We start from the raw sequence: 72,089 nt of genomic DNA, 5'->3' as shown, positions 1-72,089 counted from the left end.
GTCGAAGTCGACATATCTCCCGGTGGTGACGGCCTTCCCGGCTAATGGCCTCGCGGGAATCGCCCTAGGCGGGGAACGAGCCGGAGGTTGTGGCCTCACGGGATCGTGCCGAGCCTTGGAGCGCCGCTCGGGACCGGCCTCGGGTCGGGACCTCTTCCGGACTACGGTCTTACGCGGCATAATGACCTAAAATGGGAGGAAAACCTAATAAACGGTGAAGAACCGACGGGAAAGTCTTGGGGACGACCGGGGACGACCTAGAAAGGGAGGAAAAACCCTAGGGGACGGTGAAGGGTCGACGGAAAAAGCCTTGGGGACGACCTAGGAGTCGGCTCTAGGGCTTGTGAACAGTGGCGGCTTGAGAAAGAAGTGTTTTCGAAACGACAAAGTTAGGGTTAAAAAGTCGGATCCCGACTGCGAGTCGACTCTACTGAGTCGCGAGTCGACTCGACCTCGAGTCGACTCCAGAATATGCGCGAGTCGACTCTCCTTATGCGCCTGTAGACCTCGAGTCGACTCCCGACTATATGTGAGTCGACTCTCCCTCAGCTGCTATCTCTGCGAGTCGACTCCCGCAAATGCGCGAGTCGACTCTCCCTCAGGAGCCGACTCTGAAACTTACTCGAGTCGTCTCTAACTTTGGCACGCACCTAAAAATCATGCTACATTCGTGCTAAATGAGGGAAAAACACTAAAGTATGATCTGATTTGATGATCAGTGAAAAGAAACTCTATTTTAACCACAATCTAATCATCAAAATCAATGAATCTAGTGGAAACTACCACTAAGATGGATCAATCACTCCTAATCCCCTCCTAAGCACACTAAACCTCTCTTCACTTAGGGGTTTTGTAAAAATATCTGCTAATTGATCATCAGTACAAACAAATTGGAGTGTCACATCACCATTCAATACATGATCTCTTATGAAGTGATGTCTTATCTCAATATGTTTAGTTCTTGAATGCTGAATTAGATTTTTAGTTAGATTAATGGCACTTGTATTATCACAGTTAATGGGAATTTTATCTTGTTTAATGCCATAATCTTCTAGTTGTTGTTTAATCCACAAGATTTGAGCACAACAACTCCCGGCTGCAACATATTCAGCTTCAGCAGTAGACAATGCAACCGAGTTTTATTTCTTGCTAAACCATGAGATAAGATTTTCTCCTAGACATTGACAAGACCCGCTGGTACTTTTTCTATCAAGCTTACATCCAGCGAAGTCTGAATCTGTGTATCCTATTAAGTTTAGGCTAGATTCTTTAGAGTACCATAATCCTATATTCTTAGTTCCTATTAAGTATTTAAAAATTCTCTTAACTGCAACTAGATGTGATTCTTTAGGATTAGCCTGATATCTAGCACACATGCAAACGCTAAACATAATATCAGGTCTACTTGCAGTAAGATATAATAAGGATCCTATCATACCTCTATACAGTTTCTGATCTACAGATTTACCTGATTCATCTTGGTCTAATTTGCATGATGAGCTCATGGGGGTGCTGATTGACTTGTTTCCCTCCATATCAAACTTCTTGAGCATCTCCTTGATATATTTGGCTTGATTGATGAAGATGTCTCCTTCAGACTGTTTGATTTGAAGCCCGAGGAAGTAGTTCAGCTCTCCCATCATGCTCATCTCAAATTCACTCTGCATCAAATCAGCAAATTCTTCGCAGAGGCGATTGTTAGTAGCACCGAAAATGATATCATCAACATAAATCTGTACTAATAGCATATATTTGTTTTGCTTTTTCAGAAACAGTGTTGTATCTACATTTCCCCTAGAGAATTTATGTTCTAATAGGAATTTGCTAAGCCTCTCATACCATGCTCTAGGTGCTTGTTTTAAACCATAAAGTGCTTTGTTCAGTTTATATACATGATTAGGGTAGTGATGATTTTCAAAACCAGGAGGTTGTTCTACATATACCTCCTCATTAATATACCCATTTAAAAATGCACTTTTTACATCCATTTGAAATAGTTTGAAGTCCTTAGAGCATGCATACGCTAATAATAATCTAATGGCCTCAAGTCTAGCTACTGGAGCAAAGGTTTCATCAAAATCTATACATTCTTCTTGATTATAACCCTTTGCTACTAGTCTAGCCTTATTCCTTATAACAATTCCATTTTCATCAAGTTTATTTTTATAAATCCATTTAGTATCTATAATTGGATATTCAGAAGGTCTCTCTACTAGATTCCATACCTTATTTCTAGTAAATTGGTTTAATTCTTCTTGCATTGCATTTATCCAATTTACATCATTTTCGGCTTCTTCTCTATGTTTGGGCTCAAAGTGTGAGACAAAAGCTAGATGGTTATTTAAATTTCTGAGGGATGCTCTAGTCCTAACCGGTTGAGATGGATCATCTAGAATTAGTTCCTTAGGATGCCCGTGAGCATACCTCCAAGCTTTAGTTAGCCCATGATCCACAATAGCCTCTTGGCTTGATGATGCTCCTTCACTCAACTTTTGATTATCATCTTGTAATGCCATTTCATCTATCTTTTCTTCAAGAATTTCAACATCATCATCAAAATTAACTTTCTTACTAGAGGAAAAATCACTAGAGTCATCAAATACAACATGTATAGACTCTTCTATAACTAACGTTCTTTTATTAAAGACTCTATAGGCTTTACTAGTTGTAGAGTAACCTAAGAATATTCCCTCATCAGATTTAGAGTCAAATTTACCTAGATTATCTTTTCCATTATTATGAACAAAACACCTACATCCAAAAACATGAAAGTAATTAACTTTTGGTTTTCTGTTTTTCCAAAGTTCATAAGGTGTTTTCTTTATAATGGGTCTTAATAAAACTCTATTTAATATATGACAAGAAGTATTAATGGCTTCTCCCCAAAAGTACTTAGGGAGGTTACTTTCACATAACATAGTTCTAGCCATTTCCTCTAGAGTTCTATTTTTCCTTTCCACAACTCCATTTTGTTGTGGTGTCCTAGGTGCAGAAAAATTGTGGGTTATCCCCTTTTTACTACAAAACTCATCAAATGACTGATTTTCGAATTCGGTACCATGGTCACTTCTAATAGCTATTACTGAGGTATCTCTAGCATTGGTTACTTCTTTATGGAATTTCTTAAAAACAGAAAATGCTTGATCCTTATGTGCTAGGAACATGACCCATGTGTACCTAGAATAATCATCTACAATAACTAGACCATATTTATTTCCACCTAGGCTTGTTGTTCTAGTTGGTCCGAATAGGTCCATGTGTAATAATTCTAGAGGTCTAGAGGTAGAGACACATTTTATGGATTTAAATGAGTTTTGTTACGGGGGAACTTAGCCACCATGCCCCACGTGACCGGCACGCGCGCCCAGGAAGACTACGGCAGCCCCTTGATCTAGCAATCCAACCCCGAGTCGGACATCTTCGGCTCCGCAGCCCGACCCCGAGTCGGCTGCCCCTTGATCCAGCAATCCGACCCCGAGTCGGACATCTTCGGCTCCGCAGCCCGACCCCGAGTCGGCAGCCCCTTGATCCAGCAATCCGACCCTGAGTCGGACATCTTCGGCTCTGCAGCCCGACCCCGAGTCGGACATCTCTCGACAACGACAGGCTACTCCCCAGAGGCACGCCGCGGCCCTCTGCTCCACTACACCCAGCAACGGTCGTACCCGGCGCTGCTCCACGATCCCCTGTAACAGCCGTACAAAGCGGAGCTCCACTACGCCCTGTCATGGCCGTACCCAGCGCTGCCCCACGACGCCCTGTAACGGCCTTGTCAGTGGCAGCTCCATCGTGCTACACGATGACCAACCCCCCAAAAGGACCCCCCAGCCTGGTATATATGCGGCTGGGGGGAGAAGGGGGGAGGTAAGCAAGAACTTCCAGAGCATTCTCTTACTTGCTACTATTATCTCTCCTTCTCCTCCAATCTCCTCTGACTTGATCGTCGGAGGGCCCCCACTACCCCAGTGGTGGTGCGAGGCTTGCTTGCAGGTTTCCCGGTGGAAGGTGGAGCGCAATCAACACCAACCAAGGCAACTCAAACGGAACCCCGTTCACACCGCTGTGCCAATCGTTCTCGGTTTGGACCACCAGCAACAGTTGGCGCTAGAGGAAGGAACGAATCTCAGAGCGATCGTAATGGCACGGCAAGGTGGTCGTGGAGCTTCCAATGCCTCTGGTCGCGGGGCCTCTCGCGCCTCCGGCCGGGAGGCCGCTGCGTCTCCAACACATTCTCAGCAACACTCCACCGCTCCACCTCCCATTCAGATGGTCGAAGCCGCTCAGTTCGACCAGTTAGCCCAGCAGGTTCGCACCCTCGCGGAGGCAGTGCAGAACCTGCAGGGTGTGATGTCTCGGGCGCCGCAGCGGGCCCAGGAGCCGCTGCTCCCTGAGCGCTCACCTGTCCTCCTCAACCCGCGCTCTTTCCTCTCCCATGGGGAGGAGCGCCGGCGCGAGGAAGATTCTCGAGCACGGTCCATTCTGCCGGGACCTTCTCATCGGAGCTGCGCGGGGTACGAGAGGCGGACCCGGGCGCATTCCCAGACCCCCCAGTCCTCGAGAAACCCGCGCTCCAGTCGGTCTCCCTCCTGCCGCTCCTTGTCTCCCGCCCACCGGTCGCGCTCCCTGGACCGGCGGGTGGACGATCTCCACCGACAACTCCAGGTCCTGAAGGGCCATTCCAAAGATCCCTTCGCCGACTTGGAGATCTCCTCCCAGCCGGCGCTAGCCTCGAGGATCCTGCGGACCCCGAATCCGCCGGGGTTCAAGATGCCGGCGATCGAGCCCTATGACGGGGCAGCGGACCCGCGGGATCACGTCGAGAGTTTCAGGACCCTTATGCTCCTCCACGGAGCATCAGATCCTCTCCTCTGCAAGGCTTTCCCAGCAACCCTCCGTGGCCCGGCAAGAGCGTGGTTCGCCGGCCTGGAGGCTAACTCAATCCAGTCCTTCGACCAGTTCACTCGCCTCTTCATCACTCATTTCGCCGTCAGTAGCCGGCGGCGACTGGTCTCCGACTCCCTCTTTGATGTTCGGCAAAACGAGGGAGAAAGCCTGCGGGATTATCTCACCCGCTTCAACAAGGCTACGCTGGAGGTCCGGAACCTGAGCCAGGAGGTAGCTCTTTCAGCCCTGAAGCGCGGCTTCCGGAAGGGCAGACTCACCTTCTCCCTGGACAAACGCCTGCCGAGGAGCTTCCTGGAGCTGTTGTCCCGGGCGAACCAGTATGCGGACGCCGAGGAGGCGGCCGCCCACCGGAGCAAGGAGGCCGCCGAGATCCCTCCAAAGCTCGGGAAGAAAAGGCGAAAAGAGGCACGCCAGAGGAGGAGCCCGACGCCCCAGCGTCGGCGCAGAAGTCCGTCGCCGGCGAGGAACCACGGCGCCCCACGCCCACGTTCTGCGCCCCGACGTTCTCGGCGTCCGCCCACCGGAGCAAGGAGGCCGCCGAGATCCCTCCAAAGCTCGGGAAGAAAAGGCGAAAAGAGGCACGCCAGAGGAGGAGCCCGACGCCCCAGCGTCGGCGCAGAAGTCCGTCGCCGGCGAGGAACCACGGCGCCCCACGCCCACGTTCTGCGCCCCGACGTTTCAACCGGTACACTCCTCTCCTGACTCCCCGGGCCCAGATCCTCATGGAAATCAAGGGGCGGGAGGACCTCCCGGTCCCGAGACAGATGAAGAAGATTCCTGGGAGGAGGCCCTCTCGGGCGTACTGTGAGTACCACCGGGACCACGGCCACGACACCGAAGACTGCTTCCAGCTTCGGGACGAGATCGAGGCTCTCATCCGCCGGGGGCGTCTCGGACGATATGTGAACGACCGACGTCCCCCTGCGGACCCGCGTCCAGCCGACCCGGCTCCTCCGGAGCCTCGGGAGCAGAATCGACCCGTTGCGGGCGTGATCCACACTATCACTGGGGGCTGCTCACGGCCCGTGAGGAACGCAGGGGGCTAGGTCCTTAGCGCACAAGATCATGAGGCAAGGCTATTATTGGCCTACCTTGTTGGAGGACTCGAAGGATCACGTGCGGAAATGCGAAGCCTGCCAGCGCCACGCCAACGTCCAGAGAGTCCCTTCTGTCCCCTTGGCCCCGATCACCGCACCCTGGCCCTTCGCACAGTGGGGAATGGATATCCTCGGACCATTCTCCGTCGCTTCAGCCCAGCGGAAATTTTTGATTGTTGCAATCGACTACTTCACCAAGTGGGTAGAAGCAGAGCCGCTGGCCACTATCACGGAGGCGCAAGTCCGGAAGTTCGTGAAGAAGAACATCATTGTCCGATTTGGGATACCTCGGGTCCTCATCTCGGATAATGGTCGACAGTTCGACAACAAGCATTTCCGTGACTTCTGCGAGGAGTTCGGGATCGAGCATCGGTTCACATCTGTGTCGCATCCCCAAACCAACGGTGAGGCCGAGGTCACAAATCGGACGATCCTCCAAGGAATTAAGGCGCGAATCGGTCGGACAGGGCAAGCTTGGGTCGAAGAACTCGAGAATGTCCTATTGGGCGTATCTTCCCGCGATTTTCTAAGCGTTATTCTCCTTAATCGCATTCTTTGTGCAGGACACTCCGGGTGGCCTGTACCCCTAGGTCCACATATCTCCGCTCGCGCCCAGGCCGCATCCGCCTCGAAGAACACGCGTATCACGGCCGCTTAACTGACACTCCTCGCAAGCAGCAACTGGCGATCCGATTTCCCAGGTAACCCCTCAATTAGCATTTAATGCCCATCTGGTGTTCCCCAGGCGACGCTTGGAGAGGAGGAGAAACACGATCGCAGCTGGCCACGGAGAAATCCCGTCGGGCGGCAAGCGACAGGCGCACGACCAGCGAGCGGAATTTCTCGAGGCTCGGCCCTCGGATGCCAGGCTAACCCGATGATCATCCTGGGAGCAGACTAGCCTGAAGCCCCGACCGGTCGCCTCGGCTTGCGCCAGCCTTGGCCGACCAACGAGCGGAATTTCCCGAGGCTCGGCCCTCGGATGCCAGGCTAACCCGATGATCATCCCGGGAGCAGACTAGCCTGAAGCCCCGACCGGTCGCCTCGGCTTGCGCCAGCCTTGGCCGACCAACGAGCGGAATTTCCCGAGGCTCGGCCCTCGGATGCCAGGCTAACCCGATGATCATCCCGGGAGCAGACTAGCCTGAAGCCCCGACCGGTCGCCTCGGCTTGCGCCAGCCTTGGCCGACCAACGAGCGGAATTTCCCGAGGCTCGGCCCTCGGATGCCAGGCTAACCCGATGATCATCCCGGGAGCAGACTAGCCTGAAGCCCCGACCGGTCGCCTCGGCTTGCGCCAGCCTTGGCCGACCAACGAGCGGAATTTCCTGAGGCCTGACAACCCTCAGATGCCAGACTAACCCGATGATCATCCCGGGAGCAGACTAGCCTGAAGCCCCGACCGGTCGCCTCGGCTTGCGCCAGCCTTGGCCGACCAACGAGCGGAATTTCCCGAGGCTCGGCCCTCGGATGCCAGGCTAACCCGATGATCATCCCGGGAGCAGACTAGCCTGAAGCCCCGACCGGTCGCCTCGGCTTGCGCCAGCCTTGGCCGACCAACGAGCGGAATTTCCTGAGGCCTGACAACCCTCAGATGCCAGGCTAACCCGATGATCATCCCGAGAGCAGACTAGCCTGAAGCCCCGACCGGTCGCCTCGGCTTGCGCCAGCCTTGGCCGACCAACGAGCGGAATTTTCCGAGGCTCGGCCCTCGGATGCCAGGCTAACCCGATGATCATCCCGGGAGCAGACTAGCCTGAAGCCCCGACCGGTCGCCTCGGCTTGCGCCAGCCTTGGCCGACCAACGAGCGGAATTTTCTGAGGCCTAACCCTCGGATGCCTGGCCTAGCGCCGGACGAATTTCCTGAGGCCTAACCCTCGGATGCCTGGCTTAGCGCCGGAAGAATTTCCTGAGGCCTAACCCTCGGATGCCTGGCTTAGCGCCGGAAGAATTTCCTGAGGCCTAACCCTCGGATGCCTGGCCTAGCGCCGGACGAATTTTCTGAGGCCTAACCCTCGGATGCCTGGCCTAGCGCCGGACGAATTTCCTGATGCCTAACCCTCGGATGCCTGGCTTAGCGTCGGAAGAATTTCCTGAGGCCTAACCCTCGGATGCCTGGCTTAGCGCCGGAAGAATTTCCTGAGGCCTAACCCTCGGATGCCTGGCTTAGCGCCGAAAGAATCTCCTGAGGCCTAACCCTCGGATGCCTGGCTTAGCGCCGGAAGAATTTCCTGAGGCCTAACCCTCGGATGCCTGGCTTAGCGCCGGAAGAAATTCCTGAGGCCTAACCCTCGGATGCCTGGCCTAGCGCCGGACGAATTTCCTGAGGCCTAACCCTCGGATGCCTGGCCTAGCGCCGGACGAATTTCCTGAGGCCTAACCCTCGGATGCCTGGCTTAGCATCGGAAGAATTTCCTGAGGCCTAACCCTCGGATGCCTGGCTTAGCGCCGGAAGAATTTCCTGAGGCCTAACCCTCGGATGCCTGGCTTAGCGCCGGAAGAATCTCCTGAGGCCTAACCCTCGGACGCCTGGCTTAGCGCCGGAAGAATTTCCTGAGGCCTAACCCTCGGATGCCTGGCTTAGCGCCGGAAGAATTTCCTGAGGCCTAACCCTCGGATGCCTGGCTTAGCGCCGGAAGAATTTCCTGAGGCCTAACCCTCGGATGCCTGGCTTAGCGCCGGAAGAATCTCCTGAGGCCTAACCCTCGGATGCCTGGCTTAGCGCCGGAAGAATTTCCTGAGGCCTAACCCTCGGATGCCTGGCTTAGTGCCGGAAGAATTTCCTGAGGCCTAACCCTCGGATGCCTGGCCTAGTGCCGGAAGAATTTCCTGAGGCCTAACCCTCGGTTGCCTGGCCTAGTGCCGGAAGAATTTCCTGAGGCCCAACCCTCGGATGCCTGGCTTAGCGCCGGAAGAATTTCCTGAGGCCTAACTCTCGGATGCCTGGCTTAGTGCCGGAAGAATTTCCTGAGGCCTAACCCTCAGATGCCCGGCTTAGCGCCGGAAGAAGTTCCTGAGGCCTAACCCTCGGATGCCTGGCTTAGCGCCGGAAGAATTCCCTGAGGCCTAACCCTCAGATACCTGGCCTAGTGCCAGAAGAATTTCAAGAGTCGGGAGTCAGCGAGACGCTACCAAGAGTTAAAAAGAAGGACAAAAGTGAAATGAAGAAACTCTATTTGCATTAACTTTCATTGTTTCAGGGCCGAGACCCATACAACTTGGCAAAACGCCAACACACAAAGAAAAGAACAAAAATACAGAAGGTCAGCTTGGAGGAACCCCCGGGTCGGGAACGCCGGGCACGTCCGCAGGGGGTAGGGAGGCGGTTGGAGAATCAGCAGGCAATGGCGCCGGAGAGGAGTCTAGAAGAGAGATCCCACTCAGGTCAATTTCGGGGTACTTAGCCGACACCCTTGTCAGGCCTTCCTCGAAGCCTAAGATAAAGGAGTCGGACCCCGCGTCCGACATGTCACGGACGAACTCGTCAGACTGACGATAGGCCTGTACCGCCTCCGACATATCACGGGTGAACTCGGCGGACTGACGATAAGCCTGTACCGCCTGACGCCCGATTTTCGCACTCTTCTCGGCCAGCGCCGCCTCTGCCCGCTCCATAATCTGAGCTTTCGCCTCCAAGACCTTCGCCACAATCCGGTCGTCCGCCTCGGAGGAGACCCTCAGCAGATCAGCCTGAGCCTCCTTGTGCTTCGCCTCGGCAGCAATGCGAGCAGCCTCAGCCTCCTCCAGGCGCGAATGAAGCTCCTGGTCGCTCGCGCGGGACTTCTCCAAGGCCGACTCCAATTCGCCCAGCTTGGCTTCAAGAGACCGGGTTCGGTTGCGGGCGTTGTCGGCTGACCGCTGGGCCTTCTCCCACCTCTCCCGGTAGTCGGCAGCCTTCCGGGACTGCTTCTCGGCCCGCTCCTCCGCCTTCTTGATCTCGCCCTCGAGACCCGAGGCAACCTTGAGTTGCTCCTGAGCCTCCAACAGTTGCTTCTCGAGGGTGACGAAGCCGAGTGCCCGCTCTTCGGCCACCTGGAGCCTCATCTCGAGGTCCCTGGTCGTCCTCCCCACCGCAGCCTGACCTCCCTCCTCTACTGCCTTCAGTTGGCTCTCGGCCCTCGCCAGAAGCCTCGCCTGTTCCTCGTAGCACTCCTCCAGGCGGATCATGTACTGGGCGAGCTAAGAGATAGGAAAAACGAGGGCGTCAGGCGGGGATCAACAGAGCCTATAAATGATGAAAGCGACCAAAAGAACACTCACCGACATGAGACAGACGCAGCTGGCAGCCCCAACGTCAGGGACCCTCATCTCCCGGACCTGCCTGCGGTCCTTCTCCAGCAGCACCGTCTCGATGAGGTTTCGGGCGCCGGCGAAAGTGAAGGCCGACCCCGACTTCTTCCCGGAGTCGGACGGTGGTTCTGCAGCCTTACCCTTACCCATCGCTTGGGGAAGAGTCATGCTGACCATGCTCGGGGCGGGGACCGCCCCTGGAATTGACAGGGTCCCGCTCGGCCGGGGCCTCGGCGCGTCCCTCCTCGTATCATCCGGAGCCGACCGAGTCGAAGGCTGGGCTGGGGACCGATCACGTCCGACCCGTCCATCTCGGGCGCGCCCGGGTGATGCCTCCGGAGAAACGGTAGTCTCGGCATCGGAGGGCTGATACAGCGTCAACTGCCGGTCCGCGCCCGCGGCGTCCCCCTGATCGGTGGGTCCGGACCCGTCTGTCGGCGTCGGAGTCGCCTGTCGGCGGGACTTCTTCGCCGGTGGGGCCCCGCTCGGAGGAGCTCGTTTCTTCCTCCGGACTGCTTCCAGTAGGGACGTCCTACCAACAGCCGTTGCCTTGTCCGACCGCATGACGTCGTCGATCTCTGCAAAAGGGACGAGGTGGTCGGAGGTTGAGAAACTGAAGGAAAGAACGAGACGAAAGAGGAGAAAAGAGCTAAAAAAGAAATGGTGGCGGGCTCACGGTCAGCGGGGACCGAGCTCAGACCGACGTTCACCAAGGTATCCTCGGAAATGAGGCGAGCCACCGGGGGGAGCCGGCCCTCGGCAACCAACCCCTTCAAGACGGCGACGCCATCGGATTCCTCCCTCGACAACCTCGATAGGCCAATCGGGGACTTCATCGGCGTCTCCCAGGTTGCCCTGATTCCCCAAGAGGGATCTGCGTCAACGAAAAAGAAGCGCCCCTTCCAGCCGTGAATAGAGGTAGGAGCCTCCTTGACGAGGCCGCACCCTCGCCGCGCCGCAAAGCACCACCACCCTTTGTCCTGGGGGTGGCCGCTCAGGCCGTAGCATTCCCAAAAGACACTCAGGGTGGCGGGAACCCCGTGCATGCAGCAGAGAACCTGAAAGGCCGTCAGGGCGCGCCATGAGTTCGGCACCAGTTGCGTCGGCGCCACTCTTAAACCCCGAAGCACCTGAACGACTAAGTCCGAGGGGGGAAAGCGGAACCCGGCCTGAAGAATGCTCTCATTGATGGCAACTTTCCCTGGAGGAGGATGGGACATCCTCTCCTCAGGCCCCGGGAGCGTAACATTGCAGGCCTCGGGAAGGTGGTATCGAGCCACGAACCTATCTAGGTCTTCGGCGACCAGCTCCGACTTAATGCGGTCTGCTCTCACTTCGCCCATCCCTAATGGCCAGTGAATCTACGGTCAGGACGGGGTCAAGAAGGGGGAAAGGGCTGGAACGACTGGAGTACACTAATACAAAAGGAGAAAGTATGGAGAGCCTTAAATTGAAGAATGGGGCAACTCACCGGAAGAGAAGGAAGAACGGCTCCGAGAGCGTCAAAGGAGGAGCAAGCGAACAGTCCGACGGCAATGACGGCAGCGCAAAGGAGAAACTCGAAGATGTCTGTAAAGAGAAAGGCGGACGGAGGAGGGCCCCCGGTTAAATAGGCGGAAAGGTGGGTGACGCCTCGGTGACGCCAGAGGACGCCTGGCTGCCGAAGGGTCGCTCGCGCCCCAAAGGCGAATCGACGCCATTAAGGAAGGATGTCCGCCAAAATCCTCAGACTGCCAGGTCAGCAACAACCGCCATACGCCATAAAGAAGGCGGGGAGCTCGAAGCGCGCGCGCCTCTCCGAGGGATGGCGGCAATCTCGAAGCATCACTCTCTTCACCCGTTCCCCTTCTGGTTCCAGGCTCGGAAGTGGGGGGCTACTGTTACGGGGGAACTTAGCCACCATGCCCCACGTGACCGGCACGCGCGCCCAGGAAGACTACGGCAGCCCCTTGATCCAGCAATCCGACCCCGAGTCGGACATCTTCGGCTCCGCAGCCCGACCCCGAGTCGGCTGCCCCTTGATCCAGCAATCCGACCCCGAGTCGGACATCTTCGGCTCCGCAGCCCGACCCCGAGTCGGCAGCCCCTTGATCCAGCAATCCGACCCCGAGTCGGACATCTTCGGCTCCGCAGCCCGACCCCGAGTCGGACATCTCTCGACAACGACATGCTATTCCCCAGAGGCACGCCGCGGCCCTCTGCTCCACTACACCCAGCAACGGTCGTACCCGGCGCTGCTCCACGATCCCCTGTAACAGCCGTACAAAGCGGAGCTCCACTACGCCCTGTCATGGCCGTACCCAGCGCTGCCCCACGACGCCCTGTAACGGCCATGTCAGTGGCAGCTCCATCGTGCTACACGATGACCAACCCCCCAAAAGGACCCCCCAGCCTGGTATATATGCGGCTGGGGGGAGAAGGGGGGAGGTAAGCAAGAACTTCCAGAGCATTCTCTTACTTGCTACTATTATCTCTTCTTCTCCTCCAATCTCCTCTGACTTGATCGTCGGAGGGCCCCCACTACCCCAGTGGTGGTGCGAGGCTTGCTTGCAGGTTTTCCGGTGGAAGGTGGAGCGCAATCAACACCAACCAAGGCAACTCAAACGGAACCCCGTTCACACCGCTGTGCCAATCGTTCTCGGTTTGGACCACCAGCAACAAGTTTCTAGATTGTTTGCCAAATTGACATGCTTCACATATTTTATTCTTTTCAAATTTTAATTTTGGCAAACCTATCACGGAATCTCTTTTAACTAGTTTAGTTATTGTGTCCATGCTTGCATGACCTAACTTACGGTGCCATAACCAACTAGCATCATTATCCTTAGTTTCATTAACAACTAAACATTGGTTATGTTTGGCAAGATCTTCAAGGTCTACAACATACACATTCCCACGTCTAATTCCTTTAAAAACTAAACTATTGTCATTTGGGTTTGTTATAATGCATAGTGATGGTTTAAACATAATATCATACCCTTTATCACATAATTGACTAATGCTTAATAGGTTATGCTTAAGACCATCAACATATCTAACATTATCAATAAAAGTAGAAGGGGTAATTTGAACTTTACCAATACCAATGATGTGACCTTGGTTGTTGTCTCCAAAAGTCACAGCACCTCCCTTCTTAGCTTCAAGGGTGAAAAATTGATCCTTGTCACCCGTCATGTGTCTTGAGCAGCCACTATCCAAGTACCAGCAATTTTTGTTGACCTTGGCTGCAAGACATACACAAGCAAATCATGTAATCTTAGGTACCCAAGTTTTCTTGGGTCCTTCATGGTTAGTCATGTTGGTTCCTTTTGGAACCCATACCCTTTTAATTTTTCTTTTTGTTTTTCCTTTTCTATAATTACACACATTTGCCTTATGTCCTAATTTTCCACAACAGAAACAAGTTATTTTCTTAGTTTTACTTTCTCCTGCTTTAACAAAGAAGTTACTAAGAAGTTTTTGCTTATTTTTAGGTTTATATCCTAAACCTGCTCTATTGAATACTGCACGTTGACTATTAAGTATCATATTTAATTTTTCAGAACTATACGTAAATTTCTCAACCAAAGGTTTGTACTTTTCAAGTTCTTTAGTTAGAGTTTGTTTTTCGATTTTTAGAATGTTTAAATCCTTTATGAGTTTCTCGTTTAAGTTTTGTTTATTGTTTTTAAGTTCTGAAATTTTCTTAGTTAATTTTTCATTATCTTTACTCAAGGTATTAGTCTTTTGAGTTAAGAGTTGATTGCTTGTCTTAAGTTCTAAATTTTCTTTGATAAGAACATCTTTATCCTTAACTAATGAATCATACTTACGGATATAAGTTTGGTTAGTTACTTTTAGTTCTTTGTTTTTAGCATTTATAGCCTTATATTCAATCATTAGTTCATTAAAAGCATCATAAAGCTCATCAAAAGTAAAATCTAAAGGCGATTCGGACGTTACCTCATTTTCATTGGCCATGAAGCAGAAATTGGCCTTTTCCTCTTGTTCCTCATCCGATGAAGAGGATGATGAGTCAGAGTCGGATAGTGTTGTGACAAGAGCCTTCTTCTTCTTGTACTTGTTGCCCTTCTTCAGTAAAGGGCACTCAGCTCTTATGTGACCCGGCTTCTTGCACTCGTAACACCCAATCCCCTCATTTTTCCTTTCCTTACCTTTGTCCTTGCGGTAGGAATTTGAGGGGCCTCTCCTTTGATGATAGGACTTTTTGTGGTTGATGAATTTTCTGAATTTGCGCACAAGAAGTGCCTCACCATCATCTTTCTCATGTTCTTCTTCTTCACTGCTGCTACTGCAAGATAAGTCCTTGTTAGATGAAGTAGATTTTAGAGCTATTACCTTTTTCTTATGGGAGGACTCTTCCTCGTTGTGTTGTTTCATGGTTAGCTCGTGCGTCATTAGGGATCCAAGAAGCTCCTCAAGTGGTAACTTGTTCAAGTCCTTGGCTTCTTGGATTGCCGTCACTTTAGCTTTCCATGACCTTGGTAGACACCGAAGGATTTTTCTGACAAGCTCACTGTTAGTATAGTTCTGCCAAGGCTTTTTAGGCCATTGACAATATCAGTAAACCTAGTGAACATGCATGTGATTGTTTCATTAGAATCCATTTTAAATAGTTCATATTTATGAACCAAAATATTTATTTTGGATTCTTTGACTTGATTCGTGCCCTCATGGGTCACTTCAAGTCTGTCCCAAATCTCTTTTGCAGAATTGCAAGTTGAGATCCTATTGAATTCATTTCTATCTAAGGCACAATAAAGCACATTCATAGCTTTAGAATTTAGTTGTGCCTTTCTCATGTCATGTTCATCCCAATCCTTTTCTAGTTTGGGTACCGTGACACCTTCAACATATATGGATGGGATGTATGGGCCATTTACTATAATGGTCCACATCTCATAGTCTTGGGCTTGGATGAATATTCTCATCCTAGTCTTCCAATATGAGTAGTCGGATCCATTAAAGAATGGGGGTCTTTGGGTGGACTGACCCTCAATGTGAGAAGATCCAAATGGAGTTGTCATTTCGATCTTTTACTCTTGGGTGGAAGAGTTTAGGCTCTGATACCACTTGTTGCCCAGATAGACAACCCAAGAGGGGGGGGGGGGTGAATTGGGTTTTAAAATAATTTAGCTATTTAACATGTTGTGAATGACTAATTAAAACTATTGCAAGTTGTTTAATTAATTGCTATGTGCTGTGAGTGATATGAGAGGAAGAAGAAGAGAGACAATCAATCACAAACACCAAGTTTTATAGTGGTTCGGAGCTAACCCTTGCTCCTACGTCCACTCCCCAAGTCTCACTTGGGAATTCACTATAACCCCCTTGGATTACAGCCGGTTGTTTTCCAAGCTCACAACCAAACTTCTTGTTTTACGAGCTCACAACGAACTCGGTCAGTTTTCCCAGGCTCACCGACTAGAACCACCCCGATTGTTTTTCCGGGATCACAATCGAACCCTTACACACGTTGGTTTTACACTCGGCTCACCAACCAACCTCAATACCCTTGATTCAATCCTTCGATTGAACCAAGCAGATACAAGTTGTAAATAAAATAGACAAACAGAAAACTAAGCTTCTCAAAAGCAGATGGAAAACAATATAATCTGAAAAGAGTTTAGAAGCCCTCAAACGCTTTTAAGTTGGAGAAGAGGAATGGCTTCTTAAACTTCGGGTCTCCTCTTGAATGTGTAGTCGACTTGAATGCAGGAGGAGGATTCTTTAATTGCTGGGAAGATGTAGGTGGATGCAGTTAATGCAGCTCTTCCCTCTTTTTTCGTTGAAGAACAGGTTGCAGAGATTGAATGCTTGAATACTTGGAGTGGAATGGTTGTTCTCTGCTTTGCTACAGTCTTCTGTGGCTATTTAAACCAACCCCCACGGAAACTAGCCGTTAGACACCTTTTTCTGCCCGTTCTGCACACTCTGCACAGCCTGACAATATGTCCGTTGGTGGGTTGGAGTCGACTCGCGCGATCAGGAGTCGACTCGTCTGTAGCGGGAGTCGACTCATACTTTTTCGGAGTCGACTCGGCAACTGTTCCAGATTTGAATTAAAGTTGCCTTCGCGATTGGGAGTCGACTCGTCTTGACCCAGAGTCGACTCGCCAACTTCTGGAGCCGACTTGGCTTTCTCGGAGTCGGCTCATCCCATGGAGTCCGTGGATTTATTTTTGAATTTGGTCCACTCGAGTCGACTCGTCAATCCTGGGAGTCGACTCGGCGCTCAGAGCCCGAACTCCCTATCTTCTGTCTTTTTGGCTCGTCCAGTCTTGGAGTCGACTCGAACTTCCTCGGAGTCGACTCGGCTCTCAGTTTTCGAAACTTAGTCTTCTGCCTTTTTGATGTGAAGCTGCCTTAGAGTCGACTCTAGCTGTCTGGGAGTCGACTCGAATCTCAGAGGCAGTAACTTGGTCTTCTGTCTTCTTTGTGGTCGCGGAGTCTCGGAGTCGACTCGCGTATTGCGGGAGTCGACTCGAATCTCAGAGTCCGAAAAATGCTTTCTGTCTTTTTTCCTTGTGTTCCTCTGAGAGTCGACTCTCACTTTCTTTGGAGTCGACTTGCCAACCATCGGAGTCGACTCGCGTTCCACTGGAGTCGACTCGAATCTCAGACCCGAAAACTGCTCTCTGACTCCTTGGAGTCGACTCATACTTCTCTGGAGTTGACTCGGTAAACATTGGAGTCGACTCGCGCACTTCGGAAGTCGACTCGCTGACAGGTTTTGAATTGAAGCTTTCTGTTCGTCTGTCTGTTCTCAGTCGGAGTCGACTCGTACCGATCCGGAGTCGACTCGAGCCCGTGCCAGTGAACTTGATACGCTTGGAGTCGACTCGTGATACTCTGGAGTCGACTCGAGTCTCAGACTTTGGTTCAAGCTGACTTCTTAACTTATCCAAAATACTATGAACCAAGTCTAGAGACACTTGAGAAGATTTTCACTGAAAACACTTAATTGAATTCATTAGTAAACAAGAAATATACTCAAATGCTTTGAGCTCATCAAAATCAAATAGGGTTTTAATCAAACACTCCACAAACTAGCTATAAGGGCCGAAAAGCAGTTGGAGCAGGCTACTCAAAAGGGCCCCGCCTACGGACGAGGCGCCCCAACCACTTCAATAAGCGAGCTCACCCCAAACAAAGAAAAGGCTCCTCTTCGAGAGGCCTCAACCATTGTGAACAAAGAGGCTGACAATCACCAATCAAAGTCGATTGGAGGAAACAACGCAATACGGGTTCCTTCCACCAACCCGTATGCTCCATCGCGAGGAACCAAATGCTACTGGTGCAATCAACTGGGGCACCTATCCGACCAATGCCCAAAACGAGCGATGACCAATCTCGCCGAAGCCGACGACATTGACAAGGGACACGATGATACATTAGATGAGGAAGGCTATGACGATGAGGCCATCACCTACGAGGATGAAGGGGAAGCTCTCTCCCTCGTGTTGTAACTATTGATGTATGCACCACGCCAAGAACTTGACTCCTAGCGGCATTGCATCTTCTGAACTAGGTGCATCGTCAACCAAAAGGTATGCGACCTCATCATTGATGGTGGAAGTAGTAAAAATATTGCTTCCAAGTCCATAGTGGATAAGCTCCAACTCCCTACAGAGACGCACTCGACACCCTACAAAATCGGATGGCTAGTGAAATCAAGGTAACTTTGTGCTGTAGAGTTCTCCTTTCTATTGAGAAATATTATGAAGATGAGATATTATGTGATATAGTGGATATGAATGCCTGCCATATTCTACTAGGCAGACCTTGGCAGTTCGATGTGAGCACCATCCATAGGGGTCGAGACAACACTTATGCCTTCACCAAAAATAGGCACAAGATTGTCCTTGGTTATATGCAGGAAGGAACTCATCCCAAGCCTTCCCGAGTGGAGGGACGATCCTTCCTAGTTATTAATAATTTTGAAAGTGATCTGAAAGACACTGAAAAAATCTATGCCCGTATAATCAAAGGAGAGGAGGCCAAACCGGTGGAGTTTCCAAAAGATGTGCACCCCCTACTCCAAGACTTCAAGGACATCATGCCTGAGAAGTTACCTGACGGCCTTTCTCCTATGCGAGACATTCAACACCGAATCGATCTCATACCTGGTGCTAGCCTCCTAAACCTTCGACACCACTAGATGAGCCCCAAGGAGCACGAGATCCAGCAAAACCAGGTGGAGGATTTGATCCGTAAGAGAGTAGTTCGCGAAAGCATGAGCCCTTGCGCGGTACCAGCGCTGCTGACCCCTAAGAAGGATAGAAGCTGGAGGATGTGCATCGACAGCCACACCATCAACCAAATCACCATCAAATACCGCTTTCCCATCCCCCGCCTGGATGACATGCTCGATATGCTAGAAGGTGCCATGATCTTCTCCAAGGTCGACCTTAAGGATGGCTACCACCAGATATGAATCCATTCTGGAGATGAATAGAGGACAACTTTCAAAATGAAGGCCTCTACGAGTGGCTCGTGATGCCATTTGGACTCTCGAATGCTCCGAGTACCTTTATGCGTCTGATGAACCAGGCACTCAAACCTTTCTCTTGCAAGTTTCTGGTTGTTTACTTCGACGATATTCTTATGTATAACCAGATGAAGGAGGACCATCTCGAGCACCTATGGCAAGTCTTCACTGCACTCCAAGAAGCCCAACTTTTCCTCAACCTCAAAAAATGCAGCTTCATGGCATCTAGCCTGGTGTTCCTAGGCTATGTCGTGAGCAACAATGGCATCCGCGTCGATGATGAGAAGGTGAGAGCCATCCGAGAATGGCCTACCCCAAAGAATGCAATGGAGGTGCAAAGCTTCCAAGGCTTAGCAACCTTCTACTGGTGATTCGTGCGCAACTTTAGCAGCATTGCTGCCCCACTAACACACTGCATAAAGACAAGAAGGTTCCAGTGGACTGATGAGGCCGAGCAAAGCTTCAACTCCATCAAAGAAAAATTGATAACTGCTCTGGTGTTAGCCCTGCCCAGCTTTGAGAAACTCTTCGTAGTGGATTGCAATGCCTCTGGAGTAGGCATTGGCACAATCCTTTCCCAAGAATTGAGACCCGTAGCCTTCTATAGTGAAAAGCTTAGTGAAGCAAGAAAAAAGTGGTCCACGTACGAACTCGAGCTATACGCGGTGGTCCGAGCCTTGAAGCATTGGGAGCACTACCTCTTTCAGAGAGAGTTCCTACTACATACCGACCACCAAGCCCTCAAGTTCCTTGATAGCTCGAAGAACACCAATCAGATGCATGTCCGATGGATTGCCACACTCCAGAAGTTCACTTATGTTATCAAACATAAGGCCGGAAACCTGAACAAAGTCGCTGACGCTCTTAGTCGAAGAGCTGACTTGCTGGTCACCATGCGAACTGAGGCTGTAGGCTTTGACTTCCTCAAAGACCTCTAAGCCGAGGATGAAGACTTCCAGGAGGTCTGGAAAAAGTGCACATCAAAACAAATGGGGGAAAGCGGCTTCTACATCCAAGAGGGCTACCTCTTCAAAGGCAACAAACTCTGTATTCCCCAGAGTTCACTTCGAGAGCATCTTATATGGGAGCTACATTGCGGAGGTCTTGGTGGTCACCTTGGCTAAGACAAATCCATCACCCTCATGGAAGAAAAGTACTGTTGGCCCCAGCTTAGAAAAGATGTCGGCAATTTTGTGCGTCGTTGCTATATCTGCCAAACATCAAATGGTCAGTTACAAAATACAAGGCTCTACACTCCGCTTCCCATCTCGAATGCCTCGTGAGAAGACATATCCATGGACTTTGTCCTGGGGCTACCAAGAACCCAAAGAGGCATGGACTCCAGCTTCTTCGTCATCGACAGATTCTCCAAGATGGGTCATTTCATCCCATGCAAGAAGATCGCAGACGCAGTTAACATCGCCAACCTCTTCTTTCATGAAGTTGTTCGTCTGCATGGGGTTCCAAAGACAATCACGTCTGATCGAGATAGCAAGTTCTTTAGCCATTTCTGGAGGACACTGTGGCGACAACTCGACACCACCCTCTAGTACACATGCCATCCGTAGACGGATGGTCAAAGTGGAGGTAACCAACCGAACTTTGGACAACATCCTCCATTGTATTGTAGGAGAAAGGCCAAAGTAGTGGGACCTAGCACTAGCCCAAGTAGAGTTTGCATACAACAACATGCTCAATAGATCGACCAAAAAGACTCCTTTTGAGATCGTGTACGGTCGTGCGCTGAGTCATACCCTTGATTTGGTTCCCCTCCCAAAGCTCCGAGGGATGAACGTCTCTGCTGACCGCATGATTGAAAAGCTCTCAGCCATGCACTCCGAGGTGAAGAAAAAGATCGAGGAGGCAAACGCCAAATACAAGCATGACGCAGATCAGCATCGACGAATCAAAGCTTTTAATGAAGGTGATCTCGTCATGGCACACTTACGAAAAGAACGCTTCTCAGTGGGCACCTACAATAAGATGAAGCCAAAGAAGATTGGACCCTGCAAAGTTCTCTACAAAATCAATGACAACGCCTACATAGTGGACTTTCCTGATGATTTGCAAATCTTTTGAACATTTAATGTGAAGGATTTATATGAGTATCAAATTAAATATCACTCAATTGAACGTGGGTTCGAGTTCTTCACAGGAGGGAGGCCCCGACGCAGCCATCCACTCCAAATCTCCGACCTACGATATCAATCGCACCTAGTTTAGAAAATTCAGCTAGTTTAGAAAATTCAGCCAAAAGAAGAAAAGGCCAACAAACCACACCTAGTTTAGAAAATCCAGCCAAAAGAAAGAAAGACCAACCAACTCATTGAATCTTTTCAACATTTTTAGAATTATTGCTCTAAAATTTTGCTTCAGCCAACCCATTAAATCTTTTCAGCATTTTTAGAATTATTGCCTTAAAATTTTGATTTATTTTTCCTATCTTTCTACTTATGTGTGGATCGCCCTTATTATATAAACGCTCCACTCCATTGTATTGGATTCATTGAAGTTTTGAGTAATAAAATTGTTCCACAAATTCTTTTTTGGTGTGATCACAAGAGAGCAACGTGCTTGCTCTTCCTCTTCTATCCTTCATCGAAGGCGACATGCTCGCCTCGACCCACTTCCCCTACACCAGAAAGACACTTAGATAGTTTGAATATGTACAACATAGATTGAGGGATGCATAATATGGAGTAATTTGACATATGTAGAAGGAAAAAAGGAAAAGCATGACCTTAAATGGAGCTGAATGGACGGACATTATTTATGTAGTCGATCCCATATAGTTTGGGATTAAGGCTTAGTTGAGTTGAGTTGCACATTTTTAGGATGCACCATCTAGGAATCAAACTAGATTTTGAGGATTTATCACTTAAGAATTGACCTAACAATCAAACACAAAATGTTTGAATGCTAAATAAAGGGTATGACCACTATGAGAAAGCCTTAGTTCATAAAATAAGATGCACTTTTAACTTTCATATAGGCCATGTTATATATATCAAAGCATTTATACTGTGTATAATACAAATGCCTGAATAATCTATCTAATGTTTGTGTAAAATTGCAAACTTAGAACATGTTACCTAGACCAGCTAACCTTAGTTCAGATGATATCGCCTCTTTCTCTCTAAACAAGAGGTCAGGGGGTCTAATTTGGAATGCTTCGGCCTTTCTTTGGACCCCTGATTAATTAGTTTTTCTGGTTTGCAAGCAACAGCTTGGTCTCCCAACAGGCTTAGGTTCCGGTCTAGAACTAGAAGGGATGGGGTGGATATATGGTAGTACCATAGATGGGGAATAGTCTCTTTTGGTCTTAAAAAAGGATGCCTTTTCTAGATGTGCGTATGATCGAATTAGAGGCTAACCCAGAACCCATTCGGTTCCAATTGCTTTCTAACATTTAGAACTTGAACTGAGTCGATTAATGTTGAACCAATTCAACTTGACCAAATTAAGATTACATTTGTTCAAGTTAGTTCCTTTTTTTTTTTTTTGCTAGAGTTCAAGTTGGTTCTTGGATTACCAAAAGTTAAATAAAGTCAACAAATGAACAATTGACTTATTTTAAAAATAAATTAACAATAGAAGATGATCCACAAAATATAACATAATATGGATTCAAAGGCATCTTACAACAACAAAATTCAAAATATTTATAGATCTAGAATATAACATATTGCAAATTATAACTAATGAACTAATACTCTATTCAAGAAAACAATAGTTAACCAAAATCATGAAATAAAAGATTATAAAAATTATTCATGCATTGAATAATACATATTTAATATATTATTAAAAATTAATTTTATGTGTTTATGTATATATATATGTGTGTGTATTTTGGGTTGCTTCATGTCCAATTTACTTGACTCTTAGGCTCGTTTGGTTCGCGAGAAGTATTTTTCCTCCTAGGAATATGATTCCTGGGAAATAAATTTGTAGGAAGAGGATGTCTAGGAAAGTACTTTTAGCATGTTTGGTTGACCATGAGAAAGTGACAAATTTTCAAAGTGCTTATGTTTGGTTGGCCATCCACTTTTCTGGAAAAGTTATGTATAATTTCTATTATGCCCTTAAAAAAAATTAGATTTTAATACCTCTTTAATACTTATTTAATGCTGAAGGGTTTTTTTGGAAAAAAATAAAAATGGAGTGATTTCCGCTTCATGGAAAAGTAACTTTTCCATGTACTAATGGGAATACAAATTTTTCATCTCTCTCCTTTGAAAACTCTAATCAAATAAGAGATATCTCATTACTTTTTCTGTTGACCACATCTTTTTTCTCCTGACGAGCCCTAAGGGATGATATTATTAGGGTTTAAGGTGTTAGCTTATTAAACTGATAAATCTTCATGAAGGAAAGTGCGCCCAACAAGGGTGAGCGGATCTTTCCTCGCGGACCGGGACAACTCTCCATTCTGCTCTTGGAATGAGACCACGCCAACCCCGGCCGCCAAGCAAACGATTCCACGGCCGAAAGCGTCGTCCCCCCTCGCCCCTACCGATGCCTTCCGCGACTCCTGCGGCGCGGCGTAATAAGGTACCGTCCAAGATGAACGCCCCGGGGGCGAGGGTGTGGCTCTATCTCGCGCTCCTCACGCTCCAGTACGGTGCTCAGCCGCTTCTCTCCAAGCGTTTCGTCGGGTCTCGCTTCAATCCCTCCTATTCTTTTGGAATCACCATTTCTCCAAATTTTTAGATTTTTTTAGTATTCTCAATATTCTCAACTCCAATTCTGATTACATATTGTCTCGATCTAGTCGAATTGGAAGAAGATTCGATCCTTCCCTTTTTCCCCCTCCTCCCTCGGCTGGCAGGCAGCACCTGAGAATCATTTCAAATTTAGGGTTTGATCACTTTTTTTTTTTGCGTTTGGCTAAGGTTCCATGATTTACCGGTATAGTTTGATGAATTTATGGCTGTTTTTTTTTTTTTTTTTTTTGAGTTTTAAGGATCATATGGTTGTTTTGTTTCATTTCGATGTGTTGTAATGAAAGGAAATAAAAGAGAGGGAGGGCCATATGGGTGTTTGGTACTTGGATATTTTGTGAAGCTAAAGCTGCAGAATCTTAAGGTACCATGCGAAGGAAAAATAAATGTCGTGACTAGAAGCATATTAAAGAATGCTGTTCAGAAAACATGACGAGGCAGAGGAAGCTTTAGAATGCCATATAATTTATTATTTCTTTTTTTGTTATCCTTTTGGATGGAAAGATGATTGGTAGAATATGAATATCTAGAAAGATTTGCAATAACAAAATTCAACGAGGATCACATGGTCTCTTACTTCATCCATCCACAATTTACAAGAAATTGTGAGAAGTATTTGGAATCTAAGAGATGGGGAGTGAATAATGGTAGTTAAGAACTAAAAGAAAATATCCATGATATACAATTTTTCCTGACTTCAAACTAAACAGTTTTGATCCTTTTATGTGTTTTTGTGCAACTGTCAGGTTGGGCATCATTGCATCACAATGATCAAACTCAGGAAAGTCAAAGAAAGACCTATTGCTTATCATGTCAGAAATGAGAATGTGCAAGCAATTCCTCTAGATACCCTCTCTAGCAAGTTGTTTTTTTATTATCTTTCTAGTTACTGACTGATGTTATATTTGCAACAAATGTTGCACCCTGTAATTTAGCTATATATCTTTTTCAGCTACAGTAGAAGCAATCCCCTACAATTAACTTTCCTTTTCCCAAGCAATAAGTTAAGCAAGTAATTTTTGTTACTAATGTGAGAGATAGATTCTGGTTTTGCTTATGCTTTGCTAGAAGCTTAAATGCCAAAAAGGTCATATGCTTCTACGACCATCTCATTTATATCTTAATATTGCACTCTCAGTCTTAGACATATACAACATGAGAGCATCATTAACTACGTTTCCATTTCAGTTGCAATAGCATTGACCTTTAGAGTTCTCTGTTTCTTTCAATTAAGCCATAAATTAAGCAAAGTGACCTTCTGCTTGCTTATGCTTTGCTAGATGCTCTGAAATTGAGAGACCAGATATGGCCATCACCGCCTCTCTTTTACTTAGTCAAACTACTTCATTATTGTTTGACATATATAACACTTGGTTTACTTGATGAACCTCAGGAAAGTTGGACAGCACGAGTTTTACGACTGAACATGACATCTCCTAGGAACTCTATTACCTCTGATGGAGGCATGTAGTTACTTGTTGCTCTTAGGTGTGCTTAAGTAGAAGATAAAAGGGTTATATCACAAATATGTTGTGAAAATCTGCATGAGTTGTTCTTTGGAAGCAATCGCTTACTTTTGGAGTCTGTGAGAAACACGTAGAAGTTGTTCTATTGCTTACAGTGACTGTATCAGTTTTTTGTTTCTGCTATATTGATACATTGCAACATGATGATTTTCTGACGGGAGAAACTGTACCTTTTCATTGTTAACATATATCTTACAAATGCTAAAATGCTAATCTTATAAGCGTATCTTTCAATGTCAAACATTAACTTTTCTTTTTTCGTCTCCTATGCAGGCAGGATGTTATTGTGACCACATTGGTTCTATCATGTGAGGTAGCAAAGGTGAATCAAAACCATATCTGTGGCAGTTAATACTAAGTTAGATTTTTCCTTTTCCCAGTATATGAAATAGCTATAACATACAATTGGGTGTAAAGGGAGGTCTCTTTACCCATTGCTATATGCAAAGCGGAAATCTAGACCATTAGATGCTAATTTTCCTTACTACAAACAAACTTTCATATGGTTTGAACTTTGAAGACTTGAAGGCCTCTTTTCTATGTATCAACTTGTCTGAAATTTATGGTTTTAGTGGCATGACAAAGTGTGTGGATATTTAGGTGAGTTGATGCAGGGCAAGAGGCCTCCAAAACATAGGATTTTGTTTTTTTAGGCATTTTAGACCTTCTAGGTCACATACAGCAATTTTTCACTTGTGACTCCACTAATTGAATTTGGTTGTGGGTGAAGGTTTCCTCCTTTCACCTCATATATTATAATTATTTCCATATAAATACATATTATGTTCTTGACCTATATACTTCAGAATTCAGATATATGACAGACATTCTTATTATAGGTCATCTGTGCGCTGATTCTTTTAGCAAAAGAAGGTAGATTGAAGAGCCTGTACAATCAGTGGACTTTGGTTGGCTCATTGACCGCATCAGGCCTTCCTGCAGCCATCTATGCCTTGCAGAATAGCTTGTTGCAGATATCCTACAAGAACCTAGATTCCCTCACTTTTTCAATTCTTAACCAGACAAAATTATTTTTCACAGCTGTTTTTACATATCTTATTTTGGGGTACGTGCTTACTGCCTATGTTGTATTAATATGTGTCGTGTAATCATTTCTTATTGTTGTTTAATCTTGTGAAAACCACTGCTGCTCAGGACATGTGAAATTCATGAAGAAATACTTTGTTTTAATGTACCAATGGAACTTGTGGGTGTGTTCTTGTAGAATCTGGGCTTGGTTATGCATGCTTGCATTTGGGCAATTAACAGCAATCAGCCTTAGCATAGGTGGTTGGCATTCCTCTCCACCTGGAGAGATCCATTATTTGAACCGTTGTGTATTTCTCAAAAAAAGGTGCAATTAAAAATAGAAGTACTTTTCTGAAATCTCTCTGATAGATTTGCCTGCAGATTAAGTTCTAGTAAATCAAGAATAGCACTTGTTGATGGGTAGTATCTGAGGTTTGAAAAATAGGCTAGGATGGAGGCATGATGTATAATGAAGTTATGAACAGGAATTTGAGGTCCAGGAAACTACGCTGTGGTGGTTAGAGAAGAAATTCGGGAATAAGTGATAAGAAAAAAAGAATAGTGTTAATAATATTTATTTGGAGACTAGGCGCCAATAGGCTATTTTTTAATTTATAAAATACATGAATTCCAGCAACAGGAAAAATGTGCAAGTGCAAACTATCTAGAAAAAAAAAATACAAGAACAGATTAGCGAGAGCTGTAACATTGTAGATGCCTAAGAATTGTTACTCAACTTTTGGATGAGTCTTCACATTCATCATGGAATTATAACATGTGAAATGGAGAAACCACCTTCACTGCTCCACTTTTATTTCACCATTCCCACTTTATATAAAGAATTTTAAAAAAAATTTGAACACATTTCTCATTGAATTAGTTCTAGCAATTTACTTTAGACTACTAAAATTCTTTTAGATGGTTTCTAATTGACTCTAACTTCAAACTCGTTTATGTTGTAATAAATAGGTGTAGTTTGGATTTTAAAATTAACTTGCTGGCTTGAGAAAAAAATCGGGCAGTTGAACATCAATGAGAAATAGATGGGAGAATGAATCTAGATGTCAGATCTTATAAGTTGGTGGTATATGTTCTTATAAAAAGATTCTGAAGAATAAAAATAGTTCTAACAAATGTAAAGTAAAATATAAAGGAGAAATTTGGTAGATTTATCGTCACCATGATGCCACAAATTGTTACATCAAATCTGAAGGATTCTTCACCATTCACATGCAATCGTTCCATGGGAGCAAGAAAAAATAATTAAATCAAATAAGTATTTGATTCCCAATTAGTGTATCAGTAAAGACCTTGAAAGAGGAATTAGTACAGTCTCAATTGAATAAAATTTTCCTAAGATATTACAAACTCATCCTTGAATCCACTAAGATAGTTTGTAGCGATAATCTGACTCCTAAACCTTCACAAACTTAAAAACTCCTCACCATATTTTATATCACTTTGATAGCAAGTGTGAACATAAATCCGATTTTGTTGATATTTTCCTGTTGTAGTCCAAGACCAAACTAGGATCCTTTGAATATCGTAGACCATTGTCGTATTGGGATTCTTGTACTAGCACGAACTAAAAAACTATTACATAACTCAAACTTACGAAATTAAGCTGCATGACATCTTACTGAGATATTAACCTTAGCAGTATTTTGTTTTTGTTTCAACTTGCAAGGATTTCTTATGCTGGGATTAGTGGGCAGAAACACATGTTTCACTTGATCAGGAAAAACAAAAACTATCTATTTGTTCCCAATCAAATCACGAGTAGATCAGTTTGATACCTTCCTGCAACTTGGGCCATCATTTTCTCAATCTAGATCACCGTTTGTTCTATCGAATTTATTGAGTGTTAACATCTAACCTCACATATGACATATCTGATCTATTGGTTTCTAAGTGCATAACCTATACATTTTGTCATGTTATGCTAGCTTTGTAGGCATTAGATATGCATCCAGGCAAATGCTGAAATGGTATATAGATATTCTTTGGATTTGTAAGCTATACCTAGATCTATTCATCTCTATATTGGCTACTCTTCAATAACAGGTTGAGGCATAACAAAATGCCAGGGGATCTTTACTGGTAAACCTTTAGCATCTATGGTTATAGAATCATAATTGTAGCCTTTTCCAACTATTTGGGTCATTTTGTGGATCCACATTCGTTAGGTATTTTTATGTAGGGCTATCTCTGATGTTATTCCATGTTTCACCACATCTGTCCTCACAACCTCCGTCCATGTATCTTAGGTCTTCCCCTCCTTTTCTTATTATCTTTATCACATCACAAACCAAAGTGTCTTCCTCGTTAGAGCCACCTTAAATCCTTGTTGTATAGATCGATACCATCTCAATCAATTTTGCATCATTTTGTCTTTTATTTGTCCACCTCCTTTAGCTCCTCTAATATATTCATTTCTCATTTTATTTTTTCTAGTTTACCGCACATCGATCTTAATATTCTTATTTCTACTGCATTTAACTTGTTTTCATGTACCATCTTTATTGCTTAACACACTGTAAGCCATACAATGTGGTAGGCCTTATAGTTATTTTATACAATTTTCCCTCTAGTCTCCAAGCTATGTGGCTATCACACAATATTCCAGATGCACCTCTCCACTTCATCCATCCACCTCAAATTCTATTATATAAATCTTCATCTACCTTCTCATTATTTTGTACAATAGATGCTAAGTAACGAAACTGGTTGCTTTGTGGTATCTCTTCATCATAAATCTTGGTATCACATCTTCATTCTGCTCTCACTAAATTTATATTCCACATACTCTATCTTTATTCTACTAATTTTAAGCCCTTATCCTTTAAAGATTTGCTCCATATGTCCATTTTAGTATTTGATCTAGTTCCTTTTTCGTCAACGAGCACCATAACATTTGCGAATAACATAATTGGCAAGTGAACGCACTGTTCAGTTTAAACACTTGATCCAAAAACATTATACATTATATTAAATGGTTCATATAAATTATTTTGGTTTGGAGGCACTGGATTTATGTCCCATCATTAGGTCTAGGTTTTGAAGAAAGTAATTGCACTGAACCACGGAAACATGAAAGTAATTTTTACTATATTAGTGTTGATATTGCATATAGTTTCTCCTATGTAACATTTCATGGTGCACATATATCTTTCAGCCATTATACATTTTAATATTGTGGTCGCAGGCCAACTTACTGCCTCCATATGTTATCTTTGCGTCCGCCACTTTTAGCTCGATATGGATCAAAATACACTTTGTTTTGTTTTTGAGTTATATTATTATTTTTCTTTCACAGATAAAGCAATCACCTGTATTTTATTTATAGTACTGACTATGATTACACGCTGATGCAGGTATACTGAAAAAATCATTAAACTTCTACACTTATTAAGCTGAAACCTTTCTGGTACATTTTTCCAGGCATAAGCAATCAGTCAAACAAGTAGGAGCTCTGGCAATGTTGATCATTGCTGCTGTTCTTTTAAGTGTTGGGGAGAGCTCTGGCAGAGGTTCCAGTGGCACTGGAACAGATCAAGTTTTATTTCATGGAATTATTCCTGTAATGGTTGCTTCTGTGCTCTCTGGTTTTGCTTCTTCATTGTGTCAGTGGGCTTCTCAGGTTAATTTTATAGCATTCTAGTTCTGAACAAAACTGTTTCTCAACAGTCATTGTTTTTACACTACCACTACTGATTTGCTTATTTTGCAGGTTAAGAAACACACTTCATACTTAATGACCATAGAAATGTCTGTAGTTGGAAGTTTATGTTTATTGGCGAGTACCTACAAGTCCCCAGATGGAGAGGCTATCAGAAAATATGGATTCTTTCATGGTTGGACTGCTTGGACTCTGGTAATCGTCCTCATTGTTGCCCTTTCATTATCATCTCTTTCTTCAACTGTAATTTGAGAATTGCATTATCAATTCCTGCTCTCTTATTTTTATTTTATCTTATTGTGTTACATGTATTCCTCATTATGTGTAATGTAAGTTATCCCACCTAAATAGATGAATAGTTTTGCAACCTTGTAGTTTGGAAACCTTTAATTCTAGACCTGTAAACTTGCAGGTCTTTGTTCAAGAGCATATTTCAGTTCTAGGTTTTGATAGAATTAAGATCTACTAGTTTCATTTTCTTGTTGTTTCTCAGTAGTTTCATGAAATCTGTTACAGACTTGGAATCATTAATTAGGTTTATATATTATCTTAGGATTTGAAACTACATGTTAACATTTCCATATCAAAATGAAGACATTTTTCCGCCAACATGCTTATTTGCATTCAATATTGCCTATATAAGAAGCTGTTAAAATATATCAGTACAATTATTTGTTTGCTGAAGGATTAGTAGACTTGATAGAATCAATTTAGCTCTGTAACCAAATTTATGCACTGATGGAGCTGGATGACATCAATTTTGTTGAATACCTCTATGTCTGCATGTATTGTCCATGTCTTTAGCTGGTTTTCTCCATTTCGGGAGAGAATTGTGTTATATTAAATAAGTGAGGGTTTTTTTTTAACTTAAATGAATCAGGAAGTTTGACATAGTGTGAACTTGAATTGACAGCTATCTTTATGGGCTCTTTGGTTGATAGGTTTTACCGAAACAAGTTTATAAGAAACTCAAATGAAGGTATTCTCCAAAAATGATTGTTTGATTGTTTTCAAAAAAACTCATTTTGCCAAATCTGGCAAGTCATAAACCTGAAAAACGAGTTATGAAATACAGGTCCTTCCCTATTTTTCATAAAATGCATTTTCCAGAAACCATGTTTTACAGTCATCTATTTTAAAAAAACTCACAGACAACTAATTAGTGGTTTTGCAGGATTACAAAAAAGGGATCAGGGAATCATAGTAAACAGGCATTGGAATGAATATAGGAAACAATGGGCCACTTAGTATGCTGGATGCACATAAATAGGGATGTCTAACATATTCATTTAATATGGGTGCTTATGATATTATTCACTTGATCATAGGAATTGTTTATTGATTGGTGAACTACAAAATTGCTATTGTGAGGCTTTGTCCATCCACTTGATGGAATATTTTATTGTCATTAATTTCAGAATGTATGTTCTTAGGAGTTTATGATAGATTAGGTATTCTTATCTTATTGTTAATAACATCAGGATCTTTTCTCGGATTAGTTTTAAGTCTGGTGAGAGTCAGAGTCCCTTTATAAGTTGCAATATAACTTCTAAGTGCTCATGAGTTTGCAAGTATTGGAGCCATGGTTCGCCGTATCAGGCTGGTACAGGCTGGTCCGTACCGGTTCGACACGGGTATCTGGTACAGGTGGTGTACCGACACTCGGTATGTCGAAAAGACTCTGTACCATACTGTACTGACACAATGCTAGTGTGGCACCGATATAGGTCCGGTACCGGGACGACGAACCTTGATTAGAGCAATCCTTCTGTCTGTTGAGCTTGTAGTCTTGTTCGGAGTAGGAACTTATTTAGAGAGAGCTATATATTTACTTTGTACCAATTTAGCGGAGTTTATATAATCATGCTGGCCAGAGGGTAGTATGTATCTATGTATGTATGATACATTTTGAAACAGTTGAATGTCTTATATCATCTTCTATTCATGCTGCTTGGAAACAATTTATGGATGCTATATTATAATTTTTTTTGATGCATATACTGCATTGTACCAATATCTTCTAGGTATTTATTCACTGCAACCTCTAAGGGCCTGTTTGGAAAATCCAACAAGATTGGTCTGGATTTCCTATAGGAATCGGGCATGTTAGCCTACTCAGCCTGTTTTCTTTTAAAGGCCCGTCCTAGTTTAAGCTTAAATCTCATCTATGGGCCTGTTGGACTGTGGGATAAAAAAAGACCTATGGAGATCTTTTCTTTTCTTCCATAAGATTTGGGTTGGAGAGGAATTGGGTTCATATGGGCCTTATTTAAATAGATTGTGTAATCTATGATCCTATGGGAAATCCAGCCCAATCCTGCTGGATTTTCCAAACATGCCCTTAATTGTTGTTATAAACCTTTCATCTTCTCGTTTTTTGGGAATTCCCTACTTTGGTAGGGAACAACTGATATTTCAACATATTAAGTGATGTCTGAACAAATATGACTAATTGGAAACTTGATGTTTTCTACACTAGTTTCATAAGAGTTTAGTTGAACATCATTCCATGTGTTACATACACAACAAATGGGAATCTTTTTGGCACAGTGTCTGGGATAGCTGTGTTAATGACAAACGTCACAGACATGTCTTAAGAACATGATGTATAGAACTTGATAGCTTCAAATGCTTCTATATGTTCAAGCATTTTAAAATCTTGATGGCATATGTGATTAGAAGAACTAATTTCTTCAGCATTCACGCTTTCTGTTTGTCCATCTTGTAGCTAAATCTTCTTACTGGACCCAAGTCTTCTATTCCTGAATCGCCTTATACCATGCACAATTTCAAACCTATCCCTTTTGTTGTGGTTGATAAATCTCACACTACATCAGAATATTAGAATTGAACAAGAGAAAGTTGAGGGAACTTCAAAGCAACTGCTATGGGTCATTTACTTCGTCATGAGCATATGATTGTTTACTTGATAAAATGGATGAACTTAGCCTCCTTGATATAGTGAATTTTTCTATCATTTGGAGATAGCGTAAGTGCTATATAGCTATGCTCTCTCCCGCTCAGTCACAATCTTATGCTTTGTCTCAGTTACCGACCATATCCAATGCTGTTGGTGGAATCCTTGTTGGGCTTGTAACAGCTCATGCTGGTGGTGTTAGAAAGGCAAGTCGATCTTTTATACCTAGACAGTGAAAGAAATGTGTTACAATTTTTTCCCCCTTTTGCATTTAGTATCAGCTGCTTGTGTTTATGCAGGGTTTTGTCATAGTCTCTGCGCTACTGGTTACTGCCATGCTGCAGTTCATATTTGATGGAAAACCACCATCTCTCTACTGCCTTGCAGCGCTGCCTCTCGTTATCAGCAGCATTTTCATATACCAGAAATATCCTTATAAGAAGAAGGAAGACTAACCATCAAGACATTCTTGTGGGTCTGTATGCCCTGACATGGTTTATTTTCTACTAACCAATTCTCACATTGTTTCTAAAACCCTGATTTGAAGCTCTTGTATGTAACAGTATTGTAGTCAATACAGGATTCTAATTTTACAGATGACGTTTATGCTTGACATTGTCCCAAACTATGAGAGAACTAGATGAGAATTATTCTCCATTTAGTAAGGATTTATTCAAAGGTATATTACTTCAGAATTCCACTTATTTGACTTGATACTTCCCTAATATCTTTTATAAAATGCTTGGTTATTCAGAAGTGTCAATAAAAATCAAATCTAAAAATTCTGCATATATATATATATATATATATATATATATATATATATATATATATATATATATATATATATATATATTTTTTTTCTGAATAGAAGTGGAAGGTAAAGCCTGCGAATTTTATTTAGAAAGATATGTACAAGCAGAGGAAGAAAAAAAGGAAAAAGAAAAAAAGACGGTACAGCTATGGTAGGATCACAGATATCTCATTCCACAAGAAGCTGTGAGCTGCTTAGGCCTTAAGATTGCCAGGACAACCGAGGTCCTTCCATTGTTTACCAGAACCAATTTGTTGCATGCTCCTGTAGTTTTTGTGAATTCTTCTACTTCCTATCTGTAATGGGAAGACTGCTGTATGGAGTAAAAAGTTTGTAACTATGTTCGAAAAACTGGCTCAGACACTGACTTTGATGGTATCATTGATCAGAATTCAACTGCTGGCCGACAGATATGTAGGATAATGTACCACAAAATTGGTAGAATGTCATGTACATTAAGATCTCATACCTAAAATACCCTAAAAGCTACTAGCATGGAAATGATGATGCAGTTGATTCCTGTCCCGGATGACAATTTTTTTTATTATGGATGGTAAATCTTAATTCCTAATCTCATATATGAGATGTAGTAAATCAATGTATTTTTTACTTTACCCGGTCGACTTCTCTGGGGCTTGAAACATTAGATGACAATGTGAGATTACCGTGCGGAGTGCCCGCGCTATCAACTTCCGCTACCGCATTGAAGGAAGAGACGTTATGCCCAGGCTTGCAGTTGGTTGGGCCCAAGCCAATTCAAGCATAGCCTGTAAATGTGTCTGTTTCCATTTGGACCAGGTCATGGCTTGAAAAGATCCATTTGTTGCCCTTCTCGTGACTATGAGGACCATATCTAGTTTGCATGCTTGGAGCCAGAAAGATGGCACTGGTTTATATGTCACGTTTCGCTTGAGAACTATTTCAGATTTTTTAAGGACTTGCAACCCGCAACCCAACCTCGGCCTTCTTCCACATAAATATATATAGTATATGTGTGTATACGTATGTATGTATCTATGCATATAATATCGATCAAACGATCGGGAGAGACTAGGATATTCTCGAGTGTATCTCTACTCAAATCTAATCAGATCATGATTGGACGATGGTAATCCTATATCGGTGATTAACTATCTCTAAACCACTTCGATACAAGCGATTAAAACTTGGACATATGTGCATGCATAGTGCATGCGTGTAGTCCCTCTTTTGCTATGTAACACTATATGTACAAGGAATTTGGAAACATCAAGGATAAATAAGAGAGAGCAGAGAGAAATTGGTGAAGATTCAAGATCCTCGGCAAACAGTAATCTTGTGGGCTAAGAGAAAATTTTGAAAATCAGTCATGCTTATCTAGCCAAATGTGAAGAAATCCAAGCTAGGTAGAGTTTGAGAGCCTTATGGATCTCGGTTGGTGATGCCAACACTAAATTATTTTATATCTATGGCTAGTAAAAAGGTCTATAACAATATAAGAGTTTTGAAAGATGAAAAGAGTAACATTTGCTTCATGTGTGTATGTGTGTATGTTTTAATTTATAAAAATTTCTACATGGAACACTATTGTAATCGACCTTTACAACTAGTTAATTTTTACGCACTCCTATATGAAAAAGAATCGTTACAACTAGTAATAACTTGCATATATTAGGCAATCATTCTATTAGATGTGATCAAAGACATTCGCAAAACATTTATCACCCATTATTTTGTTGTGAGCAATGCCATGGTAACTCGGAAAAGTATCTCAGGTGCCTTGCACCAATGACCAATATACTCAATGGCATACTTCAAGATGCCAATTCAAATAACAATTCACCTCACCAGCGGAGTGAGCCTTTTTTGGTGACTTATTTGAGCGACCGAAGCATTATTGCTCTTCTGTTATCCTAATAAAATTTAGTCCCATGTTTAACGTGGAACCTAACGTCCATTACTTCCGTTACAACATAAACAGTGGAGTGACTGGAGTCAAGGATTCTGTTATAACAGGATAACGGGGCTTTTCAACCTTGGAGGTACACTTACCGGGGGTTTCTGAAACTCAAAATCCATCGAAGGGGAAAACGATGAAGAGCCAGAGCAGCGTTATCTCCATCACCGAAGAGAGAATACGAAGCGAAAACAGAGCCAAGATAGAAGATGATAGCTCTCGGGGTCTCGTCACCACCCTCCTCCTCCTCGTCATTTGGACTCGCTTCCTTTGCCTCTCCTCCATCTTCTTCGCTTAGAATTTTGTCTCCCTTTCCTTCTCTGAAGTCATCCTTCCGTGGAATCCGGATTGGGAACGACGTCCGAGCTCTGACGCCGTTGCCGTCGCGCGGCGGCGGCGGCGGCGGCGGCGGACGGATGGTGGTGAGGATGGCGAAGAGGGGGGAGGAGATGAAGGAGATTAGGGAGAAGACGACGGAGGAGCTCAACGAGGAGGTCATCGACCTCAAGGGGGAGCTCTTCATGCTCCGCCTTCAGAAGTCCGCCCGGAATGAGTTCAAGTCAAGCGAATTCCACCGCATGCGCAAAAGGGTATACTTTTATCCCGATTTTTTTTTTCTTGAAAGGTGGAAAAATCACTATCTCTTTAATCTGAATTCTTGCTTTTCTGCTGTTCAAAATGTGATTTTTTAATCTTTTGTAGGGTTATTGATTTGAATTTCTGATAAAAAACATCACGAAAATAGCGATTTTTGGCCCCGTCTGGTTTTAGTTCTTTGCCATGTGATAAACGATTGATAAATAGTGTTAGTCGTGAACTAGTGGGTAGTGGTGCAATAGTTAATAGAATGGAGGACAGAGCTGCCTGGAAATCAGGGTCTTTGGATGGGTATCTGAAGATAGGTAATGCCATCGTATAAGCAAAGAAGTATAAGTTGATGTTGATTCATGAATCATAAATAGGTTTGCAATTTGGATAATTTATATTCAAGGGAGTGAAACTTGAAATGCCGTTTATTTAATCTTGTTGCGAGTTGTTAATCAGTATAACGGATTTACGAATCGATTGAAAAATGATCTTATATGATGTGCTAGATGGAGCTGATGTTAAAAAAGTTGTTGGATGACGTTGGGAGTTTGATACTTTCTGCATCATAGTTAGTGTTGTTGAGGAGATGCTAGTAGCAAGCGTTCATTTACAAAGCAGAATGAAAGAAATAAGAATTGAAAATGACCAAATTAAGGTAAAAAAAGAAGCATAGGTAGGTTAACAATTGTAAAACTTTTCAAGGATATAAATGGATTAAGGATAAGAAATATCGTGGCATTTGCTTCTTTTTTTTTTTCTCATTTTTACTCTTGCACCATATAACATTCATTTGTCACTAAGGTTGTATTTGGGAGAGGAATAAGAAATAAAAGTCACTTAACCCACTTTTCCACCCTTTTTCAGCCAAACACTCATTGGAGCATTTGAATCAAATCACTTTTTCAGAAGGGCAAAATGGGTATTTTAAAAAATTGGTACCTGACTTTTTTCCTTCCCAACCCATTTATCCCATAATCCCATTTAACCTAGAAATAAATTACTCTAGCATGCAGGATGGAGTAATTTATTCTGAAGCAAAGAGGAGTAGGAGTAAATTAACCTAGATTTCTGTATGCTAGAGTAAATTACTCTAGCATGCATGATGGACCTCAAGGATTTCTGTATTGCTCTACCATGACATCAGGCTGCTTTGCCCTATCCCAATTGCATACCGAAGGTTAATTTTCTTTGTAAAATCATGATTAACCATGCAACTTCTGCCTCACCTTGTACACATAATTACACATTCAACCTATGATATTCTTATGCATATTCATCAACAAGATTCCTTCTTGCTAAATGTTGTATTACAAAGCCCACTCAAGTGAATTTGGAAAACAGTGGTTTTCAACCTAATTGTTATGTCATCCCTACTATCTGATGAATGTTCTGACCGATAAACCTATCGATTGATGCCCTTGTTCTAACATGCCTATTGCTTTAATTTGCAGTCCTCAAATCCAAACTATTCTCATCTTCAGTATGGAGTACAATAAATATTTCAATATATCTTTAGGAAAATTATGTTCCATATATCAGGATTAGCATGTTGATAAGAGACATAGATCAATAATTATCCTTACAGGTAGACTATAAATACGTTAGTGTTGTTGAGATATTAGCGAGATTCAAAGAAAATTATATAAGATAAAATAAGCTCTGAATTGCATTCTGGATTGGAATGATGGGAGGTGGTGGGTGTCAAAGGTTGTGATAGGTGAAAGAATGGCAGTCAAAGGTGTGTGATAGGTGAAAGAGTGGCAGGGGGCTTGGGTGAGGTATGGCCGGTGGTGAAGGCTGGCGAGCATGGTCCGGCAAGACAAATGAATGGAGAAGAGGATGAGGTGGTGGAGGGGGTCTCGGTGTGGTCTTGGAAAACAGAAAATTCATCCCCTCTTTTTTGTTCCAAATAAGGAGAAGGGCATTGCTTTCACAAGCAAGCCCGGTGGCAATTTGGGCTTGTCCCAGGTAGCAAATAAAATAATACCACAACAATTTGGATGATTCTCATTATCTGTTAGATAAGGGCTATGTCGATCATTTGATTTTCTCACACATTAATTCAGGGAACAATTTGATATAATGTGATTTGTGAAATCTATTTTACAAGAGAATATGATTCAATATAAAGTGCTATTTATCCAAATCTTAAAAAAAGATCCTTCCTTTGATCTCATAACTAAACTATTCTTAATATTCCCAAAATTTTTCTTCCCTGTATGCCTCTCCATTTGGCACATATACATCACATATCACAACTGAAACTTAGGTAAGTTGGGACAATATTGATATTACATACAGAGTTATCTGCAAAATGATAACAATTTTGTCCTATTTCCTTGCAAATGTGTTTGGCCAGAACATGTGAATGATGCACCCCAAACTGAACCTTGTGTACCACTTAATTAAATGCCTATATGTTCCCCCACTTATGCCCTGAGAACTACTAGCAAAGATTTATTTTCTAGCATGCAATAGTCTAAAGAAAAACTAGTAGTGAAAAAAAGTTGTGGATGCACATTATGGATATCAGAACAGTCTTAAGATACGTTTTCTTGAGTAAGCATGATTTCATTAATTGTTATAACTAATCAAGATCTACATCCAACTGAATGAACGGACTTTAAGAGAACCCTGAACGATAGTTATGCTTATTGTTTGTCAATATTGTATTAGCGGTAACAGTAGGTCCAGTTCTATCAAAAGTTGTGATGCATCTATGGATCCTCTACCTTCTCTTAGAAAAAAAAACAATGAAGAATGGAAAAAGAAAAGGCTCATTCAAGTACAACTCGACTGATCCTTATTAACTCCTTTCCAGCCAGACTAGAGAATCAGAGTTAATTGGAAAAGTTATTGTTCATTTAGAATTATATCCTAATTCCTGTTTCACTTTTAATCTACATTCAGATTGCTCGCATGCTGACTGTTAAAAGAGAGAGGGAGATCGAAGAGGGGATCAACAAGAGACTGTCAAGGAAACTTGATAAGAAATGGAAGAAAAGCATTGTCGTCAGACCACCTCCATCTCTGAGGAAGAAGCAGGAGGAGCAGAAAGCAGCAGAGGCAGAGAAGTCAACATAAATCAATTTCATGTATGATTATATGCTCATTTTTCTTGCTCTGCAAGTTTTCTTTGTTGGATGTGTTAAAAATTAGAAAAAAAAATAGGAACTTGCTGGTTCCTTAAGACTTTTCTGTAAGATTGTATTAGGATAGGCTCCTTTTTCTTTATATGTAATCCCTCAATTGCAAATCTATATTATGTGGAAAAAGTATCGCAATTCCATTTTTCTTTAGGAAAAGTGTATTGCTTTCCAGTTCAAAGTTGTTTAAGGGTAAACGACTGCTTTTACCAATGTACTTTTGCTTATTATTGTTTGTGATGAAGACCTGAACCTTTGTTCTTTGCTTCATAGCATTTGTGGATATTGTCCTTATATGGCAGGTTCTAATGCATTCACCGGAGCAATTTTCATCTATAAGAAAAATCTTAACACTAGATTCATTCTGGAGCCAATTAATGGAAAGCATTTTCATGCAATTAGTTATCTTGATCATTGCTTTGTTAAGTTAACAATGTTAACAGTGCTATTCTTTTCTGCAAAGTGTACAGGCTTTGTATCATCTTGCTTTCTCATCTTCTGGCAGTCTATTTCTTCTGCCCTAAGTAATTTATGCGCGCGCGCGCCCCTACATATATATGTATATACATATACATATACATACATACATACATACATGTATATCTGCGTGCGTGTCTCTGTGTGTGTGTGTGTGTGTTTACATACATATATTTACACACACACACGTGTATATTCTGGCATGGAGTTATTTCAAAAAGCTAAGGATGAAAATATTAGCCATTTAACAACTTCTAAGCAATTAATTAAAAGAAACCAATGATGAAGAACTATTATTGTAATAAATCTTCAATTATCACAACATAGCAAAAAAAGGTATTTAACTACCCATAGTTTCTTTTTTGGCTTTTTTTTTTTTTTGGCTTTTCCTCTCTGATCATAGAGGAGGGTGAAAACTATTATTGTAGAGACAACTACAAGAGGAAGAAAGAAAGCAGAAGAGCAAATTCTCTCAGGCAGTCATAACCACCCATAGACATATTAACTCAAAGCCAAAACGCCTGGAAAAACTAACAATTACATGGATCGGGAAGGACACAAAAAGGAAATCAGAAGAACCTAGCCTCAAAGAAGCGACTAAAGAACTCTCAAAGGGGCTTGAGGCATGGTGGAAGCCTTCGCCTACCACGAGGACACAGGCCCGGCGGATGGCTTCGAGTACCTCCTTCTCACTAATCCCACTGGAAGAATACTTCTCTTATAAAAAGATCAGGCTGGCCAGTGATAGCACAAGCACTCTTGAACTCAACTAGGGTGGCAAAGCCGAGCAGCAGCATTTTGAGATGAAAAAAGAAGACTCCATGCTTGTAATCACTTGACGAAGATTGAGGAAGGCCATGATGAAAGTCTTGAGTTGGAAATAAAAAGCTATATATATAGATGGGCTTCCTCTAAACAACAAAGCCGAATAAAAGCTAGATGGGCATGGGATTTTATAGGTGGGCATAGACCAATCTCGCTTGGATTTGTAATTTTGGAACACAGATATCATTATGAGATAAGGATTTCTTATCTAATTTTTTTTCTGGCAGGCACGGACCACAATTATGAGTCTAACGTGAATTAGGCTACTGTTTTCTCGTGGGACACTTTGTAGGAATTTCCTGGTTACCGAAGTGCTGGTCTCATATATGACGAGAATGATGAACAAGGGCACCTTCCTTGATATAGTTTGTTGTGCAATGCATTGGAAATGAATTATTTGTGACCATATCCCTTGTGCAAGGGGATTTGTCAGCTTTTGATCCTATATTATTCTTATAGTATTAAATTAAAAAAGAAATATGCTGATAGATTCCATCAATCAAATTTACTTTTAGATCAAGTGACATCTAAACATCGTATTATTAATAATTTTTACTGAATATAGAATATAATATACTTTTATTTGTTAACTGCATGAATTACTCTCTTTCCCATCTCACTAAAGCATCTCGCATTGATTATTCTTTTTTTTTTTTTTTTGGGAAACAACAGTAGTTCATGGCTAATAGAAGAGCTTTGAATCTCTATATATGTATGTATGTATGTATGTATGTATATATATATATATATATATATATATATATGTGTGTGTGTGTGTGTGTGTGTGTGTGTGTGTGTGTGTGTGTGTTCGCACACATAAATACGTACATATAGTAGATATATTGTAGGCTCGCTTCTTCCACCATAACTACTTGTTTGGCAGAACTGTTGGCAGTAGAGCTTTCGAAAGTAGAGCTTTTTGAAGTAAAGTCTTTTGAAGTAGAGCTTTTATAAAAAGCTATTTGCTGTTTGACAACTATATTTTTAAAGTGTTGTGGAACTTTAATATATATTTAGTAAACAAACTGAGAAATTACTATGAGTATGACAAAATGATCATAAAGAATATTGCATAGTATTATACAAGAGAGCATAATAAAATATAATATGTATTAAAACATAAATATATAATATAGTATAATATTATTGTAATGTAATATCATATTGTTATAATATAATATTATATACTATAATATAATAATATAACATAATTTGATATTATGTACATAACATATCAATATATTATGATATAATATAATATAATATTATATTTCTAGTATAATACAATAATAAAGATATAAAATATTATAATAATAATTATTATTATATATTAAGGGACCTTTAGGATTTTTTGTTTTCTTTGTTGGAACTTTCGCAGATTTCTGTAATATAAATGAACATTTTCTGTAATTATAATATTTTATTATAGGTATTTTTGTCCAAAAAAAATATAAATCAAAACAGCTTTCCGACATATGCTAAAAGTACTTTTTTGGAAAAGTTCTCAATTTTTTTACTAAATATTTCTATTCCATCCAAAAGTATTTTTGGAGGGTCAGAAAGTGCTTTCTGGCCACCAAAAGTTCTGCCAAATGGGAAAGACATTAAGTTCAAGCTAAGGACTTTGACATGCTCAAGCATTCAGACTCGTGGATCTAAAAAAATTTAGTTCGTGCTTTCTACATCCTCATGTTTTCCCCCTTTGTGTGTTCTTGACGAGGACAGGGAGCATCCAATACAATCAGAACTTCAAAGTGGTGGTGACAACAAGGGAGTCTAAGAGTTTCCAGTGTCTTCCAGACTTGCATCCCAAAGAAAGGCTGGCCTTCTTGGATAGGCTAACGCCAAGAAACTTAAGCAGCTCTAAAGATTCCGCCGTCCTATTGGCATAAGACAATACCGATGTGAAGATTATATGTAAAAAGGCTCCTAGTTTTGCAGTTTTCTTATCCTTCACTCAATCAATTAATTCCATTTGGATTTCTTAGACTAAGGAAATGATTACATATAGCTTATTCTTTTTAATTGACCTATGAGGACAACCAAGGACCACAACCAAGATCATTTGGTTATCAAGCAAAAAATACAAAGCATCCACAGGATCAGAATTGGTATATTACTATCGGAAAACGTCTGCGTTTGTCCGTTTCTCCTGCATGAACTCAAAACTGGAACAGTTCTCGTGGATACCTAAGTTTATCTCTAGAAAATTATCGAGGAAATATATAGTATGTTCTGAGGACTACAAAATTATCGAACTGAAACTCTTCCTGGATTATATCACTGAATTGATTGGTTAACCATGAAATGTAAATGCTTATGGATTGCTTTGTTGAATCAGCTATCAATCAACTGGTTGGCTTTGGAAATGGTGCACCAAGAGTTCTGGATTATAAAATGAGTTGAGCTTGAGCAGAAATTCCATATCATTTTATATGCTATCGAACACTTGTGTGAGTATAAAGATGGTCGGGTCCTTGCCATGGTATGCATGGTTTTTGTCAAGTGTTAGAGAATGACAGAGATAATTCCTCACTCTCCTGGGATCTCTACAAGACCTCCCTCAGCATCTCAGCCATCCAATGTAGAGGAAGTGAAGTACTCTAATGTAGAAAAAATCAAGGACTCTTACCAAGAGGAACCTGAGATCACCCCAAGCAACATGCACAAGGCAAGACTCTTCTCTCATTTCTGATATCAAAGATTGGTCGAATACCATAATGTCAAAATTAATATACATGCTCTCGAATCATTCTTTCCATTTGCTAAAATTATGCAGGTCCCATAACTACAAGGAAACACCTTCCGAGTTTCAAACCCAGGACCTCCTTTATATGGAGGAGGTTCTGACTGTTGTTCACCTTCTCAGATCACTCTGCTACACTTACAATGAGTTGCTTCTCCTTTTTCTCGAACATTATGCTCATAACTCTTCTTTCCTGTGAGGAAAAAAAAAATCATTAAAATTGGTTGTGTCTCAACTTGCTTTGATTCTTATCCTTTCCAAAATCTCCCACTCCTTCCTTTGTGCACCCTCCAATTTCTAAAAGCTAATCTAACAAATGGCAACCAAATAAGCAATTTTTTCAGTGCCAGCTTAGTCCATTGTAACAAAAATGTAATTCATATACAAGAAGGCAAGTAATAAGAAGGTATCTCTAAGTATTCTGCTTGTTAATGCGCAGGTAGCTGCTGAGGTAGTTGGGACATACATACTTATATTCATTGGCTGTGGATCGTCATTTATAGACCAAAAATACAATATTACACTGGTTGGTGTAGCATTAGCATGGTGTTTCGCAGTAATGGCTCTAGTATACACACTTGGGCACATATCAGGAGCCCATGTCAATCCAGCAGTCACCATTGCCTTCGCCACAGCCGGCCGATTCCCTTGGAAACAGGTAGTGGTTATCAAATGATTCAAATTGGTGAGCCTCATCAAATATATATATTTTTTCTGATCTCGGGCATTTTATTTCTTTCAGGTCCCTCTGTATGTGGTAGCTCAAATGCTGGGTTCTATCCTTGCAAGCATCACTCTAAGATGGCTGTTCGACGGCAATCCTGCAGTTGTGATGCTAACACTTCCTGATAAGTCGACGAATGATCTCAACGTTGTTGCATGGGAGATTATCATCACGTTCATCTTGATGTTTGTTATATCTGGTGCTGCCACTGATGACAGAGGGGTATAGCAATCAATTCCTTCCATATCTCTCTATGTTTATGCAAGATCAGTATGTACACCTACCTAGGTGTTTCCTCTGCTTTTGTAGAGCCAATATAGGGCACCACCCTGACTTTAATCTGTTCTCCAAGAGAAGCAGCTGGGCAAGAGTGAAAACATATTGTATGCTAATTTCTTAATTCTAAGGTTTGATGATACCATTCTCCCCTCATTTCTCTTTTTCAGCAATTATTTTGTGATCTTGAACTTATATCAAGCAGCCATAATAACATCAATCCTGCCAAGATGATACACAGCTAGCTTGCTTGCAGTCCTTTGGTCCTTAATGGACACTCGAGATCTAATCCTCCCTTTTTATACACTTTAGGTTTCAAGGATTGGGGACTACTTTAGGTGTCCTGATCATCAGCGCATAGGGATGGCCATGGACCACAATTACCAGTTTTTATTTCTTTTCTTAGTTTTTAAGAAACTTGCAGCTTTTTTCTCTTCTGAATCAGATGACCTGCTATTTTTTAAGCAAGGTATGCAGTTCGGTACCGGTATCCGGTACGGATGTTGGTACGTCCAAAAAATCCATACTATACCATACTGACATTGTGCTAGTATGGTACTGGCACAAGGTCCAGTACCGAGACGGCAAATCTTGGTTTTAAAACCATGCTTGTGTTAGCTTAGATGATCATAGTTGAAGCACCATCAAAACTTACAAGAGGAGCTCCCTAAAGAATATTTAATTTGATTTGATCTTCTATTCAGAAATTGCAATGACGTAGAATCTTACTCAAAAAGGCTAGCTAAGAAGATGAGGACTCTTACGGGCATGCGTTTAGTCCCACATCAGCCATGCACTGAGTAGAACTTTATATATAGGGCCAAGATATCTAACGAACACTTGCTTGGCTAGCCTTTTGGGGTGAGGTCTTGGGTCATTGCAGAAATTGTAACTAGTATCAACAGTCTGCACTCTCAGGGGTCATGATGCTTGTACATCAACCTGATTAGCATTTGTAAATATATTTAAACTAACTACTCTGTTCTAATGATAAATGACAGATAAAGGAGCTCTCTGGAGTTGCAATAGGTGTGACCATCTTCTTTAACGTCCTCATAGCTGGGTAAGGTGACTAATCTTATCATCATCTCCATTTAATAGGAATCTAACGACCACCCAAGGAACTCTTCAAACTAGTTTGGTCTTGTTGGCTGGTTGATTTCATCTAATTCTGTAAAAATAGCTACCAGATTCTTCTACTTCTTCCCCCCAATCTGAGGAAAATGATCTAAACTAACATCTACTCAATTAGATTAACTTTTTTTTTTTTTCATGTCAACCAACATCTGGAGCAACTAGCTCAAACTACCTGCATGGGTATCTAAGCCATGACTCCCAGTAACTTTATTCATACAATCCATTGTTTAGAGTTGTGATGGCTGGTTTTACGATAAATGTGCAACCATATATGTCACGCCCCCGCTTGCACGAGGCACGTGAGGCACCCAGCGCCCACATAGGGGCCACATGAGGGGGGAATACGGGACTCTCCTGCCAGATATTGTCCAGTTCTGGGGCTTCACGCAAGCGTCCTTCACCTCTTTCCGGTTTTGTTTTCTTTCTAAAACACGTCTACAGAATTTGGAGACACCCGCCTCATATGCCCAGACTCTGGAACGACTCTTTCCGATGTGAAACTCTTTCCGATGTGAAACTATTGGGCCTCACAATATAGCTCCTTTTCTATTGTTATTATCATCAATTGATTCTCTTTTCCATCATATAAAATGACCCTTCATATTTGGCAGGAAAGTAACTGGGGCTTCCATGAACCCTGCAAGGAGCTTAGGACCAGCCTTTGCAACAAAAAACTTTCACAAGCTCTTGCTATACATAGTAGCACCAGTGATTGGGGCAGTTGCAGGATCTACTGTGTACAATCTCCTACGCTTGCCTGAAAACCCTACGATAAAGATCGTCACAAGTAATTTTGACAAGATCGACAGCCAGTTCGAGCCCACATACTCAGGTTTGTAATAACACGTGAACCTTAAAGCCATGATGTATTCTGCCTTGTCCCACAACTTCTTTCAGCTCCGCGGTTAAATGATTAAATTCATTTAATACAACATTGCTTCACTGCTTTCACTCTTAGATGCTAATCCTCTCTTCTGTCTCATAACTAATATGCCATGTTTTGACAGGAAAATCTATGGAGCTTCCATGAATTCAGAGCATCGCTGCTTGGCATTTTCCATCTGATTCACATTGCACAGTATCATCTCTATTCACAAAGATGCTTTTTGCTGAAGATATAGAAGAGAAGAAAGTATGAGTTAAAGCAGAGCAAGTGAATACTTGCTTTTAGCAGTCTCTCATACATTAGCGGCAACTAATTCTGCAATAGAGAATGAGGTGGTTGCGTCTCTCAACCTGGCAATGCTAAAGACATTATTTTCTTTGAATTATCAAAGAAGCCTCCCAAACTGCAACTTTTTTTGCTGGTTGAGTAATTGCATTTACTTCAAGGATGCAAAGAGTTCAGGGGTTATTCGCAGCTTCTTTTGAGTGAAAGTGTAATGATATTTGCAGCTTTCAGGTGCTTGCTGTTGTTGCCTCTTCTATGGTTATCTTTGATTCCTTACAAAACTATATCAATAGCCCACATCTTTTTCCATCTATCAGAATATTTTCTATTTTTCTAACAATCTTTCTGGAACTGTATTTTTTTTGTGTGTGTGAGAGAGAGAGGGAGAGAGACCCACAAGCCCCAATTAGGACTCTCAATGTGCCAGGCCGGCAGGCCTGAATAAGCTGAATTCCCGACCCAGAAAAGATCAGATTACCTCAGGTTTTAGCTCTACATGCTGAGGTTTGGCCTGGAAATTTAACTTTCGGGCTGGAACTCCCATCATGATGAGTACAGGGAAAGCATAAGCCTTGGAGTCTAACAAACTCTGTGTGACTTTCCCATTATATAGAGAAGATGATGCTGCAGTTTCTAGCTGCTTGTTCTTACTGCCTATTCTATGGTTATCTTTAATTCCTCACCGTAGAATTACTTCAATATCGAACATCTTTCTCGGTTGAAATGTTTTCTGTTTGCAAGGACTACTCAAGAATCTGAATTATTCCATGGGCAGCAAGGTTCCTGATTATTAAACTTGTGAAATAAAGGAATTATGCAAACAAATTTTCTTGTCTGTCACATTTCCAAAAATCCTTGTGACACCTGAACTCGAATCTCCTGCAAAACATGAGCAAATCATAGACTTAAGGTGCTAATTTTTCTTAATTTGAACATTTGAGTTTCTGATCCTTTGAGGTGCGAAGACTTTTAATATTGTGATAGATTAATACTAGCCAGTAGCAGGCAAAATATTTCCAGGCATGATAAAATGCATTTTATTATATACACCTGCTAGAAACAACCTGACTAACAAGTATGAATGAGAAATATCATGAGCTTCATGCGAAAGGGAAAGTTCAATGCGAGAATTTCAGATGAAAGTATTTGGAGTACTAAGGTAGCTGTTTGTTGCTTTGCAGCAAGAATATTTTAAATTGCATTGTAATAGCAACTTGATAACCTTTTGCGACAGCTCTCTGGGAACAGAACAAGATTCTGTTAGATGGAAATGGACGAAAGTTGAATGCAAGAATATCAGATGAAAGTGTTTGGAGTACTAAGGTAGCTGTTTGTTGCTTTGCAGCAAGAATATTTTAAATTGCATCGTAATAGCAACTTGATAACCTTTTGCAACAGCTCTCTGGGAACAGAACAAGATTCTGTTAGATGGAAATGAACTTTGAAGTGAGAGTATACTACTAAAACGCATCCATCCCATTCTTAATTATGGGGTTGTGGGATCTTTGCTCGAGTCCCTTTGGAAATGCCCAATTACCTCCCAGACTTTGATCTTTGCTTGGTTGGCGATCCACTATAAGATTCTTACAGGCAAGAATCTCAAAAGAAAAAGATGGATTGGCCCTACTATTTGCTACATGATATGCCGTACTGGCTCGAACCGGACGGCATGGAGCATACCGTATTGTACGGTTCGGTACAGATATTCAGTTCGAATGGCATACCAACACTTAGGTATGTCAAAAAAAATTCTGTACCGTACCATACCAACACAATACTAATGTGGCACTTGTATAGAATTCGGTACCGAGACGACGAATCTAATCTCAAGATCATATTTTTATTAGATGTTCTTTTGTTTCTTGCCTGTGGCAGGTGTTTGCATCTAAATTAGGTGTCTTCTACCAAATTAGTCATCTTGCCGAGAACCCAATGCAAGGGTGGGTTGTACTTGTTATGGTGCTTAAATAGTGCTGTGGCCAGAGAGCAACTCAACAAGTTTCTCAGATAAGGAGGAAGATCAAGACTTGTTGGTGCCCAAAGTTCTACCTTATGAAAGAATGGATCATGCAGGTGTCACAGTAGATGAGAGACCCACTATTTCCTATTTTCTATAAACTGGAGCTAGTTTGACTTTGTTTTTCTTCTTACTCCTTTTGTGTTCCTTCCCCTCTTCTTTTATTTTCTCTTTTTCCTTTGTTTCTCTCTTTTGAGGGGATGTACTTTCATTCTCTTAATGAACCCTTTGGGCCTCATCTCGTTTCCTCTCAAAGAAACGAAGAAAAAAATTGTGCTAGAGCAAGTTAGAAGACAATGAAGGATTATGAAACATAAAATACACTACTGACAGCAACTTTGAATGAATCAGAGGTGTTTCATAGGTTGCAGAAATTAAAATGCCAAATTGAATGTTCAGGTCCATTGCAGCCAGTCCTAAGGTTCAGCCAACTCAAAGAATCCTTAATTTCACAAAATTAGTTATCTATTACTGCAATATTCTGAAAGAAATTCATCATCCTGCAATTTTTCAAACTTCTGCAATATATTCCAGATCCTTATTTCAAGAGACCAACAGAATAACTAACTCATAGAGTGGTTAGATCCTGCTATATCAGATTATGAGCAAGAATCTTTAACACTCAGATCCTTGGAAACAACAGAGTTCAAAAGAGAGGGAAGGGTAAAAAACTTAACTTTGTTTTCTAAGGTATGTCGATGATATGTAGTTGATTCACGGTATTTACTTCAACTTGTATAACCTTCCAATACGAGAAGAAAATCAACAATATATGATGATACAAGGAGATATTAGTCGGATAACAGAGCATGAGCCCAATATTCATGGTTCTGGAAGCTTGGAAAAAAAAGTAAAATAAGGAATAATGAAAAAGATGAAACCATGGCGTACCAAAAATTAGGTGGTGGAACCCTGAAAGGGAAAAACTGAACCAAACCTCCGTACAAAACAATTGGTGGAAAACTGCAGCAAATGGTTGAAACGGGCCAAATATATTAGCTGAATGACCAGAGATTTTCTTAAAACCTCTAAATGCAAGCCAAATATACTTCGAAAAGGGTCTCCTCACAGAATGTTGAGGTCTCAAAGGCAATATTTTATGAAATGGTAGAAAAAAAAGAAAGAAAAGGACATACAAGACTTTGAAGGCTATGAAATGAATTTACATTAAAAAGACATTTATATTAAAAAAGGCATTTATATGAAAAATGGTGTTTATACAGAAAGTTAATTAGGAAAAAAAGACAAAAAAGATCTAGTATGCAAGGATTTTGCTTCTAGGACCTAAATGTTAAATTGGGTTGGTAAAAGATGGAGGAAAAGTTTTTGAGTGAGCAAACTAATACAAGAAAACAAATAAACGAGGCATAGTTAAAAAGAATGCATGGTTACAGTTGACCAACTCAGATAATTGACATTGAAAACTTTGCATATAAAGCAAAAGGATAGGAAAATAAAGGACAGCTGAAATATTAACTGTACTTTGATAATGATGAAGAAATTGGTCGATAGGTTAGCTACATTATATGTAAGATCTTCAAAATAAGGAAATTGAAATGATTGGGAACCAATTAATTAGATGAAGACAGCATACAGGATTGCACTAATTTTGACAGAATGGATTTTTTACAACAAGCTTTAGTTATTTGAGAGGATAATGGATTGAAGATTATGAAAAAAATGAGAACAATCTCTGATGACCATTTTGTATTAATATCTAGAAGCTCAATCAATATTGACTAGTCATTTTGCTTATATCACCATCCAGCTTTATAACATCTATTACCTTGCTTAGGGATTAATGGAAAAATTCTAAGAGAGAATACACATTACATAGTTTGCTGACAGGTAGATAGCATATCAGGTGGTTTTATGAGCAGTATTTTGCTAGACATTAGTAGAGATGATACTACATAAAGGATATTTTAAAACTGTCAATAAATGCATGCGAATCAAACACAGGCTTTAGAAGTAGTTGTGGCATGACACTATAGATTCCCTGTCATGATGGACATACACCAAGAGTTGGCTTCAACCTGTATCTCTTTATACTTGTTACAAATGTACTTACAGCTGATGTTTGTGAAGGGCGGTGTAGGCAATATGCAGAATACTTATGATTAATGAGAAAAGAAAGTAAATGCAAAATTGAATTCGGGAACTAAGCTTTAGAGGATTATTTTAAACATACTACAACTAAAAACATAGTATATATTTTCAATAATGGTTGAAACAAAAAAAAAAAAAGAATTATTGGTCCCAACAAACATAAAATTATACAAAAGAAAGCCAGTCAATTATTATAGGATACTAAAGTAAATGAGAGAGAGAGAGAGAGGCATATTTAATAGAATTTCAGTAGGGTGGATCAAGTAGAGAGGTGTTCTTTAGATTATGTTCAACTGTTGCATGCTCTTGAGACTTATGCAGGAAACTATATGAACCAAAAATAAGGTCTGAGATGTTAAATTCATAAAAAAATGGATTATAAATTGGATCAAAGCCATACTTATCTAGCAGATGTGCGAACATCAAAGTGGAGATTGTTGAAAATAAATTGGGCTACAAACACAAGAACTTTTGCATCCGATAACATAGTGGGTCCCTTGTCCAGAGAGTAGCTAATTTGTCTTAAAGGGAAAAGAAAAAGGAAAGAAACACAAGGTGACACTGTTGGAGACTGAATATGGATTTCGGTGGCAGTGATAAAAGCCATGGCTTTTGGTAGTAAAAAAATAATGCTGAACATGAATACCTGGAAAAAGGCTTGATGGTTACCTTTATGCTATCGAACCAAGCAAAAGTTCAAACATTGCGTGAGAATTCTCATTACCTAGACATATTTATAAATGTAACATATAATATTACAAATGAGAACATCAACATTCTCAAATTCCGTCATATACTACACTATCCTATAAATTGGATGTCATGGCATCTTCACGTTATGATCGATGTCAAAAATGAATCCACCATGCTTGAGAACAACATCAAATTCTTAGATAACAGAGAAATACACTCAACGTAATGGAGTGTAATTCAGGAATAAGAGAGATGTGCACATGCATTTATTAGAAAATTCAAACAATCTGATGAACAATACAGCAGATGCAGAGTATGATTGTCTGCTCAATTTATCATTCAGAAAGTGGGAAGCTTATATGCAGATCAGGCTACAAAAAAGAAGGCTAAATTATTTACATAAGTTATCTTCTATTTTGGAGTTTACCCAAAAGCATTCGGCTGCACCGCATTCTCCACCTCCCAACTTCTTGTCCTGTCATGCAAATTTTTTCATTGTCAGAAGAAATTAAGAGCAAAGAAAAATAACTAACATTTAGGGATCTAGAGGAATCTGATGAAGTGTAACTCAAAGATAGAAAAGAAAAACACATTTTTCCTTAACAAGAAAAAACAAGAATCTTCATATCAGAGATGAAGTCAACGATGACCATACAGCGAGCATCATGTGAAAAGTTCTGCCAACTTAGGCTACCTGAGCCATTTTACGTTTGTTACATTAAAGCCAGAAAATTAAGTGTTGAAAGAACAAGACTTTTAGCACTTTTCAATCATAAAAATGAAATTTGTGAAGATCTTTCTGCAATAATATAAGTTGTACAGTGATATGCTACAAAATTATTACACTTATTTTACACCAAAAAAAATATATTACACTCACACTGTCTGTGAAAGCTGCCTCCAATTTATTAGTTGGCGAGACTGGGGATGCCTCTGTAAATAGCCACTGCTTGCAATGCCAGTGTCATCAGCCACAAAATGCTCTGAACGGCTAGAGCTTGCGGAAGGGGACCAAACTGGAACCACGCCACCATCTCTTTCTGTCCGGCTGCTTGATGAGTCAACTGTGGGCTCTGCAGGACTTTGCAGCCTGGCTGGACCGAAATGTGGAACAACATTATTCCTCACTGTTTGAACGCTGCCTCTGTCAATTTCTTCTCCACGAACTTCTGCATCAAAATTAATGTTTGATGGTACTTCTGCTCTGCTATCTCCAGCAGTGTTCCCCAAATCTGCAGAAACCTCCTCTTCATCAGCTCTAACTATTGAATGAGTCATGCTAGGAACCATCTGATCCTCATGTCTCCTGTCTACAGCTGGTGAATTAGTATTATTTCTGAATGGTTCATGGTCCACTTCCATATGTACTTCTTCAGGAAAATCAATTGGTGGTAGCTCCGAAGAGTCACCAAGGCCTTCTTCTGTTCCATTTTCTATAGCAGCTCTTGTTGCAGCTTCAAGTTGCCACATTGCTGCAAGAGCTTCTTGCAGTCTGGCTTTAGCTGCATCTATTTCTACAATGGGAAGAGGGTAGTTGGAACCTAGTTCAATTCCTGCGGCTTGTAGTACAGATTCAGGTGCATCCCATGGGTGGTGTATCCATTCAGTGGGCAACCTGGCCAGCTCAGGAAGCCAACGACGTACATATTCTCCATTTGGGTCAAATTTGTACCCTTCAAACTGCAGTTTCAAACAGTGGAAACGAAATGAAGGAAAACTTTTAGGGGATTGACATGTGCAAGGTCTTTACAGGAAAAATGTATATAACATGATAATTGATTACGTGACATAGAACTTATAAAATAACCACATTAAATATCACATTAATAGAATTTGTTACTCCAGAGTATGAATGGGTGTGCGCGTGCATGCGTGCACGAGAGAGAGAGAGAGAGAGAGAGAGAGAGAGAGAGAGAGAGAGAGAGAGAGAGAGAGAGAGAGAGAGAGAGGGAGGTGGCTAGGCTTGGCAAGAGCTACTGCACATAAATCATACCTCAGGGTTATCAATGCGATCCAATTCACGACCATCAGGAAGAGTCCCAGATATATACTGCCAGCCAAGGGCATCACTTTCAAGATCAGCATCTAATAGAGTATCCCAGAAGTACTTCATCCCCCACCTCCAAGGAAGTTGCAGGACCTTCACAAAGAAACTGGAAACAACCACACGTATCCTGTCATGTAGCCAGCCAGTTGCCCAAAGCTCTCTCATACCAGCATCTACGAGAGGATATCCAGTTCTACCTTGTCTCCAAGCTTTAAAATAACCCTCATTGGTCACCCAAGAAAAGAACCTAAGGTGCGCTAAAAGAGGCCTCTCATGACTGCAGGGATGGTTGAAACTCAAGTATCTAGAGTACTCCCGAAGACCAATAGATCTCAGAAACAAGTTGCAACTCTCTTCACCTGCTTTGTTTCCTTCATTAATCCACACAAGTTGTTTCATTCGAACAAGGTGAAAGACTTTGCGGACACTAAGCTCCCCAAAGTGTAGATGAGGGGAAAGAAGAGATGTAGTTGCACCATCTGCTTTTTTACGATTTACTGAATACTCAATCAGTGGTCCATTAATAAAGGCAGTCAGAGACTTATCAGCATTGCGCCATCCTGGTGACCATGCTCGAGCAAGAAGTGCATTGCTTCCTTTCTCAGACTCATCCTCAAAGACCAGAGTATCCGAGGGGCACATTGATACATCACCTGACAGAATAGAGCGAGAGCACTTGAGAAAGGGTGCTTTTAATGAAAAAAAAATAAATATCTCCTTGACATTTTCTAAGTTTAATGTCAAAACAATAAATAATCTAGAATGACAATTCAAAGAAATAGCTAAAAGCATACATATGCAACATATTGGATAAGGAGTACCAAGGCCCTCAAAGTTGCAGGTTATATTTCAGCTTACAACTAGTAGGATGAGTAACAAGGTGAAATTAAAAGAAGTTCATACAAGTTCATGATAAATAATCAGCATGTTCATTATTATGCATGTAATTGTTACTTCAAAAATACCCTTATACTCAATGCAAACCTGATCATATCAGACAAACTGCAATCATAATTAAGCTCATAATTCTGATCAAGAAAGTTTTCAAGCCTGAAAGGCCAAAGTTAGCATCACATCTCTGCGTGTTTCTTTATAAAAGAGTAATTAATGCTTGAAAAGCTGAGAAATTATAAAAAGTAATTCGATTAGCAAAATGTTCCAATTTTGCACTATGGTATCATATACAGAACATTGCCAACGTAGCAACAGCAATTAACACTATAAAATGTTCCATATTGAATTTAAGGCTGACCTAGGTCACAGTAGATCAATCAACAATGGAAGAGCAAAAGGTGCAATCTCATAAAAGCAGGTCATACCTGATGTTATTCTTTTGGGTGGAAGCAATGGTGCTGCTGGATCATACGGCATGCTAAGGCATTTATTCCAGAAAGGCGCAAAAGTTGTAAATGGGCTGCCATTTTCATCGTTAACTTCCCACGGTTCATAGAGCAAATCCGCGTTGAACGAGCGGACTGTTATGCCTTGAGCAGTCAGAAGTTCTTTCAAACGATGGCCCCTAACAAGAGACAGAGGATCTGGAGAAAATTAAAAAAGGATAGTCAGATCCCACAATTACACAATCAACATCTCTTTACCTGAAGCCAGTCCATTTTTTATCATTTAGTAGTGAACAACACAATTCAGATGCACCCAGAGATGAGTAGCAAATTATATGCCTATAATTTATAAGAATGCTTCGTTCGAACTGCCTGATCATCAATATCCTCTTGTACAAGCCAAGACATATAATAAATATAACCAAAATGGTGCCCAACCAATCAGAAGATAAGCAATGGTTTTCATCTTGAAATACTACGGTCAATTCGAAACTCACAAGAACAACAGACAAGAAAGAATAATTGCCCCAAATGTTCTGTGCTGATAAGAAGAAGAGGAAAATTAACAAAGGGAAAAGTAAATCAAATCCTGAAACTGCTTGGGGAAAGGAACCATGTGCCAAATAACCAGCTCCTATTTTTTGAATCTAATATGCTTTCGACTCGAACTCAAAACAGCAAGATGATAATACACCAAGGAGAAAACCTGTTCCAACTTTCATTAGGTTCAAAGATGGATGATAAAGAAGAAAAGGCCCAAACAAGGAAATCCTGGATTAAGAATAAAGAAGAGAAGAGAATCATAAGCAAGATGTGCAATTTTCTTATTGAGATTAGAAAGGCAGCGTTTAATAACTCAAATAAGAACAGGTTTCTACCCAAAAAATAGCATAAGAGGTACCCAAATGAACAGGTATAAGAACAAATCTTATATTAAAACCTCCAGATATCAAATCTATCAGAAACATCATATGGAACCAAGTGACAAATAACATGCTAGAAACCCGAGGACCCATTGAAAAAGAGAATAAAATGACTTCAGATCACCCTAAATTAATTGAATAAAGAATAAAGGCCAATCAAAACACAAGAATAAAGTATTTGCAAAAAAGAAAGAGAGAAAAAAAATAAAAAAGATAAAAAAAACATATATTTTTTTACAAAGAAATAATTAAGCCCACACAAACCAAACACAAGAACACCACCAGTTCATCCAAAAATCAATACCAAATAAATAATCAAGTAGACAGCCTTATCCATACCATGACCAAAGAAAAAGAGATAGGGCAGAGAGAGAGAGAGACAGACCATAGAGGTGATTGAAGAAGAGATTGGTGGCACCAGTAGAGTGAACAATTTCCAGGAGGGTGGAGGCAGTGTCAAAGGACCTCTTGGTGATGAGGGATGTGCCAAGGCTCCTGAGGGAGGAGTCCAGGTGGAGGAGGCTCTGGCTGAGCCACCACCTGGAGACCCTCCCAGGGTAGAAGGGCCCATCCTCCTCAGGGGACCAGATGAACACAGCCACCACCTCCCCTGACCTCACCCCAGCTGCTAGTGCTGGGTTGTCCTCCACCCTCAGATCCCTCTGGAACCATACTATGCTCCTAGTACTACTGTTGCTGCTGCTGACACCACCAGTCATCACTCTATGGTGTCTCTGTATTCCTTCTTTCTTCCTCCTCCCAGGAAAATGGGGATAGGAGAAGATCAGATCATGTATTCATGCTGCAACTTTCTCCATGCTGGGGGGCCGCAGGCAGCCAATGGCTGCAAGGCTATCAGAGCTTTTCTCCATTTTTTTTCCTTCTTTTTATTCCCTTTCTTTTTTTGGTGGGGGACAGGGCTTGAGCCAAACGGATGTGAGGACTGGGATGATTGGTTTTGATTTTTCTTTTCTACTTTTTTTTTTCCCGATTTTTGGTAATGGTTGGATTGTATGAGTGGTTTTGCTTCCATCATCAGGTTGCTTTCTTGCCAATTATCTTTTTTTTAGTATATCTCTTCTTACCATGCTCAAAGATTTTGTCCCCCCTGTCTATCAAATTTTACAGAAATCCCCCTTAAAGTTGGGAGGTGGTGATATTATTCTCAACCTCTGCACGTGAGGATAACGTAATCCACACACTCTCGCTTGGAGTTCTGCGGAATACAGTTGGCAGCATTGTGATGCTCCTAGAAATAATTCCAGTCTTATCCATGCCCATCCAATGGCACAGGAATAATTTAGAAGTGTCATAATAAGGCTATATATGTTTTATTTGTCAACTTGAATTCAAACAACGCATAAATATTTTATAGCAGTCAATTGGAACAAATCTTGGACATGTTACCACCTGACCTACTCTTGCAACTCTAGCTATGTAAATAAATTGTAAGATAACAAACAATTATCTTTTTCTCTCCTTCATGATTTTTTTTTTTCTGGATAATGAGATGTGATGAATGATAAGATCTTCTGCAAGCTCTTCATCTACAATTTACCTATTGAATTGTTTATTTGCTTATTTTGTGTTGTCTTTTTGATGCATAAATTTTCACTAGATTTTACCCATTCCTTTTAGGTGATTAAATGGTTGAGATGGAAATTTAGTCTTCTCTTTGTTTTCTCCTTTTCTTGTATTCTCGCCGATAAATGAGTATGAACTGTTCTAATTTTAATTCATGACTCTCTCTTTTTTCTGCGAAGCCTATAAACATATTATTCATGATTTGATGGTTCACTAAAGTAGAAATGATCTTCCGGAGAAATGGGTGCAACAAATAAACCTCGAGATTCAATATTTTTTATTTATGAGCAATGTTATCAGCGTTCCTCGTATGGTAGTTCTCTTGTCATAACATAAGAATTTTAGTTGAGTTATGGTGCCACACATGGAGGATTAGGCAATTATGAAATTGCCAAATCAGCATATGTGTGCCTTAAAAATTTGTGCACAAATAACAGATCCCCTGAAAAAAAACATTTTTCCTTTATTTATATATGCATGTTTAAATATCTTTTTCTTTTGTTTGTCCATGATAATTGAGCTTAACTTAAAAGCTAGACATAATGTCCATGGCCGTTGTTGATAACACCCTCCCGGGCATGATACCACCAAGAAAGGGACAATAGTGGTGTTCCTCCATGCACCATCATTTTCATGGTCAACCCAGGCAAAAAGCTTTACAAGCAATTTAGCGAATGTTATTTTGTGATTTTATTCTCAAAAGAGAAATTAGAAAGATCATAGATGCAAAAAAAAAAAAAAAAAATCAAGGTTAGAATTATCTTTAGCATTATATCGTAGTAACCTTGCACAAAAAGATGCAACCCTATAGGGGTTTACTTTAGTAGTATATATATATATATATGACTGTAATATAAATATACTATTCGAGCTCCTTTGATTTTTATTTTCTAACAAGATCTCATAGACGTCAAGAGATTGTTGAAAAACTAAACAGATCTTTTATTTTTTATTTTGCCTACAATTGATGGGGGCATGGCCATGGACCAATTCATGATGAGAACTCTGCATGCGAGCCTCTAGATCATGAATAATATATTGCATTAAAATAACCTCCAATATTGATCCAGCTTTCAAGCATGGGTGATGACTGCCAACTTTAGGTTAAGCAAGCTTTCAAGATGTCTATTGTTTGTTGAATGGTATCTCATGTGATCTGAGAAAAAGAGACTATAGTCTATCCTAAAGCACGAGACTCTCGATTGAAGTCCAATCTATACGTATTGGTGAGTCCCCTCAGACTTCTAGTTTCCTGCATGCATAGCCAGTTATAAAATTACAGCCATCCATGTCTGTTCACACATGCATTACGTGCGATTGGAACTCGCCAATATGAAAAGAAACACCAAAAAAGAATAGAACAAATAGTTTAGCAGAAGCAAATTAAATTCTCCAAGCAAACACAATCTGTTGCTCTCCTTTACATTTAACAAGTGATGCATAAAATTAACATGTTAGGGAGGCAGAGAAGAGAACAAATTCTAGCATGGGGTTTGGTTGTTATGTTCCCTCTTCTGTCCCCCATTCCCGATTATTCTTCTTTCCATATGCCTTTGGCTCTCGGAGTACTGTGAGGACCACAATCTAATGGGAATTCTCCTCCTACCACTCATTTGGTACTCCTTTTTTCCTTAGTGGATTCTACACAACAAATTGTCAACACCTTTATCAGTTTTGTCATAAAAACACACTTATTTCTTGAAAACAAATACACCCCTTAGAAGTTGTTAGTCTGGTTCTCTCTCTCTCTCTCTCTCTCTCTCTCTCTCTCTCTCTCTCTCTGTGCGCGCGCGCGCGCGCGTTACGCAACATGCTTTCACTATCTCTCTCAAACATATGCACACAAAGGTGAGGGTGGTATTTTCTTATTAGTTTGATTGCTAGGGATTAATTTGGAGGTTGATGGAAGCATATTGTGATATTTTTGTGTTGTATTTTTCTAGGGTGACTCTTTTTTTCTAGTGAAGTCCCTTTGATCACCTAAAAGATTAGCATTTAGATGTCTCTAGGATCTAATTATCCAACAAATGGTTAATATTGCACCTCTTTGACCTTTTTTCCTCTCTAAATGCTAGAACTTTACCTTGGATATGCTCAAAAATAGAAAAAGAAAAAGAAAGAAATGTTAAAGCTTTGAACCATCATCTAGTTAAAAACGAATAATGCTGCATATGTACACACCAAAATTCTCTTCATATGTGGCAAGAGGCGAGTGGTGTAGCTCCGGGCATTTGTTACTATACAGGTGACCAAATGGTTATGAAGTTGCCAAATCAATTTATGGGCTAACATAATTTGCATATGTGCATAAGAGGAAAAATTATTGCCTGCATTGTGTCCACCACCATGCTAGCACATGCCACCAATCACCATAGTGTATTGCTACGGGCCAATTACTCAAACATGGACGGGATGAATGGAACTCATTCTATCATGTTTTAGCGATTGGCGACGTGCACCAGCTTGGCCGTGCATGTAGGATTCTAGATGCATCCCATATTGCTTTACCCTAGTTGTTGCACGGTAGGGTCCAAGTATTAACCTAAATTCAATAAGAGTCAGGGAATATGGTTTCAGCATTAATCTAGAATTTCTTTTTCTTTGTATAAAAAAAAAAAAGACAGCTATCTTTCTTTGAAAATTGTATCAGAACTTTTAATTTTATTTATATTAGAAAAATTTAGAGAGTACTCTTGGTAGAGGGCGCACGCATTCTCTTGGTTCATTCAGTGGATAACTATGCCCTTACAAAATTCTTCATGCATTTTGGCTACGGAGGCAAGCAAGTCTAGGAGGGCCTGCGTCCATCCTGACTTGGCTTTAAGTGTCACTTTGGGAGACAAATTAACCCTTGGAGCCGTGGAGTCCAAGACTAAGGTGTTAGACTTAACCCTTGGAGCTAATCTTCATGGGGTCTAGTGTAAATTAATATAATTTGAACTATTTTTTTAGCCAGGAAACCATCTCAATGTTAAAATAAGACATTTAATCTATAAAATAATGTCCTGAATTAAAATGTGATTCAGTTATAATGGCTGTAGAAAATCATAATGCAGTACACTCTCAACTTGGAGGGCTACAAGCACCTAAATATCATAGGAACATGACTAGTCTGTACAAAATTAAATGCTAAGCAATAAGTAAATAAACATAAAATCTTAAATAAGCAATAATAAATAAAAAGAATAATAATGAAAAACAAATAATCTTTACAAAGAAACCAAGAGAAATGAGGATTTGCAGGCTTAGGAACTTTTTTTTTTTTCCAATTCAGGATGGTTTGCGATGGTTGTATGTTATTTTTGCACTCTTAATATTTAAATAAAATTATAAATAAGTTCGGACACATTATATAAAATTTTATTTAATTTTTTAAACAGAACTTTTATTTAAACTTTTTCTAGAAAAGTAATTATTTAAATTTTAATTAGTAGATCCATGTCATGTTATGAACACTCCTTTCAGGTAAATGTCTGCCGTGGCCTAGATTTAGTCAAAACTGTTATAGATTTCTACTACAAGCTACTAAAGATCTGTGATGCTTATGAATTTCTAGAAAAGGCTGCCGTATGTTTCAAAGCTTAAGATTGCGGTGTCCTACGTGGCAAGAATATAGAAGGCATAGTACATCACCGCATATTACATCTTATCTTAAACAGGACAGAGTACAAAGAAACAAGATCTTGCATCAATGAAACCCATCCAATTTACTCTACTTGCTCAATTGTCGGTGTAATGCCCGGCCTCTTGTAGTGACCAGCCTAAAAAACTTGACCCAAATTGGCCCAAAAATCTAAAGCTAATATTATATATATATAATATAGCGAAGAAAATATATATTCTCTCTCTTTTCTTTCTTTTTCTCTCTTTTTTTTAATCCTTTTGACTTGTGGACCTGCAGTGGATCCCATCAAGCATAGGTTGATCACATAAGAGATCCTGACCCTTAGCTGTTGGGGAGTATATTGGTCACCACCCTATTTCTTGTTGAACATCGTTAAGTTTTGTCATCCTTAATCTCTATTGAGCCATCTATATCCTAATCTAACCTTGATCAAAAAAGATTACTTTAGTCAAACCAATTCAAGACATCGACACTACCGCTTAGCCAACCTTATCCATCTTCTATCCTTGCTTTGATTTTTACTATAATATTCTCTAATTATTGAGCTTGATCTTCTATAAAGGGGCTAGGACTTGGGGTTTTTATTTCAAAATTTTCCATGGTTAACTTTGATAGAAATATAACGTTGAATATTAGGTTCTGAAAGATTTCTTTGCTTGTTGTTCGCAAGATAATCAATGGTCCATCTTTCTAGATATTTCGTTTAAATAATTTTATTTTTTAAAATTAGATAAATTAGTTATTGATTTATATGTGATTTATGAGTTTTGTAAAATTGTGTTTCTAAAACATTTTATACATTTTTTTTATATAAATACCAAGAGGCAAACATACAGTTGGCTGCAGGTGTGGATTTGCCAACTCCATCTTTTTGGCTACTTTTAAGAATAGAATGTCGCCCTTGACTTGCTTGCCCCAGCACGACCGGTGTAAGGCTTCGCCGTTTGAGAACACAAGGCTTCACTGTTTGAGAACACAATTCAACATTTTTGATTTAGCCCTCCCAACTCAAAAATGGCGAGCGAGCTGACGGAAGCGTGGTAACCCCGAGGAGGGGGTCGCCTAAGAAGTCTCTTACTGTACTGGGGACCGGTTGGTCAGGCGAAAAGTAAACTTACAATTTTGAGATTTTTAGGGTATTATTATTTATTCATTTAATATGGAATATGCATACTTTGATTAGATTATGGTATATATATTATTTCATAAAAAGAGCTTTGATATGTATCAGATTTAAAATTTTAGCATCACTATGTTATAGACCTTGCCAATTAGAGGTTATACATTAGTACACTGATTATTATTGAGCTCATTGTTTCTGTTTTTGGCCTTGCCACAAGATCTAAATATAGCATTCTAGCCTACACTATAGAGTACAAGTTTGTCATCCAGTCCACTTCGTTAGGTATAAATGTGGTTTAGTTTCTGTTTTTGGCCTAGCCATAAGTGTGGTCATAGTTAAAGACTATTGAGCTAAATGTGATTTATTCCAAATTAAATTTATAATTATATATATGAATATCCGAAAGATACTGGTTTTACTAAATTTGTATTTTGAAAAAAAAAATGATTAGGTCTTTACACTACTTCGGGGTAATTTATATGTGACTATTGTATATTATGCTATTATATGAATTATCTAATTAAGATATTCGTTATTTACTAAGCTGTTAAGCTCATTATCTCTTCTTTCTTTCTAGATTTAGTTTCTTAGTTGCCAATGCGGTACAGCCTTAGGAGTGAGACAATACCAACATAGTTTAGATTTAGATTTATTATTATCTTTTTATAGGATTATTAATTAAGGTTTAATTGATGTAAGCCTTTTAATTTTTATTTATCTGTTAGATTTGTTAATTAATTAAATATTAGATTTTAGTTATTTTAATTATCTCTGCTGCCATATATTTGATGTCATGTTGAAATACTTTACATACCTGTGGAAAGAGTTATCAACAAGTATGCAGCGATTTTCAACTCTTGTTTTCAAGTCGGGGGCATGACATTGGGGACCATTACTCCTATAAAGCTTCAACAAATGGATTCAAAAGATAACAAGAAAGAGACAAGTGCACATCTCTCTCGGTCCTGGATTCTTGGCAAAATCTTGTGCTTTAATTACATCGCCATCCTATCTACTGGATAGCTGCTCAAGGTATCCTTTGATGTTTGGATAACCCAACAAGTGCAGGAATATTATGCTATCAAACCATGGTATCACGTTCCAAAAATCATGACTTGCTTAGCACTGTTGCCGCTAAAGCCATCTTTGATATTTCGTACCACATACATGTATAGATGCGATATACATATTGAGAAGATCCTTGCATGCCAAAGTGCTTTATCTGTATGATATCCTCATATGTAGTTTAGAAGTGCAATTTCAGACCTTTCAATTTAGTTGAAGCTATTAGTCTTATAACTCTAAATTGATTGCATTCGTTTAGTGTCGGTTGAACGAAAAAAAAAAATCAATAAATTATGAGATTTGACATACTTACCTCGGTGAGATGCCAGCATAGTGGAACAAAAATCATATGGGCCAGGCACTATAGAATATCTTATAGGGCGGGACTCCTATTTTGCTACATTTTTTCTAGCACTCAACTTGAAGAAAAAACTCAAAAGTCAAATGAGAATAAGGCTCCTACTACTAACGGAGTTCATCAATCTCATAACTTTAAAAGATAAATGCGAGATGATTAATTGCTTCGTGTGTATCATCTGGTCATATAATGTGTACTGATAAAAAATATGTTCTGAAAATTGTATATCGGTTTACTTGAAGATCTATATTGCATCACTGTTAAATGTATATCAGTTAAGCTTGCAGTCTAAAACCAGAAAATCAACGAGTGTATATCACCAGCCATGGAGTGTGTATGGGTGACTATGATATTCTGAAAATTGTATATTAATTTACTTAAAAGTGTGTATTAGGTTGCTAGATAACTAATTTGTTAAGTGTATATTATCTGACCCGTATTGTGTACTGGTGATCACCATATTCTAGAAATTAGGTATTAATTTACCTAAATTTGTTGATTGACTTGCTAAATAACTAATTTGTTTGGCATGTATTAGTTGGCCATGTAGTATGTACTGCAAATTTTTTTATTTTTTTTAATCATGGAACTAACGACTCCGTTAATAGAAAAATCTATAAGTTTTGGATTTCTTCTTTAAGATATGCACTGCAAAAAAAGTGGTAAAATAGAAAGTTTGAGCCATATTTTTTTCTCTAGTGCCCACCCCATATGATTTTTGTTCAGCATATGATTCCAGGGTCATGTAAAATTGTGCCATGTGTATTGTTTCTTTATCACGAACATTGCTAATCGTGTGTAAGATCACAAAAATAGAAATCATACATGTTCTACAGCTCATTATCATGTCTAGACCATTATAATATAAGAAAGATGGAATATGTAAAGAATCCAACTATATTTTATCAAAGTCCAAACCAAAATCATAAGCTAGTAGGTAGTTGGCTCCATGAGTATATAAACCACAACATGGTTCCTTCCCTATCCGATTTGGGATTGTCATCACTCACCCCTTCTCCTGTGTAGGGTTCGAGAGACATAACGTAAAGAACTGCAGCATGTGGATCGAACATGAGATCGAGTATTGGAGAATTGGTGAGCATAAGAGATTGTAGGCTCTAGTACCATATTAAAGTCTAATCCAAAAGCTTAAGGTAGCAGATGGATGGGCTCGTGAGTATAAAAGTCCATAAAAGTTTGAGCATTAAAAGCTATAAGATTGGTAAATATCATCTCTTATGGGCAACTTATATTGTACAATAGATAAGGCGTCACTTGGACTTGAACCTTATTTAGTATTAAATATACTAATCTAAAAGAGCCATAGGGGACTAGGCATTGAACTAGCTTCGTTGTACTCAGATTTTAATAAATAATACACACAGCATGGAGAGGAGTAGGCCTCGAACTTTCAAAGTTTCTAAAACAGAAATTGGAGAGGATGATTAGATATTAAAGATTGGGATTAAATGAGAAATAAAGGTTAAGGCAATAAGGTTGTTACAAAGAGACGAAGAGAGCAGTAAAATAAGTTTGTTAGACTGAGGTTTGTTAAGATAGAGATAAGTAAAAATTTGGGTTGTTAAAAAACTTTTATCAAATATGGATTTGAATGCAAGAGAGAAGATATGTCAAATTTCTATTTTGCAAAATTACCCAGGCTAATGATGTCCTGTTATCCGGCGTTCTTTTTGGAAATCAAACAACATTCCATCCAGAAATTTGACAGACTCAAAAGATCTCAATACTGTCCTTTTTTTTTTTGGGTGTGGTATAAATAATGATCATATGCTCTATTCCAACACATCTTGTTAGGTTATCCAGTTTCCAAGCCACCAAGAGATAACTTATGACATGCTGATTTATTACAAAGATGAAATAGTGATCTGATTGGTTCCTAAAACACCCTGTCTTGAACTGCTGAACATTAACAAAAGACAGTCATATATAATTTTTGCTGGCACTGGAAGTCGAGCAAGCTGCTTTGAGATTCACACGCATCTTTGGATTCAGTGCTTTTGATGTGAATCTCAAAGTGGGTTGGTCAACGCTTAACCACCTAATTAAAGTTGGGCAAAAGCCTACTTTATAAAGTGCTATGTCATGTAAAATTACTATGTTTAGGTGCCTTTTGGAGGCAAAGAAGCAAGTTCGGGTTTGGCACCTTCGTTTTCTTGGACGCAATGATACCTTATTGGCCCAAAAAAATAGTCGAAGTTTGATGTCTTAAATATTTTGACTGACCAAAAACTAATATTCTTGCATGATGTTGCCATTTGACAAGGAGATGATCTGAAACTTTGTGCATTCGGGAGCACGCTTACATTCTGAACAACCCCATGAAAGCCACACACACTCTCTCTCAGGGCGGCCCAATATATTTGGAGGCCTAAGACGGATTCAGTGAATGAAGCCTTTTTTTTAAATAATAAAAAATTTAATAAGTATAAAATATTAAAAAAAAGGTATGAAAATAGATAGCCATCAAGTACTCATTCCAACAAAAATGCATGTATGCAACAAAAATAGATTTATAAATTATCTTAACTTAATATAATTTTTGAATGGAAGCATAGAAAAGTAATTATGCTTAAGGAAGAGCCCATAAAATTTATTAAATAACTGAGATAATGCTTGATGGTACTGTTTACCATGTCAAGCAAGAGCAGAGTAGAAAAAGGTTATCCCATGGCACTTCATGGTCAAGGTGAAGGAAAGAATTTGTCCAAAAAGGAACCTCTCTATAGAAGAAAGTAGGGGCATTATGGGAAATTCACTCTATCTAATTAATAAAAGTCCCATCCCACCATCTCCCCTTCAAGTGAGTACCCAAGCAGCCACTGCAACATCACGGCACAGCAGCCATTCAACCCCCCCTCCCTCCTTTTCTTTCTCTACCCTCCAAGAAGTCCATCTCCAATCCCCCTATCTTTCTTGCTGATGGCCCAGCTGGATCAGGAGTAATGTGAGGGAAGGAAAACCAAGACCAAGGCCAAAACCAAAAAAGAGAAGGGATGAAAGATAAGAGTGGCTTCTGACGTGTATGAAGCCAACCAAATCCCTCCTCTCTCTCTCTCCACCCAAAACAAAACTACTATCCCCAACTTCCCAAATTGCCCCTCTACAGGCCAGGAAACTCTCCACCTCCCTTCCATTAAGGGGGAAGACTCGTAGCCAGCTTCTGTTCCCGTTTTACATGGGGCCTTTGCTTCCTTTTGGTCAGCCTCCCGGGGGCCTCTCGTTGGCTCGGGGCCTTAGGCGACCGCCTCGGTCGCCTAGGGCTCGAGGCGGCCCTACTCTCTCTTGATGTGAACGTGATGGTTATCTCAAGGGCATGCCAAGATGACAAAGAGGAGAGAAGGATTGTAATTTATTTGAGGAAAATAAGGAATGTAAAAAAATTAACTTCAGTAAAGTTAGAGCTGCATCAACAAAACCCTTTCAAAAATCCCTATTTACAATTACAATAAAAATGATGACCATTATTAATGATATCGATAAAAATAATATACTCTACTCTAAGTGATTTCTAGAAAATGATAAACAACTTTGAAAAGCACTATAGGACCTTAATCGAAATTAGCCAACTCAAAAATCAGATTGGAAAATTGATTTCTAATAACAGTGGTTGCTAGAACACTTTATTCTAAGTGAATTTAACTTGGTGATCCAGCAAAGTTGGCAAAGTTGTTAGAATTTAGACATTTCAATACTTTTAAATTTATTATCTCAAAAACTTAGATTCAGACCAGAAAGTACTTTATGCTATCTCCAAAAAGAAAAAGAAAAAAAAAAAAAGGAGATCCAACTCAACTAATTTTGAGAATTGGCCATAAAATGCTTTACTTCTATACTACATATAATACAAAATCATCAAAGCTTTTTATGTATATTTTTATGAATTATTTTATATTTATTTGATACTATGTTTCTATTTTATATATTTCCATATCAATTACATTATTATGTTTAAAATATTTAACTCTGTATTAACTCAATCTACTTGTGCAAATCCAAGCAAGTTAGAATCGACCATAATAAAATTTTAGCTAAATAAAAAACATTGTTTATCTAATTATGTACACTTTGAACTCTTCTTACTTTTTTTCAAGTAAAAAAAAAATTGTCGAGAATTTAGAACTGTTACCAAGATAACTGCAGCATCGCAATTGCTTCTTAGACCATGAGTATCATTCACTTCTTGATAATCAAACATTAATTTTATAAGAAACTTTAACAAGTAAAGACAATAAACGGCCCTTGGAGAAGAAGAGGTAAAATAGAAGGGAAAATGTAAGGGGTGCTTGAGAAAGAGAGGCCTAGGAGCCCAAAGGAAAATTCATTGGACCGCGGTATCAATGCTCCTTGCTTCCCTCTTGGGGCACCACTTTCAAAGGAGCAACCTAGGAACATAAAGTCTTTAGCACATTTATGATGAAGTAACTCTGGCGGGCCAACCACGGTACTTAATAAGTCTCTTGACATGTCATCATATCACGTAGCACGGGAGAATTAATTGGATGCATTACGTGGGACCGTCGTGGAGTTGCCATACAAATCACCATGTACTTTGCCTCAACACCAGACAAAATTCGAAACCAAGGTTGGGCTTGCAACATTTTTCTCTTGGAATGACCTACAACCATAGCTTATGCTTGCATTAAAATGACAAAGCTAGCCAATATGGGATCCAGGCACAGCACCTAAGTACGTGACTATGGTTTTTTTCTAATCTCGTGTGAGCATTATTTATAGAGTCAAGAGCCAAAATACTTCACAGCGATGGAGGAACAGGTACATAGCAAGTTTAAATTTTTTTTGAAAATAGCACACTTTTATAATAATCGACTGACATTTTTTAGAAATGGATGGTTAAAGACTTCCTGCTATATTATGGTCACGGTGCACGACATCCTATTTAACGTTTGAAGCTAATTTGAGTATGACCTAATTCAAATATTCCACACAGGCGTTATACGACCCATATATTAATTTTTATTTCACTGTATATTAATGGTTGCTTGGGGCTCCGATGTTGCTCCACAGAACATTTTCCGTAGATCTCGTATGTCCTTTTCATGATGTAATTCTGACAAGAATATGATGTCAGTGGTTTGTATTCAATCAGCTTCTGCTCGGCGTGTGGTCCTTCTGTGCTGAGATTTTGCCTGTACTTGTACTCATGGTTTTGAACCTTGGAAGAACCTAAAATTACTTTTTGGGACGTACTATCATTTTTTAAGTTAAATTTGATAAGAAAAATTGAATTTTGAAAAATAGTATTTTATATAGAGAAAGATTAAGATGAATAAAATGCCCATTATTCACATCAGATGGATCATTATAATACGGCAATTATAATACCAAATAATGTGTTATAATAATGTATCATTATCTCTTCTTCAATTACTTCACACCCACATTCTCTGAATCTATATTAAAATAATAATAATAGCAGCAGCAACAAGCTAAAAATATATATATATATATATATATCTCGCTATAATGATCATTATATTTTCTTCTGTTATTTTATCGATCTTACTTTATGAGCCTATATAACAAGATGATAATAATAATGGCAATAGGGATTACCCTCAAAACCTCTATTTCTTTTTCAAAACTATAAATATTAAAGAGAAATCTATCCTATCCATGTTATAATCTTCATTTCATTTGAGATATCAATCTATTTCAATATTGTGCATTCTTTTTTTTTTTTCTTTTTTGTGTGTACAATAAATCGAAAGCCCCAAAACAACTAAAAAGGTGTTTAAATAAACACTCTACAAAGTTGGCCCGAAGAAGAGATAGTCCAAATGACAGCCAAATGAGAGTGATTTATCAACGGAGAATTCTTCCAAATGGAAAAATAATCGCATGCTAAACACAAATTTTGAAGCTTAGTGTACATTGCACCTTTTTCTGATAAAAATCGTGGCGGATCTAAACTAGAGCTGATCATGGCCAGGCCGTGCTTCGTGCCTAAACTCTATTTTTTTTAATCGATTTCTAAACAACACGCTTAAAATGTTGGCTCAATGCTGAAGTCCATTCTTAAAATAATTAGTCAAAAAATTATGCAATCTTATAACAATATTCAACAGAAATTATGAACATAGACTAGTTAACTATGCCGTAATCAAATTAAAGTGTTTCCATCGAGTAGATCGTTGTGACTGCCAAGTACCTAGACCAGGCATGTCGGAAATTTCACCACCTTCCATATCGAAAGAGCTTCGTAAGATTCAGTTAATAAGATGTTAGATCCATATTCACTCTTGTCAAAATTTATAGCAGCAGCAAGCTTCCTTTTCTCTAACTAATGAGGACAGCATTCATCTTTGCACAAACAAGGTCCCAAGAAAATGAAAATATGTGAACTAAGCCCAAGCTCATCCTGCAGTGGACTTGCTGGGGTTCGGATCCCTTGGCCCAATAGGGCTAGTTTTAGCAGTTGCCCAAGTTAATGAAATACATTGAGCCTTTTTAAAGTCAAGTTGTTCTTTTCACTTGATGCCCCAAGTGGGCTAGGTAACCTACAGCCCATTCATAAAGTTTGAATACATACACCTTCAAAAAAAAAAAAAGAAGAATACATGGTAGACAGAACTTCATGGTAGAGCTTAAATGTTGACCACTGTGACATACATGTCTTGTTTTTCCTATAAATGTCTTCCTACAATTAGCTTGACTTAAAAGAGTCACTGACATCCAAAATATTATAAGAGTAAAATTGGGCATGAGAGAGGTTGGAAGTTTTGGAACTGCTATCTAATCTACTTTTAGTAAAAACTAAGAAAACCTCAGGCTAGTTAAATTAAGTGGAGCTTGGACATTGCCAAGGGTATTGCTAATGAAGGAGACCACCCTTGGAACAACCCTGGATCTTTTTGTAAAGCCCATACATGCTATCTATAATAAGATCTCGAGGGTGAACTACAACCTAATAAGTGTCTAGACCTTGTCCTACGGCTTGGGAGGTATTCTAAGTATTGGGATGAAAAGATTCGAGAATCTAAGCTACAAAGTGATCAAACTAGAAAGCTAAACTAAATTTCAAGGAAATTAAAGGGACGGTGTAAGAAAGTAAAGCAAGAAAAAATAAGGCAAACAAGGCTACACTAAGAATGATTGCAATTAAAATATAATTGCTTGTTGAAAAAGGAGTTTGCATTATCTTATCATAGATCGTCATGCAAGAATGTAAGAACATGTGAAAGTAAATTGAAGAAAGGGAAGAAAATACTTTTTGATTCTTTGAAGATATCGGAGTGCTCCTCTCTTAGGAGGATCCCATGGAGGGGCCCTATTTTGCCAACGATTTCTATTAAACTCCTTCTTTTAAGCTTGCTTGAATAAATCTTGTTGATTTTAGTTTTTTGATTATAGAGTTGAATCTTAAAATGGGGAAAACTAGGGTTGCTAGAATTTGAGAGAAAATTTCAGAAGAGGTGTTTTGTATATTACAAATATCCTCCCTTTATTTATAGTTGAAGATAGGTGTTGGTGAGGAGCTAGAATTAGTCCTACCATGCAAGTTTCTATTATATCTTTAGAATTGTCTGAGTGTCATGCAAAAATTAGCTCTAGGCTACTCACATGGACTAAAGTCATGGAAAGCTAGGATCAGTCCTTCTATGACATAAGCTAATCTAAAAGACCAATCTTAGATTAAAATGGCAAGGCTGTTTAAGACTTGCTTAAGTTATTTTTGATGATCCCAAAATTAGGTGCAGAAATTGGTTAATAATTAAAATCCTAACCCAAAAAAGTAGGTTAGGATTCTAGAATTGAGTCAAAATTTTGTAGGCTCAAAATAGATATGTACGAGAATGACTAGTTAACTCCAATCTAAATCGAAACTAGTTTGGCCAAATATTTTTTCATAAAGCTAACCTAATAAGATAACTTCACATGAGGATTGGTTGGTTACTTATCCATTTTGAAAGATACTTGTTTTAGATGGAATAATCTAGGTTAAAGATAATATTAAGATGGGCTTCTCATCTAGAGTTTGACCTAGGGTCTAGGTTGGAGTAGGTATTTTAAAGAAATTTTATCCTACAATAGTTTTGTAATATTTCAAGCAAATTAAAATGTATGAAATGTTTGACCAAGATACCAATTTTCTATAATAAACTACTCTTTTCATTGTATCCATATTAAATATCCACCACCCTTTTAGATATTCCATCTTATTAGTTCGGATTATTCAATATTATCAAAGAGAATAAGTGAAGAAGGTCTTCTCTAATATTTTTAATTAATAATTATCTCTAATTTATAATATTTATACAAATTTATAAAATTTTATTTAAGATATAAATAGAACCCTCTTTCACTCTATCCATTATCAAACCTTTTGTATTCTTTTCATTCATTTCTAATTCTTTCAATAGTACTATACAATCAAGTATTGAAGTTCTTTTTTAATAGTTCTTTATTTACACTTTTTCTAAATTTATAGTATTTATTATATTTATATATTCTTAAATATGTCTTTTATAATATTATGGCACACAATAATTGTTGGAGGCTATTATTTTGGAGTAGATTTTAAGTAAAAATAACATTATTTATGAATTAAAAATACTATATTTATTAACAATTTTTAGATATCCTAATAATATATAATAATTATAATAATGAAATAAAATAATAAATATTTAAAATGAAGAGTAGTATCTTGTACATAGATACAAAA

At 40.3% G+C, this 72,089-nt stretch overlaps 4 protein-coding genes across 4 annotated transcripts; 3 read left to right on the top strand and 1 right to left on the bottom strand.

The window, feature by feature from the left end:
• The first annotated feature begins 23,133 nt into the window (after positions 1–23,133).
• LOC103716110 (Nucleotide-sugar transporter family protein) lies at positions 23,134–33,253 on the top strand. Its single transcript, XM_017844959.4, has 7 exons — positions 23,134–23,441; positions 25,307–25,355; positions 25,873–26,099; positions 29,504–29,702; positions 29,793–29,936; positions 32,790–32,864; positions 32,958–33,253. Exons 1-7 carry the CDS (start codon positions 23,227–23,229, stop codon positions 33,111–33,113), a joined length of 1,065 nt encoding a protein of 354 aa, XP_017700448.4. The 5' UTR covers positions 23,134–23,226; the 3' UTR covers positions 33,114–33,253.
• A 2,179-nt stretch (positions 33,254–35,432) lies between these two features.
• Positions 35,433–39,386, top strand: LOC103716109 (large ribosomal subunit protein uL29c-like). The gene is made up of 2 exons (XM_008803982.5): positions 35,433–35,998; positions 38,907–39,386. Exons 1-2 carry the CDS (start codon positions 35,618–35,620, stop codon positions 39,078–39,080), a joined length of 555 nt encoding a protein of 184 aa, XP_008802204.4. The 5' UTR covers positions 35,433–35,617; the 3' UTR covers positions 39,081–39,386.
• Positions 39,387–42,959: 3,573 nt separating this feature from the next.
• LOC103716122 (putative aquaporin NIP-type) lies at positions 42,960–47,769 on the top strand. The gene is made up of 6 exons (XM_088724349.2): positions 42,960–43,115; positions 43,582–43,863; positions 43,921–44,136; positions 45,192–45,253; positions 45,939–46,159; positions 46,335–47,769. The coding sequence occupies exons 1-6, from the start codon at positions 42,960–42,962 to the stop codon at positions 46,355–46,357; spliced, it is 960 nt and encodes a 319-aa protein (XP_088580475.2). The 3' UTR covers positions 46,358–47,769.
• Positions 47,770–51,553: 3,784 nt separating this feature from the next.
• On the bottom strand, positions 51,554–56,693 carry LOC103716108 (cryptochrome-1-like). The gene is made up of 5 exons (XM_017844960.5): positions 56,013–56,693; positions 54,684–54,902; positions 53,311–54,017; positions 52,198–52,997; positions 51,554–51,792 (listed from the first exon to the last, which is right to left on the bottom strand). Exons 1-5 carry the CDS (start codon positions 56,344–56,346, stop codon positions 51,741–51,743), a joined length of 2,112 nt encoding a protein of 703 aa, XP_017700449.2. The 5' UTR covers positions 56,347–56,693; the 3' UTR covers positions 51,554–51,740.
• Between the last annotated feature and the right edge of the window lie 15,396 nt (positions 56,694–72,089).

This window comes from Phoenix dactylifera, chromosome 7, assembly GCF_051530095.1.
Source record: "Phoenix dactylifera cultivar Ajwa chromosome 7, Ajwa_hap1_PhDact_Kaust_v1.1, whole genome shotgun sequence".
NCBI classification, from domain to species: domain Eukaryota; kingdom Viridiplantae; phylum Streptophyta; class Magnoliopsida; order Arecales; family Arecaceae; genus Phoenix; species Phoenix dactylifera.
Note: the sequence above shows the minus strand (reverse complement) of the source record. Positions and strands in the feature narration are given on the sequence as shown.

Excerpts from the sequence above, each read along its gene's own strand:
- LOC103716108 (XM_017844960.5), bottom strand. The coding sequence starts at position 56,346 with ATGACTGGTGGTGTCAGCAGCAGCAACAGTAGTACTAGGAGCATAGTA. Across the intron at positions 54,018-54,683 it reads ACCCAAAAGAATAACATCAG|GTGATGTATCAATGTGCCCC; the intron begins GTATGACCTGCT and ends CTATTCTGTCAG. Across the intron at positions 52,998-53,310 it reads ATCGCATTGATAACCCTGAG|TTTGAAGGGTACAAATTTGA; the intron begins GTATGATTTATG and ends TTGAAACTGCAG.
- LOC103716110 (XM_017844959.4), top strand. The coding sequence starts at position 23,227 with ATGAGACCACGCCAACCCCGGCCGCCAAGCAAACGATTCCACGGCCGA. Across the intron at positions 25,356-25,872 it reads TATCATGTGAGGTAGCAAAG|GTCATCTGTGCGCTGATTCT; the intron begins GTGAATCAAAAC and ends TTCTTATTATAG. Across the intron at positions 26,100-29,503 it reads TTTACATATCTTATTTTGGG|GCATAAGCAATCAGTCAAAC; the intron begins GTACGTGCTTAC and ends ACATTTTTCCAG.
- LOC103716109 (XM_008803982.5), top strand. The coding sequence starts at position 35,618 with ATGATAGCTCTCGGGGTCTCGTCACCACCCTCCTCCTCCTCGTCATTT. Across the intron at positions 35,999-38,906 it reads TCCACCGCATGCGCAAAAGG|ATTGCTCGCATGCTGACTGT; the intron begins GTATACTTTTAT and ends ATCTACATTCAG.
- LOC103716122 (XM_088724349.2), top strand. The coding sequence starts at position 42,960 with ATGACAGAGATAATTCCTCACTCTCCTGGGATCTCTACAAGACCTCCC. Across the intron at positions 43,116-43,581 it reads CCCCAAGCAACATGCACAAG|GCAAGTAATAAGAAGGTATC; the intron begins GCAAGACTCTTC and ends ATATACAAGAAG. Across the intron at positions 45,254-45,938 it reads TTTAACGTCCTCATAGCTGG|GAAAGTAACTGGGGCTTCCA; the intron begins GTAAGGTGACTA and ends CATATTTGGCAG.